The 72089-nt window shown below is 47.6% G+C and overlaps 1 protein-coding gene across 1 annotated transcript; it reads right to left on the reverse strand.

Annotated features, from left to right (window-relative positions):
* Nucleotides 1–14899: 14899 nt before the first annotated feature.
* On the reverse strand, nucleotides 14900–56739 carry LOC142570692 (arylsulfatase B-like). Its single transcript, XM_075679041.1, has 9 exons — nucleotides 56734–56739; nucleotides 55794–55953; nucleotides 55268–55380; nucleotides 48938–49048; nucleotides 47622–47747; nucleotides 39854–39980; nucleotides 23601–23897; nucleotides 16402–16919; nucleotides 14900–15093 (listed from the first exon to the last, which is right to left on the reverse strand). The coding sequence occupies exons 1-9, from the start codon at nucleotides 56737–56739 to the stop codon at nucleotides 14929–14931; spliced, it is 1623 nt and encodes a 540-aa protein (XP_075535156.1). The 3' UTR covers nucleotides 14900–14928.
* Between the last annotated feature and the right edge of the window lie 15350 nt (nucleotides 56740–72089).

A 72089-nucleotide genomic window follows, 5' to 3' on the forward strand; every position in this document is an offset into this window, starting at 1 on the left:
TGTATGCAATACAACCTAAATAAATGTTAACTAAATATAACCAATCAAATTTCATTTCTTTCTTTAGGAGCCAACATCAAAATGAACGCTTGATGGTAGTCATTATGAAAGGGGAGTCTCGTTTTCTGGTATTAAGAATCTGCATTGTACTTCAAAGCATGCAAACTCAAAAGTACGCGTTTTTGAACCACTAAAGTTATTTTCCCGCATTGTACTTATTTAATCTGCAAACATGTTTTATTAGTGAAATCTTCGTTCCTACATTTTCACTACACGCCCTGACCTCCCTCTATTTTAGGTTGGTCCGCTCTACTTTGGGTTATCTTGGCATCCAGACATTGGAATGGCCGCCCAAGGGAGTGGATATTAATTTAATTGAGAATATCTGGGGCCTGATGAAGCGCCGCATCTCGCGGCATACTATCAGAGTCCTTCCATGTTTTTCTGGTCACGAAACTCCGCCGTCACGCTATGGGAGAGGTTCATATGCTGCCCAAAGGTGCCGCGACGCGGCGCCACTGTGCCACAGAGGGCATCGTTCGCGTACCGAAATGCGTGCGCAGTGCGAGGCGAGCTGACTTTTCGGGTACGTTCTGTGCATGTGCTGTGCTATTTTTCGAGTGTTGGGCTGTTTGGTTGAAGTGGTGGGGTGGGACAACGATGCCGAACACGTGTTGCGTGCCTGGGTGCCGTTCCGGCTACAAGGGCACGACCGAAAAGGTGTCGTTGTTCTGTTTACCTAATAACAAGGAGCAGCGCGAGAAATGGTAGCGGGCCGCAGGAAAGTGGCGGTTTTAATTTCGAATCGAAGTATACACGTGTGTGCGCGCAACACTTTGACGCCTCGGACATCGTCACTGCGTACAATTTCAACATCAACGGCGACGACGTGTCCCTGGAGCGTGAGAAGCCGACGCTGAACACATTTGCTTTATGCTTTGTTGCAACCTCAATTTGTGTTATACCAGGATAGAGTAGTTCACAGCAATAGCGCCCTTACCCCGACCATCTATGAAAGGTATAGCATTAGAATTCCTTTAAATGCAAGTGTTAAAACAGAATAATATGCATTGGTTTATTTTCCATTGTCCTTTAGTCTTGGCTAATGATGGGCTACAATTCTTCAATTGCACGTACTTTTAAGTCTATAAGCTGCTATGAGTAAGAAGGTTATTAGCACACTGTTAGCTACATTTGTATTGTGATTTGCTGAGCAAGTTTTGTCTGCATGTTTAAGTAACAGCTGGTATCTAACAGTAGAAAGTAACAGTAGAAAGGTGGTATCTCTAACAAGCCATTTAAAAAAAATTGCTGTATTTGTGATGTGGCTACTTGTGTTCGTTTGAGAGTTCTTTAGCCGTGTGTTATGAAATGCTTATGCTTTACACTTTGTTGTTTATAGAAACAATCGACTATGCATTCTGTACTTATTGCCATTCATTTGCTGGTGTTTGTTTCCTGCCTCCCAATGCATACCTCTCACGTTTGATCTTATTTCTTTATGCGTATTATATCAGTGTCATGCTTTTAACAAACTTCTTGCATTGTGAATGGTGGACCATTTGTGACCGGACGCCTCCGTGCTATCTGTATTTCGCTCCGCTTATTTTACATGACAAATAAATGATCGTGCTTGTATTTTGTTTTTGCACCAACACGTTTTATTTATTTTCTTAATCGAATTATAAAGTTTTTTTTTCATTTTTCGACCATGATAAGAATATCAGGACCGGTGATTGCAACATTTTAACATATTGTAAATAGTTGCGAATTAAGAACCAAAATACCTAGTCTCGTCGTTTCTGCGTCGAAACCACGAGCAGTGAAGTGCTGGGCTTACTGACGCTTCTAAACGACTGCTTGCTAAGGCAAGTGCCTAATTACAGCTAGTTTCAACTGTGCAGGTCCTAACACTTCAGGTTCGCCTTAATCCGTTGTTAAAAGCCGCACCGAAGGCATTTAGCAGGATGCGTTGTTGGGCAAGTTGGTTCATTGTAATAGGAAACATTGGTTGCGCTTTCTATAGACAATCACATGTAAGAAGACAGGACAGGTCTGTCTGTCTGTCCTGTCTTCTTACATGTGATTGTCTAGGAAGACATTTAGTAGCGAAGTTCGTCTTGCATTAATTCTACCTAAACCTTATTCAGAAATGACATCGCTTTGCAAGAAATCTTAAGCGCATGGAGCAGCTCAGTTCCCTTTTCTTTGTCATTAAGTATTCTACGGTAGCAGCCCTTTGCAATAGCAATTTCATTCTTTTGATCTCGTTATAAGATACTGCCCACAGAGTCCTTCTATGCCACAGTTTAACAGAAACTGAACAGCTGTGCTCGGCGAACAATCTGGCGCTATGCGCAACGGAGAATTGGCGCTTACTCCTCTGGTGATAAGTGGGACCACTGGCGTTTTGTTGCGAATGCGCGGTGTTTAATTTAAGGCAAATATTAAAAAGCGGAGCCCACCGAAGCGTTGAGGCGAACGGCAATGACGAAGAAATCCGGACCGGGACCGCCCGGCCGTGTACAGCGGACGCACTTCGACGGGGGCGAAATGCAAAACACCCGTTTATTTAAATTTAGGTGCATTTTAAAGGATCCCAGGTGGTCAAAACTAATCCCGAGTCCCCCACTACGGCGTGCCTCATAATCGTATCGCGGTTCTGGCTCTTAAAATTCCAGATCTTTCTTCTTTTTGGTCTGAGACCGCCGCAAGCTCCATGTTATGAGCGGCTTTTTTTTTTCGTCCCGTGCGCTCATATCATCGCAGAAGACACGCTCAGGCAGTAATTTAATTATATTCAATGTTAAAAATAGTTACGTGAAACTAAAGCGATCGTTGAGGAAGTTGAGAAAGCTAGAATACCGAGGCTGCCCCACACACAACCACAGCGGTAGCGGCGTTCGCATGCCCTCTCATGCACGGTTGCGCCTCTAGCGGCGGGCGCTGGCGCTATATGAAACTGAGGCGGCAGTTTCGTGACCAGAAAAAACATGGAAGGACTCTGATACTATTAAGACTGAAACTAAGGAGGCCCTTTGGTCTGTCATCCATGAAGTGTGGGAAGAACTCAAGAGTGACAGAAGCCTCATGTCCCGTTTATACGCCTCACTGCCAGGACGCATTCAGGACATAGTCGAGGCGCAAGGTGCCTTTCCATGTCATTAGTGTCGCCTTTCCTTCTGAAAGCATACACTCGAGAGATCCTACTTTTCCCTCGAACTTTCCTTTATGCCGCCGAACAAACGAACAGTGATGGTTGTTGTTTTGTATGTTTGTGCGAAAAATAAAAGCACTTACTCGTCATCTCTGCCACCATCTCCTCAAACATTTCTTAAAGGCGTAAGAGCATGAAAAGAAGTTTGGAAAACCTACTACCTTGGTCATGTCGCAAAACGGTTCGGGTACTCATGCCACCGAATCAATTTTGGTTTATTGGAATGTTTCAACAAAAAGTTGCTTTCCTAATATACAGTAAAGCGAAGCTACGGGCTGATCTGGCCATAAAGATACGCCACCCCGTAGCCCTTCGGTGACCTCTCTGTGAACGTGTCCCTGTTGAGGAAGCAATATTCAGCCTAGCTACTTTCACTACAAGGGAAATGCCTTTCGCATACTCCGCCATTTAACCTTCACTTAACCCTGCCAACTGTGGCCAATTTCCTTTTCCATATTTCCCAATCTCGTCTGCCCTCTTGCAGTTCTTTCGCCCCTTGCTACGCTTCACTTTTCTTGGAACCCACCCCGTTACCTTAATCGACCACCGATCATGCTGCCTTCTCAGAATGTGTGCTGTCCCTGCCCATTTCTTCTTGATGCAGTCATCCGAAAAGTTTTTCATCCTGTTCTTCACAAGAAAGTGCGTCCAAGTAGACGAACTTAATACAAAAATAAGAGAAAAATTGACCCCCCCCCCCACGCTTTCATACCCTATTGCGCTGTATGAACTTTCACGACTGCTCAGGAAGCACCTCGCCCAGGCGACGGCATTTACTAGCATGACGGGCCGTGCCATGGCGGCTACCAGACCATGACGGCGTCGCAGCTGGCAGAACGAACGCCGCACTAGTTTTTCACGAGCGCTGTTATCAAAGGATGCTTGAGAGCAAGAAACATACTTCCCTCACCCTCTTTATCCTCGACGCAAGCGAACTCCGGCGCACGCCGGCGGTGGCAGCGCCGCGATAGCCGAGCGCAGCTGCTCCCCGGCCGTTCACAGCGGGTTCAAGTTTTTTGACCAAGACTGCACCTAGTTACCAATGTTGACGTCAATGTCGCCCATTAAACTGAGGCCCACACCCTCTGGCACGTACGCAGTGAACCAAGTTGGCGTCAAAGAGTTTCTTCCAATAGCCGCACCTACCCAGTTCTGCGTATACAGGGGCCCGTGCGTAACAGGTTGGTTGAATAGCGCCACGTCACTGAGCACAATAGCCCGATGTGCTACCCTTCCTGAACTACCGGTCGGCAAGAAAACGATTAGATAGATAAGGTAGCCCCGAACGCATTAACAATAAATGTCGATCGCATTTTTTAAAGCAAGAAGCTTGGTCCACCATGAGTATCTCCCACACAACCAATAAAGCGCTACATCTGCATTAACGTGCTAAAGCGTTTGCGCCAAGAAATTGGGAGGGGCCCTCCTCATTTGCGAGTTCTATCTGCTAACAGCACTCACTCAAAAAGTTATTCAAAGGCCTCCCTACCCGCTCTTTAGCAATTCAGCCTTCCATCCAACTTCATGCATTAACACACCTGAAGAACATTTCATTATTGCAAGGTCACGTACGATACTAATCATGGTCTACAGGTGAGGCCGTATCGTGTTCTATGTGTACAAAATAACTCAATAAATAACTAAAAAAAAACTCAAGTTATTATAACTCAAGAAATCCTGCAAGTTTCCACAAATAATTTGTGTTGGAAATGGCGTGCCAATGGTTCTGTGTTACCGATCATTTAAGGCGAAGATTTCGTTACCTCTTGCCTGGAATTTGGCGTTTGTCGTAACTTCTTAGTCGGACGTATTTTTGGATATACCTTAGAACAACTTAGGAGACTGGGTATGTGCTGACTGCGCTCTTGCCGATGAGACAACGTTGCTGACTGGGGATGTGCCCAAATGGACAACTTGCTACGGGGTGCTCTGTGGTCTAGTAAATAACCTGGATCCCTCGATTTGCACCACTGGGTATGTGAATGAACGGAGAGCTTCGGCCCTGTGTATGTGCACTTTGGCATCTGTCACTTGGCCACGTCTCTTACTTTTTAACCAGATTGGCACTCTTTTGGAGGTTCATTCAGTTAGCGGTTTGTCATTTGTCTGTCTGTCTGTCTGTCTGTCTGTCTGTCTGTCTGTCTGTCTGTCTGTCTGTCTGTCTGTCTGTCTGTCTGTCTGTCTGTCTGTCTGTCTGTCTGTCTGTTTGCCAGCCTGACTATGTGTCCTTAGCGTTTTTTTACGCTAACTTGGGTCTAATGGGTAACGCGTTGGGCTGCTGCGATAAGGGAACCGGATTTGAAAACAGTAATCAGACCAACCAGCTTGGGTCATTGCCGTAACAAGGGGGGGGGAGGAGTTTGGGGGTCGAATCCCCCTCACGAAATTTTCTGACCAACCACCCTCCCCTTCCCCCTTTCCCACAGAACAGTAAGTTTCAGGAGTTATACTCTAAAAGAGTGACATGGAAGAAAGGGAAAGTTTGATCGTGAAAGCAAAGTGAGGGCTAGTGGAGGTCCGAAGGTGGTGGTGGTGAAAAGCATTTATTTGGCTATATATACGGAGAGGTGCTCGGGGAGAGACCTCTAGCTTGTCGCGCCCCTTGCAATACTGGACGGAGTCTCTCATTCCGGGACCCCGTTGGTCTTGACCGCTACGCATGTCCGCCGGACTAGGGCTTGTTGGGCTGATAGTTCCTGGCAACCGAGTAGGGCCGCCTCCCAGTCCTCTGGGAAGGGGGGTGAGAGGTGTCAAGGGGCAATCGCCTTTCCCATGCACATAACATTGCGGCCCAACTCGCGGCGCACCTCTACCTTATTGCGGAACGTGTTAACCATAACTGCTGAAAGGGTATCAGCGCTAAAAGTTCCACACACAGATAAAGATAGGACGAGCCCGTGCATAAAACTTCGAGGCATTGTTGCTCCCCACCAGGCCTTCGTGTCGTCGAAGAGCTTCTCGTTTCTGGTACTTGACTGAATCGTTGATAAAGCTGCGCGGAAGAAAAGCATTCTGGAAATATTGTGACTTGTTTGTCTAGGACAAGCATAAACACACACCCCCCACACACACACACTTTTTTTCTGTTTTTTTGTTTCGCCTGTCTGCGACTTTCATTATGTTAATAAACTTGAGAAGAGCTTGCTGTCAGACTAGTTTTCACATGCTGTGAACAATGAAAGTAGGGCAATAAACGGGACAGGAAAGAAAGGCCTACAGAACGCTGGTTTGCGCACGACAAGATATATCAAGGACGGAGTTGCTGGGCCAGGGTAGCCATGAAACCACCAGAACAAATAGGTGGGAGGGAAAATAGGTGCATGGTCTCGAAGTCCATGCAGACACATAAATATAGGAATGTTAGCGGCCGCCGCGCCGTTCAACAACCTGGTGAATCTTGAAGGATCGGCATTTGGGTGAGTTGGTACTGGTTGAACATCTTGAAGCGGCAGCGCAATATGACGAAGGCAGAAGGCAGGAACACAGAGGACAGCACTGAACTCACAACTAACCTTATCGGAAAGCATACACAGATCTATGCACACAACCCACAGCCACGTGCTCTCCCATCGATGGCGTCATCGCCATCATTGGGAGACCACGTGGCTATGAGTTGTGTGCAGATGTTTGGCTGTCAGAGGTCTGACGACCTGACACCGTAGGTCTTATAATCGTATCTTTCACCTTGTTTTTTTCTCATTTTTCCTTCTACTATCTTGGCTAACGTTAGCTAAGACACCCTACATGTATATAGGGTACGACGCTATCTAAAGTGCGTTCTTCTACGAAATACACTTACGCACTCAGAAACTGTCCCAGTGGTGGTAAAAAAATGGGCGCAGAGGGAGGGAGGATTAATTTTCGCTAAACTGATCTGCTGATGTTTCGTCGAATTAAAAGCGCTTTCATTTTGTGGATATTCGCAGTTAGTGCGGTGTTTCGAGTGTAGAGGTATGTACTGCGAGCTGCTTATATTTACCGTTTATGTGACTAACAAAAGTACATTTTTTATGAAAGTGATACGCGACACGTGGAACTCTACATCTTCTAAAGGCGGGCTAAATTTCTCGTACCCTGGAAAGGACGCACTGTTGTTGTTTCAGTAAATAAAGGCAAAAATGGGTAAAGCAACCTGCGTTTTCCGATGACTCTGGGACACAAATGTTATAGTCTGACCTTCTTGCTGGACTTCCGGCAGTGCTCTCGTGCACCGTAGTTTGGTCGAACGTTGGCGATGTAGGGTTTCCGCGGAAAATTTGGTACTTCGAAGCACGGAAAAAAAACTAGCAGGGACCATCATGCCTAGCAGCTACTTTCTACAAGCCAGCCCATACTTTGACGTCATCCCACCGCTTTTTCTCCCGGAGCTATCTGCACGATGATCCTTGCGGACTAGGCCCTCCAGCGCTTCCGGGCCTTTACGAGATACGCTGTTTTCGATACGCTGTAGCTCATAGCGGCGCCCTCGTCATAAGTGCCCCGTGTCGTGCCCTCTTCTGGTCTATTTCCACGCGTATCCAGCACGCTCAGTGTATTTAAATTGTCGGTTACGCATCACGTGGTGAGGGCACATTTAGGATCACCCTTTCCATTACATTTTTATGACTATGCTTCAAGCTAGTCACGTGCGGACGGGCGGAGCTCCACGTACTTTTCCGGCGAGGTCATCACGTACGGATTTGAGGTTACCACGAGATTGTTCTAAAAGGAGAAGAAGAATGCGGAAATGCACAGAACACATAGCAGTGGACATGTCAGGATCAACAAGATTTCTTACAATAAGGGTATTTCATTAGGGCTGTACGTATATCCGAAATTTCGAACACGAATCGAATAGTCTTCGTTACTCAATTTGTATTTGATTTGAATTTATGGTATAGGTAGTTGTAAAATATTAACCAGTCCCAAAGTTGTAAGGGTCAAGGACCGCTGTTGCAGTCTGCTTGAAAAAAAAATTAATGCAAGTGAAGACGCTTCCAAGTGATTCTGCTGGAGAAGCGTGGTTGTTACTCATATAAGCCGACTCTTTAGCGAATGCCGCCAGATAATTTTTGCACCTTAGTTTCCCCTCATTAACTAAGCTTGACTCACCTTAAGCTGCCTATGAATTTGTTCTCTTGATTTTTTCAAAGCCATTGTTTGCCTAATGTCGTCAAATTTCTATATTCTTAAAAAATGTCTGCTGCTGTAATATTGCGCTTAGTTCTTTCAACGAGCACTAGACTCTGCTAAGTGGATCTATTCACGCGTTGTTTCTTTGTTTCATTACTGCCTTTGTCATGTTGAACTAGGTATGATCACGTTCTCTTCAGTTGCGATTTATAAGCTTCTCTTCTGAAAGGACATTCAATCGTTTACGGCATTAACAATACCAAATATCGTAAATAAGCCTTTTGTTGCAAACGGAGTGCACGTACATTTGTACTTCTATTTGCTTAAAAATTCAAAATATTCCATAATCGGACACCTTACTTTTCAAATATTCTTATTCAATTTGATTTACAAATTTCAATATTCGCACGCCCATACTTTTTATGCAAAAGCTGGACATCTACGAAGAAAACACGTTGAAAGGCCGAACGGAACATGATCCCTTAGTCAGCCCCATAAGCTATCCGTTGTTGTCCTGCACAACTTCAGATGTGTTATTTTGAGTGTACTTAACAAATTTTGACCACTTGCCGGGTTATCATTTTAAGCTTTCAGCGATTTTTCAAAATCGCCTGTTGCAGATAACATAACTCTAGCTCTTGAAATGAATTACTCAGATAGGCGGGCATGACTATCGCGAGCAATCAAAACACATACCCAACTAAATAAGGAAATGACTGATCAACCTTTTATTTAATTACTTTAAGACAAATATTGAAATTTACCAATCGTACGCTGTGAGTTTCCAAGCCATAAGCACCAGGGCCGGATTAATAAAAAATTGGGGCCCTGGGCTAATGAGCATGCAGGCCCCCTTTCCCGATACTGACCCCTCCCCCTGTCGCCTGCTACGCTACTGCAAATATGCCATGTGCAGTCAACGGGATTATTACTATTGTTAGTATTATAAGGAAAACAACAAAACTTGCTTGAAACGTGTGTTGTTGGAAACAACAACACATATGTTTCCTTTGTGATTAATCTGCATTCTGTTTTCAGCAAAAGCTAGGCTTTAAGGAAAGTTTAGTAGTGCACTCAAGACGAACAAGAACGTAGAAGAGACAACACAGCTCAGATGTCGATCCTTCTGAAGCTAGGTTTTGTTTCCATCACTAAGTTTAATCGCGTGAGGAGACACATGCTTGTATCCAAAACATTCTTTATTAAAATTCAAGCCTCAGACTACAGTAATCCTTATACACGTTACACTATAAATATGCAATAGATATATACAATACTTAAGGCAATACAAACACCATAAAATGCACTAGAATACAGATGAAAATTACCAACTGTAATTACAAAGCATTATTTGAAAATATTTTCGTTAAAGGTAAGACAAGCAAGGAGGGCGCCAAAGAAACGTGGCATTATCAAAAACAACAAAAATACAGTATTTTATAAGGACGCTAAATGTCCCAAGAAGAACAAACAGGAGACGAACAACGCAGATTTGCGTATGTTGAATTACACTGCTCAGCGTTTCATTGGCAGCGTGGAGTCTAGGAGGCGACACAACGAACTTATTCGAACTATTCATGTATAGCACAAACAGTCTTCTTTTAAAATGGCATCTTACGCGCCTTAGCTTTGGCGAAATCCGATATAGTCTGTTCGAATGATAGATCGCGGAGGAGGTCACTTTCAATGGACATGGTAGCAAGCGAGTTGACCTTGTCGTCAAGGAGGCTCGAATGAAGGCAATTTTTTATCAGTGACAACTTGGAAAACGATCGTTCGGTCTCACAGTTTGCCACGTGTACGCTTAAGTACATTCGCAAAGAAATAGAAAGGTTCGGAAACACATCACTAAGCTTTCTTTCGTGCAGCAACTTCATTTTCTCCCAGGGGACTAATGTCCTGGCACACACAGTTGTGCAGAAAGTTCGCAAACTGAACGATTTCCGCGGAAAATGATGGCTCCAAATCATTTTTGTAGGTTTTCACCAACTGCTCAGCCCCCTTTGCCAGAGAGGCCTCGCGCCCAACTTCTGTCAGCAAATTTAAGAATCCGAACCTTTCGCAGAGTTCAGTGTAGGCAGCCTTTCGCATTCGCAAAGCAGAGCCTAGACTGTCAGCTACAACATTGTAGGTCTCTACGATAAACTTTCTTTTTACCTTGTAGCGCACTGTCGCTTTTTTCTGTCTGGGTGCTTACTCAAAACGATGCGTTTGCCCTCATCCTGATTACATTGATTGATACTTAGCTTGCGTGCTCTCTCTTCGAATCTTCGAAGGTATAAAAGAGAGGTCGCAAAGAATTAACAAAGCCTTCTAGAGAGCTCAGCAGGTCTGCGGCAGTTCAAATGTCTAGGCCTGGTTTCTGAAGTGCTACGCTCGTTTTGTCAAAGCATTCCAAGATTTAACTCCAGAAAATCGCCATGAAGGCAGTCCCTAGTTTTGTCATTTTCTTGAAGAGAGAGTGCGCTTCGTTCCTAGTGCCACCATTTTCTTCCTCGTTCTTTGATATAGCTTCAAGGCAACACAAGACTGCATTGAAATTTTTCAGAACGGCCTTACATGATTCAGCGCGTTCTGACCACCTGGTCTCAGAGAGATTTTCAAAACAAGCTGCTGACCAGTTCCGCCCATGCTGTCCAAAAGATACCTCCATAGCTTAGGTGAGGCAGCAAAGAACACATACAGTCTCTGAATTACAGTGAAAAATTTGACTGCCTGGAGACAACTGTCAACGCTGCACGCGCCAACTAAGTTCAGTGAATGACCAGCACACGGGACGTAGACTGCGAATTCGTTCAGGTGTTTGATTTGAGCTTGCAGTCCTTTATATTTTCCTGACATATTACTCGTATTATCATAAGCTTGGCCCCTACAATCATCAATTGAGATGCCATTGGTCGTCAAGAGGGACATCACGGTATCGAAAAGATACAAGCCGGTATGCGATTCAGTTGGAACAAATCCATAAAGCGTTCGTACACTTTCCTATTTAAATAGTATCGTAAAAAAACTGACAGCTGGTCAACGTCAGTAAGGTCTGAAGTCGAATCAACAATTAAAGAGAAGTATTTTACGCGTTTGACTTCGTCAAAGAGACGTTCCGTGACAGCGTTTGCCATATGCTCGATAAGTTCATCACAAATGGTTTTTGACAGATACGATGGGTGACCTTTTCCTTTGTTCCCGTAGCGTTTGATCTGCTCCTCTAGAAAGGGATCAAACTTGGCAATGGCCTCAAGCACTCCCATATAATTGCCATTTCTCGGTGAACCAAAAATCTCCTCACTGCCCCTAAACGCTAGGTTGCGCTCAACTAGAAGCTTAACTACAACGACTACGCCCTTCAACACCTCTGTCCAGTAAGCGGTCTCAGTGACAACATGCTTAACCAGCTCCTTGTCAATTGTGCTGCTCGAGTTAGAGCGGGCGAGCCATGCTGCCACGTAGTTCCGGTTCTCGACGCTATTTTCATTTGCGCAAACCTTTTCTTCTGCTCTTTTCCTATCAGAAAAGCCATGCGTGGTGAAAGCGCTGGGGTTGCTTGAAATCGAAAATAGTTTGCACATGAAACAGTAAACGGAACCTTTGGACTCCGAGTAGATTAACGAGTGTCGCTCGTACGTATCCCCATTTACAGCCTTTCACACGAAAAGATGAGGTAACATATAGCGTTTATGAGTTTTGTATTGCCTTTAGGAAGACGGAAAATTTTCTGCCCGATTTTGAAAATACAATGGCCCTTTCTCAAGGCGTACACTCCGAAAGCTGTCAGTATTAACGTCCGGCCACTTAGCAGGGTCACTTCGGAGAATCTCACAACGTTCCTCTTGCTGCAGGGATGTCTGTACTTCTCTGTTGCCGCAACGAGAAGCCGTCTCATTCGTGCTCTCGAGACACACTTTGTGGGTGGGAAGATTATTATTTGAAGCCAACCTAACAGGAAACAAGTGATTCAGTTCTGGGAGTGTTGTTTCCTGGCGCTCGTCAGTAGAAGCAGTCACATCGGGGAGGTTTGGCACCTGTTGATCAGCAGTAGTAGAAATCGGGCGTGGGGGACCGCACACCTGGAGCTCTGTGGCAAGGACCCGGCCGAGTAGCATAGACGTTGCTGACTCAGGAACAGTACAGTGCTCGGTCAGCGTCGGTTGCTCAGAAATATGGACGACCGAGGTTCGCACCATTTTCACATGATCCAGACAACCAAGATGAGTCACACTTGCTTCTTTCCAGGAAACCGTGGTGATGGAGTTGCCAAGTCCTCCACAGAAGCACAGTAGGTACTGTTCGGAGTTTGACAGGAACTCTGGGACTCAGGGTAGAGCGATCATACTGCTCCGCGGAAGCTGCACTCCGTAGGTACTTTGTCATCTTTGGTAGCTTCTTTTCACGCTCTTCTCTTTCCAACTTCACCTTTCGTTTAGACGCACCACTTTGATGCTTCCGACCGAGCATTTTCGCATGAATGGATGCCTTTTGTTCACCGGGCAGTTTGTCAGTCTGACGCGACCGCAAGTGTCCAACGGTGGCCGTCCCGATCACTGGCGCACGCTGTCTGGATGGTCCGTGGCTGGCCGAGAGTGGTGCGTCCCCCGGGAGCGCCTCAGCGGGCGGGCTCATGCAAGCTTAACCGGCGGCTCGGGGCTGAATCACAGCCCGCGATCAACTTCCTTATATAGACGCGCACCGCGTCCGTCTATTAATAGCGCCAAAGCAGGCGTTCACATAAGCATAGAGTTCCTTGTACAAATTCCCTTCTTCTCCGTACAAACTCACTCCTCCTGTTCTGGTCCCGTTTTCCTATTGGCTAGGAGAAATCGTCTGTTCAGGGAGGTTCTTGATTTTTCTTCGCCCTTCGTCGCCTTTGAGTCATATTTTGCTACTTCTTTCTGAAAAGTTCGGCGGCCACTCTGACCTACTTTTTTCGTCGAGCGCGCGCAAGGGTGCGCAGCCACTAGGCAGGAATGGGCTCTGGAGACAGGCCTTCGTGCCCAGCTCTCCAACTTCCCCCTTCACTCTTCCACAACTCTAGCCCGAACAGTGAACAGTCCATGCCCCACGGCACGTGGACAAAAGCACGTGTGACGTCTTCTTCCCTTTCCTGCCTAGACTCTGCCATCCGACTCATCATCTGCTATCGGACTCATCCTCTCCCGCCCAAGTTACCATCACGGTAAAGAAAAGTCGTATGGGAGGCACTGTTGGGTACTGCAGCACATCATTTCTATGAGGACAGAGGCGGAACTATTTGAGAGGTGGAGGGTGGCGTAGTGGTGACGAGGGGCAAGGGAGATTTAGGTCCTCATCCCACATTACATGTTTTAGGTGTTCCCCCTTGCCCCTCCTTGCCGGACAGCACTGGACAGACGGACTGACAAGAACCCCACGAAAACTCTTCCAAGCAAACGCACCTCGCTTCGTAAGAAAGAGGGCCCAGCCGAGGTAGCGGGGCATTCCTGTTTTTCCAGCTCGACAAGCTATCCCCAAATGATCAGGCTAAACGCATGCTGCTACGTAAGGCGGGGGGCCCCGTCTGCTCGTTCTGGTTTTCTCGCTTCATACATGTCGCTCGAAGTTCCGTAGCCCATGGTTCCATATACTAAGCAGGTTAGAATAAATGGGCCCCCTTCTCCTACTGTCCGAGGTGAGGCCCTGGGCTGCAGCCCCCTTAGCCCCCTCCTTAATCCAGCGCTGATAACAACTTGCAATTAACCTACAGGATGACACACGTTTCGAGATACGCGCCATCAAACTCGCCATAAAAATTCACCGCTATTCCACTTACTTTTGTGCAAAAGCGCTCTTTTTTGCATTGAAGCACAAGAGTAAATTGAACGTCCACGTATTTCTTCCGACACTTTGGTAATTTTTTTTTTTGAAGCTGGTATCATCCTGCACATTCATTTCAAGTGGAAACATCTTGCAAACTATAATTCGTAAGTTGCAATATGTGCCGTGGCGAACTTAACTAGGAAGTTAATTCAGTATATGTAAATAGTTCAATGTGTTTGCATTTCCTGTGCTTGTCAAGTCTTCCTCTTCGAATAACCGAGCTCAAGGAGAATTACGCAATCTTTCACAGGCGATATTTAAAAATTCCTGAAAAACTAAATATCGTCCCCTCAAGTTTTGTCTCTTCATATAGGGGAACTGTCACTGCCTCCACCATGTTCAGGCTGCAGATAATAAAAAAACTCTCAGTGCCTCCAACGTGTTGAGGCTGCAAACAGTATTTACGCTTGTTTTCACGCTGCGCATGGAGCAAACAAACGCCCCTTTACGTTTTTGGACCAAGCCAAAAAGCCGTGTCACAATCTATACACCTTGCTAAAAAGTTTGTGTAATATGGCATTATGGAGCATGCCACTGCAAGGTCCTTAGCTCACTTGCGAAGCATATTCTCAGAGCTTCTTTTTCTGAAACTGGACGCGAACCCGCCAGTGTCAAATACCGCCAGTAATTGTTTCAGTCCACTGTTCGGCACTCCAGACTAAGTAAATATATCCACCTGGCCACACTTGCAACATGATTACGCAAACTGGAACATAAAATCGAAACTGCGACGGTCGTATTTATTGCCACAACTCCCGAAGTTGCTGATTTCACGGACAGGGGCAGTCCTGGAAGGCAGTCTGCTGCTGGTCCTGCCAGCTTGCCCAGATGCAGTCGTTGACTTGGGGCAGACCACTCTCATTTATGGTGTGGTACTTCGGTGGACGTGCAACTGCTCGGTAAACTTGGAGCTTGTCCTTGAGTTTCGAAAGGACCTGCAATCCAGTGGGAGTGTCGAAAATTGTTTTCTGAGACGACAACCCGGCCCAGGAACGCATATCCGTCATTTTAGCGGGTAACTTGCATTTATATCTCGTTGAGGAATTTGTTTACTATTCTCGAAATGTGGAAATGTGTTCCCATGGAATGCGCAGTACTAGTTTGTACAACAGGATCCTCCGGTTGATTTGCCGCTATGCGTGCCTATCTAGTGCTCGAGCACATTCTGTAAGACTTCCCTAGTTACCACAGCCGAGCTTCCTTTCTCATTCATGCTGGTGTTCGAGTTGTCTGAGCTGAAAGACCGATCAACAAAGTTGAATCACAAAACTGGTGCACTGGAGGCCCTGGTAACACGTTTCTATCGTATTGCCCAGCTACGTCCCCAGTGTCTGGCAAATAGGCAATATCTGTTCCGACTAGCCTTAAAACAATATTGCAAGTATTAACGGACTACAAGTACAGTGGTCCTACAGTTAATGGACAACAGTTTTGTTTATTCTTGCGAACTTTTTGAGTGCGTGTTCTGCCGAAAATGCTTTAACAGTTTTGTTATGAACTGCAAACCATTATATTTTCCGGTTCAATATAGGTTCTGGTTCAAGCGCATTCCCAAACTATTGGTTAAGGTTTCAGTTCATTTGTGCCCGGAACTCCAGATCGTGTACGGTTTTAGATTCATATACGGTTCGAGACCATGATATTGTGGAGTTGACGAGGGAGGATGGCTACTGTGGCCTAGTTATGAACAAGAATGTTTTGCATAATCTGTTTTGCAGCAACAAGGAATAAACCAGGAAAATTTAGCACCACCCGAATGCAGAAAGAAAAATATTAAGTAGAAACAGGTTCCCGTTGTGCTATCATTGTAGGTAGATGTGCGTGTGGCCGGATGGACAAGTAAATTGAGGAACACCGTTAGATTATCAATTCATAAACGGTGGTAATGGAAGCCACCGAGCTGGTTATCTCTGTCTTTCGTGTGCGTCTATTGTTTTCTTTTTTTGCTTTAAATATCAGTGTTTCACTGTTTATTCTCAGCCCTTACAATGCGTGTTTCTTGCTGACAAACTAACAAGTCTGACAGAAATTTCTTTCCTCGAGAAGAAAAAAGGTGATGTTCTTACCATTTCAGAAACACTCAGCAGCAGTTTGAACAGCGCATTTTAGTAAGGTGCGTTGACAATTTGACGCAAGGGTGTGCTAATTTCTCAATATACCATTTATGCAGACATCGATCTCGCATGGAAAAAAAAGTCAGGCTTGATTATCTGTTAAACCCGCTGCCAGCACCTTTATCTTACCGATGGCATCTCCGACGCCAGGTTATGAAGCTCGCACGGGTCCCGCGACAGGTCGAACAAGTAGTCTCCGTTCTGCAGCCCGACGTACGTTGGAACTGCGCCTCCAATGTTGCACTTCACCGCAGCTCTCTCTCGCCACCCCCAAGGCGCAGCAAAGTCGTTTCCAAGAGTGCGTAATTTTTCTAAGGTTCGCCAGGTGAGTGACGACTTCATGTGGGAGTCGAGATAGACTCCCGCAGCGTCTGAGCTCCTGCAGACAGGAGGCGCCTCTCCGGCTGTGGGTACTTGTCGCTGCAACCCGGGGGCACCGAAAGGATATCGCGAGTCGTTCGACGCGGGATCGCTGACCACGACGAGCTTGAAGTCGCCATCGCGATAGGCCGCCAGGCCAGATGTTTGATCAACGTTTACAAGAAGTTCTTTTCGTGGCCACTCCACGAACTTGTTGCTTTTCGCCGACAAGAGAGACGGCCACAAGTCGATGCCATCGATGCAGGCCAGATCTGATACGCTGCCTCCTGGCCGGGAAGAAAACGTGGCGAGTCCTTTCATTTCAATGTGAAAAAAATATTCGATTACCATGTTTTCACATCAAATTAAAGAACGGTATTGTAGGAGGAAGAGAATTTAAGGCTGCGCAACCTATCATTTAACGCGAACACTTAGTGTTGCGCACAAATAAGCAACATCCGGAAATGTACTCCATTATGAACTCTGTGATCGTACAGCCCTATGGCCCACTAACGATGCAATATTCGCACGCAATTAGCCACATAAATTGATGAATCCCAAAGAAATTTACATCTGCACTTTTTATATTCCTGAATTGCTAGAGATGGCACAACACTGCAAAGGATCAGCGTGTTTTCCGCCATGGACAGATGACAGAGTCTGAGCACGTGCCTTAGAATATATACAATGTAAACATGAACTACGCTCCTTAAGGCTCAATCACACCGGCGACTTGAGGAGGTCGCGCGACCATGTGCGACTCGCGACCAAAAAGCGACCGAAGGCGACTGATGTTCACACCGGCAAGCCCGGCTGAGCGCGACCACAGCCTGACCCGCAAGTCGCAATCCCGGAGATTATCGTTCTCAGTGAGAACTCTCGGAATATATGGTGGCGTGCACTTCGTATTCGCCGCGACGCGGGAGGAGGCGGGATGTAGACGCATGAAAGACCACTACCGGTGCGCCGCTGATTGGTTTTCCACGGTCGCGCGACTGAAAAATTGAGCAGCGAGCGATTGGCCCAAAATGGTCGCTTTTTGAGAAAAGCGACCATTTGCGATTATTTCCGACTGGTCGCTTTGCGACCAACTAGGTCGCGCGACCACTGTCAGTCGCCGGTGTGAATGAGCCTTTACTCTAGTCACAATCACGGTGCATCATACTATCGCTACTAAGTAACGCATGTCTTCACAGAACACGCCGTGCATTGCACATCCAATGCGGACTTCGATTTGGTAAGCTATCGATTGCGTGATCTCGCCCTCACAATATTTGCGCAATTTTTTATTACAAGAACATCACCTCGATAAAGAGCAGGAGCCGTGGCTTAATAATGCGTAAGCATTCTTTGTTGAGCACTCGAGCTCCGTCCCTGGAGAAGCGTAATGCCTTTTCACTGCAGAAAAATGCGTAATTATCAAAGTGAACGTATTTAATCATTATGATAGTGTAAATATACATGATTGATCGCTTTATAAGCAATAAGGACCAATATAAATAAAAAATAGCTAATAGAACATACCCGTAGAGATACATAGGGCTCCTTAGAAATTGCACACCCTCCGCCTTGTCCTAGCGGCTATGGTGTTGCGCTGCTAAGGCCGAGGTCGCGGGATCGTATCCCAGCCGCGGTGGCCGCAATTCGATATGGCACAAATGCAAAAACGCCCGTGTCCCCTGCCTTGGGGCCAGCTAAAGATCCCCAGGTGGTCGCGAATTCCGGAGTACCCCACTACGGCGTGCCTCATAATCATATTGTGGTTTTGGCGCACAACGCTCCAGAATTTAATTTTATAAGCTGCATGGCGAAGCTTATAGTAGGAGTGGGACAGCCGAAACTTCTAGGTAGGTCAACTTCAAATTTCGAGGTGGGCTAAATGAAATATGTGAGTGAGCCAACTTGAATCTGGGGGTGGGCCAGCTGAATCTGGATGTAGCCAAACATAAATTTGGGCGTGGGCCAACTTAACGTTGCAGGCGGGCCAACGGAAATTTTAGGGTAGGGCAACCTACCCTAAACCCATATATGACGGGGGGGGGGGGGAGGACGCAACTGAAATTTGAGGGCGGGCCAACTTGAACTCTCGACGTGGTTCAACTTAAATTGGGACGTGAGCAAAATTGAAATTTGGACATGGGCCAAACTAAGTTAGGGCTCAGCCGATTCAAAATTTGAATGTGGGCCAACTTAACTTTGGGGGTGGGCAAACTTGAAATCTGGTTGCGGACTAATTTTAATCTACCGCTGGGAGTCAGCCAATTGAAATTTGATGGTGGGCCAACTAAAAATTTGAGGGTGTGCCAGCTTAAGCTTGGGGACGGACTAAATTGATGTTTGAGGGTGGGCTAACTTCAACTTAGGGGTGGGCCAACTTTAATTTAAGCGTGGGCCATATTAAAATTTGGGGTGGGGTTAGGAGTCATCATCATCATCATCATCATCGTCATCAGCCTGGTTACGCCCACTGCAGGGCAAAGGCCTCTCCCATACTTCTCCAACTACCCAGGTCATGTACTAATTGTGTCCATGTCGTCCCTGCAAACTTCTTAATCTCATCCGCCCACCTCACCTTCTGCCTCCCCCTGCTACGCTTCCCGTCCCTTGGAATCCAGTCCGTAACCCTTAATGACCATCGGTTATCTTCCCTCCGCATTACATGTCCTGCCTATGCCCCCCTCCCCCATTTCTTTTTCATTTCAACTAAGATGTCATTTACTCGAGTTTGTTCCCTCACCCAATCTGCTCTTTTCTTATCCCTTAACCTTACACCTCTCATTCTTCTTTCCATAGCTCGTTGCGTCGTCCTCAACTTAAATAGAACCCTTTTCGTAAGCCGCCAGGTTTCTGCTCCGAACGTGAGTACTGGTAGGACACAGCTGTTATACACTTTTCTCTTGAGGGATAACGGCAACCTGCCGTTCATGAACTGATAATGCCTGCCAAACGCACCCCAGCCCATCCTTACACTAACTTTAAATTTTTGGTTGGCCCAACCTAAATTTGGGGGTGGGCCAATTTCAAATTTGGAGTGCGACACTGAAATTTAGGGGTGGGCAAAATTAAATTTGGGGGCATGCTTACGCATACCTGAACAACTCCAGGGGAGTTTCTGCACTGTTTCTGCGTTGTGATGTATCTTCAGCAATTTGACACTTAAATCTCTGCGCACTGATCGTCAGTGCGATCCCGAGGATTTTGATGTAAATTTGTCTGTCCTTCTTATACAAGAGAAACCTAGAAACTTATCCTGGTTCAACTTCCTCTCACTCGTAAATATAGCTCACTGGCTTAATAATAAATCCAATTAGCTTCAATGAGATGTGGCCACAACTAGCTGAATGTTGCGCGGAGGCAGTGTGAAATTTTCACAGCAGCATCCGCATATAGAAGTTTCATTTGTATATCGTTTTATGGTGGTATGACGCTCGTCGAAGCTCTCCATATTACAACCTAACATACATTAAAGTTTTGGAAGGAAATTAGACTGCGTTCATCTAATAAAAAGAAAAGGAAGAAGAAACGTTGTTGTAGAGCTAAAGAAATCGTGGCAAGACCATAATAAGTGTGGCATTCATAACGGGGTGCCTTGCCAGTTCTTGTCAGCTACTTTGACTGTAGTTACACACTGGCCCTAATACATTTAGTGGATTACTATAGACATGTGCACCATGTTTTATTTTTGTAAGCAAAGAAACCAAACAGGGGTGTAATTTATTCAGCATCCGAGCGTAAGCCATGGCTACCATATGCGTGCCCTTCCTGAAGAGATTATCATCACAACACCAACAATCACAGCTCGGATTTTCCAATTTGGAGATTCTTGTTCCGTGCCACAATCCGAACAAGGATGATGCGATAATAATCTCCGAAACCTTCCGATCCGTCTAGAGAACGCTCCGTGGTTTACTCTTGCTGGACGAATAGTCATGTACGCTCCTGGGCATGCATGACAATTAGTCATCTCGACACTTCTCGATACCCTCTCGATACAGCTTAAGAGGAAGCTTTAGCTCGGGCCCAACTTCGACGCGGCCGATTCAAATACATGTAAAACGCAAAAACGTTTTTATGAGATAACCCCTGGACCGATTTTGATGAAATTTGTTGCATTTGAAAGAGAAAGTTAAATTCTAGTGACTGTTGGAAGCGGAATTTCGATTTAGGGCTTGAATTTTCCTGAAACGATTTTCAAATATTTGACCGTGTGAAAAAAATAGAAGCACGAAGTTTACAAGTTGATAGCTATGCATCAAGAACTGATATCGCGGTTCTGTAAACGGTATCCATTAGATCATTCAAAGCGGACAAATTCAATATGTCATTTTACATCTTACATGAATTTGTTACATTGGTTACAACGGTTTTACAAAAGTTGTATTTCCCTATGATTAAATTTTTTTATATTCATGTGTAACATATCAATTTTGTCCGCTATGGATGTACTTTTAGATGCAATTCCCAGAATTGTATTATAATCTTTAGTGGTTCAATTACAGAGTTGTAAACTTAATAGTTTCGTTTTTTTAAAATTTTTGATTTTCGCCAATTTTTATTAAAAGATTGACCACCTAACTCAAGAATTCGAAACCAACAGTCACTAGATTTTAAGTTTTTCTTTTAAATGCAACAAACCTCGTCAAATTTGGTGCGGTGGTTGCCGAGAAAAACGAATTCTCCTTTTACATGTATTTAGATAGGAGCACTCGAGCTAAAGCTTCCTCTTAAGCAGGTGCAGTCTGTGCTAACGTGCCCATTAGATTTGACAGTTCACATCAACGTCGTTTACAACTGCTTGGAGGCCGCTGAATTTTCAGCATAAAATCATTCTATGCAAAACCTGACCTGCAAGATACGGGCGCATGAAGGCAAATGGCAACACCAATGTAATTTGTGTCTGTCTTCTCTTCCGCCACAATGAGGCCTTTCTGCTGACAAGTCGGCAGTTATGTTCTCCTTCTCGGTTGACTTGTGTCCGTGTGTTCTGCGTCTTCTTTTCGATACCGTAAACCCCTGCCTATACTTGCTCAGCTTTATGTCATTCTAGGCGCTATGCGTCGATGCTCGGTTGTTAATACTATGCACACTCTTCGACCACGTGCTCAGCCTGAGAGCCTCATAACCGTCGCACAAGCGATTTGCACAAGATCATCAGTTGGCGACACGTGAGAAAAGTGCAACCTACTTTTATTTACGAAAACCAAAATGCAATTCTAATTCAAAAAAGAAGGTAGAAACAGACGTCAGAATGCAGTTATCTTAGTATGCATAATAATGCCACCAAATTTAAGTTGGCCCGCCTCTAAATTAAAGTTAGGCCACCCCCAAATATCAGTTTACCCACCTAAAAATTTCAAGTTGGCGTGCTTCCAAATTCATGTTGGACCACACCCAAAGTTAAAGTTGGCCCACTTTCAATCTCATGCTCGCCAGCCAAACTCCAAATTCAAGTTCCCCCCATTAATTTAATTTCGGCTACTCCCAGTTTTCAACTTGACCCACCCGCAAATTTCAAGTTGGCGCACCGGCAAACATAAAGTTGTCCCACCTCCGAATTCAAATTGGCCCACCCTCAAATTTAAGTTGGCTCATCCCCAAATTTCAGTTTGTCCAGCTCCAAAGTTCAAGTTGACACAACCCCAATTTTCAACCCCCAAATTTCGGTTGGCCCACACCTGCTATAACCTTCCGTGTCCAATTTCTAAGGAGCCTTATGTACTATCAGCCTCAAAATGAAACGTGAACAGCGGAGCGCGTGGTCCAAGCATAACGTACAGTGCGCGCCGTCGAGTCATCACCAATGACAGACGCGCACGTCTGATTTGGCCGCATGGCGCTAGTTTGGGAGTCAACCAAACGGCCGAACGCTCTCGACGCACCAATGCCGGCCAGTGCCGCGGCTGCCAGCGATACCGCGCTGCGCAAGTTTGCTGATTGAAAGAATGATGTGGCGCACAAGCAGCAAACCACATGAGCGAATATATAATGATGACGGTGCTGCTCCACGCGCACCGCTGATCGCGTCGGCGAACTGTTCGACAACACTCGCCCTAAACAGCAAACTTGAGCTTCTGTTTTCTTTTATTGTTATTTTCCACCTTTCGAACGTAAGAACCAAATCACAGGCGCAAATATTCTATTGGGGGATCACGTGGTGCGGCCAAATCGGCAAATGCGTTCCTGACAATGGTGATGACAGGACGGCACGCACTATACCTTCACTAATGCTTGGGCCACGCTCTCCGCTGTTCACGTTTCATTTGACGCTGATAGTACCTCTGTGGGTATTGCGGGTATTTTGTTTCTATTTATTTTTATTTATATTGCTCCTATTCGCTTATAAGGCTACCAATCACCTACGTTTACACTATTATAACGTATAAATGTCCGTGCCTTGCCAATTGCGTATTTTTGTGCAGATTCACAGCGTTCCACTTTTCCAGGGACGGGGCTGGCGTACTCACCAAAGAATGCTTACGAATTAAAATAGAACATCTTAGCATTTATTATTGGCGTAGGAGAATACGCATATAGAAACACAAGCAATGGAATGTAACATGAAAAAATGATTCATTCCTACAATAATTCATTGGTAATTACCTTGCCTTACCACGCACAATTGAGATCTCGCACTAGCGTATAACAATAATATACCTTTTCATCTGTGTTTCCCGCAGTCATATCTGAAGACTAATGCATCAAACTCAGCATATCGAAAATGATGTGGTGGGCTTTGTGGGGTTAAACAGCGTATAATCGTGATGTACTGATCCGAAGGCTACACGTAAATGTGCATCAAGGTTAGCCTCCTCGAACATTTGGTCTCACTGAGCACTCTAATGCGAAGTGTGGGCATTTATCGGCTCAGCTTCTTGAATTAAATTGTGGCGTTCATTTCGATATTGCTCGAGGGCGTGAGTTTCAACTCGGCATAACACTCGGAAAAAATAATGACATAGCTTTGCTACCGGCAGCAGAGTAGAGTGTGGGCAGCCAATCGACGGCGTGCACCAGTCGTGGTAGGACGACGCGTGGTCCCGGTTTGAGCAGGGGACTCCACACCAGGGCCGGTACGCGGATGCCGCCCTCCCAGAGAGTTCCCTTGGTGCCGCGCAGGGGCCAGTTTGAACCAGTGTTGGAATGAGATTCCCACGTAATGCCGCCGTTGTCGCTAGTGAACACCACCAGGCTGTTGTACAGCATACCTCTATTGTACAGAGCCTCCACGACTCGACCAACGGACTCATCTAGTGCATCCACAGTGCCTGGAACGAAAAGCAAGACGCAACCAGAGAACATTTAGGTTATATAGTCCTTTCTAGCTTGAGCAAGACGATTCTCTCAGAATCGCCAAGTAGCAAAATAAAAAGAAGAAATGGTTTCTCGTGTCAGCTATTGCGGGTACGCCTGGGTGTCACTTCTCTGATAGGCATTAGTGTAGAAGGATTTCTTTTTAAGGCTACAACCATGGAACGGATACTTTGGCAGCGGTTATCGCAATATCACCGTCTAACTTTCAAGGCCACCGCTTGATCATCATCAGCAGCAGCAGCAGCTGCAGCAGCCTGGTTAAGCCCACTGCAGGGCAAAGGCCTCTCCCATACTTCTCCAACTACCCCGGTCATGTACTAATTGTGGCCATGTTGTCCCTGCAAACTTCCTAATCTCATCCGCCCACCTAACTTTCTGCTGCCCTCTGCTACGCCTCCCTTCGCTTGGAATCCATTCTGTAACTCTTAATGACCATCAGTTATCTTCCCTCCTCATTACGTGTCCTGCCCATGCCCATTTCTTTTTCTTGATTTCAACTAAGATATCATTAACTCGCGTTTGTTCCCTCACCCAATCTGCTCTTTTCGTATCCCTTAACGTTACACCTATCATTCTTTCCACAGCTCGTTACGTCGTCCTTAATTTAAGTAGAACCTTTTTCTTAAGCCTCCAGGTTTCTGCCCCGTACGTGAGTACTGGTAAGACAGTACCACGTCAGTACAGTATCAGTGTCACCCACGACGATAATGCAAGAGATAATAGTCTAGAGGAATTCGAAATCCCACAGGTAACGGCGGAAGAAGTAAAGAAAGCCTTGGGAGCTATGCAAAGGGGGAAGGCAGCTGGGCAGGATCAGGTAACAGCAGATTTGTTCAAGGATGGTGGGCAGATTGTTCTAGAGAAACTGGCCACCCTGTATACGCAATGCCTCATGACTTCGAGCGTACGGGAATCTTGAAAAAACGCTAACATAATCCTAATCCATAAGAAAGGAGACGCCAAAGACTTGAAAAATTATAGACCGATCAGCTTACTGTCCGTTGCCTACAAAGTATTTACTAAGGTAACCGCAAATAGAATCAGGAACACCTTAGATTTCTGTCAACGAAAGGACCAGGCAGGATTCCGTAAAGGCTACTCAACAATAGACCATATTCACACTATCAATCAGGTGATAGAAAAATGTGCGGAATATAACCAACCTTTATATATAGCTTTCATTGATTACGAGAAAGCGCTTGATTCAGTCAAAACCTCAGCAGTCATGGAGGCATTGCGGAATCAGGGTGTAGACGAGCAGTATGTAAAAATACTGAAAGATATCTATAGCGGCTCCATAGCCACCATAGTCCTCCATAAAGAAAGCAACAAAATCCCAATAAAGAAAGGCGTCAGGCAGGAAGATAGGATCTCTCCAATGCTATTCACAGCGTTCTTACAGGAGGTATTCAGAGACCTGGATTGGGAAGAATTGGCGATAAGAGTTAATGGAGAATACCTTAGTAACTTGCGATTCGCTGATGAAATTGCCTTGCTTAGTAACTCAGGGGACCAATCTCAATGCATGCTCACTGACCTCGAGAGGCAAAGCCGAAGGGTGGGTCTAAAAATTAATCTGCAGAAAACTAAAGTAATGTTTAACAGTCTCGGAAGAGAACAGCAGTTTACGATAGGTAGTGAGGCACTGGAAGTGGTAAGAGAATACATATACTTAGGGCAGGTAGTGACTGCGCATCTGGATCATGAGAATTAAATAATCAGAAGAATAAAAATGGGCTGGGGTACGTTTGGCAGGCATTCTCAGATCATGAACAGCAAGTTGCCATTATCCCTCAAGAGAAAAGTTTATAACAGCTGTGTCTGCTTGATCACTCGCGTCCTAATACGAAAGTAAAATTCTCACAGTCATCGAACGGCTCATTGTGAAGGAATACCTCCAAAAGTTGCAAATAGCGGGACACCAGTTGAATGCGACTAATGAATTATGGCGTTCATGAAGAGAACCGGCATTTAATAGAACCTCTCACCGCATTACGGCCCAGCTGCGCCCCTTGGTCATTTATACAGAAGCGGCGCGTGCGCCAGCGCCAACTGCAGAGCCACGTCAGCCGCAAGGATGTTTCCTCCGCTGTAGTATGATTTTTATTATAACAGCAATTATATGAACACTCCAGGCACATTTCTGGCATCGCCGTGATGTTCTGCGTAAGTTTAAGGCACGACAACATCGTCACCGCGCGCCGTATGCTGTATGTACGAGTGAAACTTGAGAGGGTCACCCGATGATCGCGACTCAATCACGCCCGCGCAAGGGAGGAAGGCGGGGAGCAAACGCGCCGTCTTTCATCTCGTGCGAGGCACCGAGGATGGGGGAGCGGGGGGTAGCGCTCTACTTCAGCGACTGTTAACGCAATAATAGCAGTGATTGTAAAGGTTCGAACTAGCTTACCAACTTTTAATGTTTTGATCTAAATGCTCAGCCTCCAATAGAGGAGCGTAATAAAGAATGTCCGTGCCATTCCTTTCCAAGAATGTAGCTGCTGCAGTTCCAATTACTTCGGGTTCAATAGAAAGCCTGCTACAACTGAAAAACCAGCTCGCCAGTAGACATTTTCCTGGAGCGTCATCAGTGTACTGAAACATGCTTTGAACGAATGATCGATGCTGCACGCAGACAAGCAGTCAATGAGTTGGAAGAAACTCAGAGGGATCGAAGACAATGGTCTTGGCTTCCACTTTTGCCAGGAGGTCTTCTGTGCGCTGTCTGTGGAAGCGAGTGAGGAAATAGAGTCATGCGACCGACCAACAAATAGCACACGACGACTCTTGAAGCTCGGCCAGCTTCCTTGCGGTGCCCAGGCTGCCTAAATAAAGCGCGAGGAGATTTTCGCCGAAAATTACGATGCATCCAAGATGATGGCTGTGGACGTCGACTCTCAACCATAATTTTAAATACCGTCGACGCGGGCGAATTTGTGGCAGATATATAAGCCGAAAGTGCGTAAAAGAATTCAATAAAGCAAGAAGATGGAGAAGAATTCCTCGGAGACATTTGCCCGGTCTGAAGAAGCCGTAACACAGCTGTGCCCTCAGCAACTTAACATTAACATAGACAAAATTGAATTAACATAGACACAATAGAAAATTAATGAGCACATAGTCTCGAAAGAATCACCATAGGGCGCCGCCGCCCTATAGTTGTTAAGCTTAGATACTTCAAGACAAAAGAGACTGTTTTATCAAATGGCCGCAAGTTTAGACGCACTGAACAGTGTCGGTAAAATTTTTTCTAAGGCTATGCAGAGCGCCCGAAGGGCACCTTATCGCTTTTGCTAAAGGAAATCTGCTCGCTTTTCTTTGCGTTACAAAATATTGCACATAGGTACTAAACGCTACATATTTGACGAGACATAACAGACCGTCAAAGAACAAACAGCCTACCCATCGCATTACCGTACGAATCTAAGAACTCGCCCTGCCGCGCCGCGTAACAATCTGCCTTTTTCAGTAATTTTAACGAACACAGGTAGCTTCCTACCAAAACGTGACCACGTATAAAACCTTTGTCACCATCCGCCAGTAACTTACTGATACTAACAGAAACGCAGCTTGCAAACGAAATCAGTGTAGCAGAAGTCCTGGCCGATGTTCCCAACTTCGACGTTTATCGATGCGATCGGAGAGACGCGCGTGGCGGAGGTGTCCTGACTGCCGTGAACCAACAATTGCCGTGCTTGTGAGTTAACATTGACAGGAACTTGGAAATACTGTGGTTAAAAATGTGATGTCCTACACAAACAGTACTGCTGAGTGTTTGGTACAGACCGCCTCACCATCAACCGGACTTTTCTAATCTCTTAAACAACACGTTAAATGAAATTACTTCAATGCGCCCCGATGCTATTATTCTCCTTTTTGGACACTTGCTTTCCCGGCATTAACTGGTGCAATGGCACTGCTTTACTAACAAATCAAACCGAGGCGAGCTACTTTATAAGGGCGTGTTTAAACTGCAATCTAACACAGCTCTTGCTGGAGCCAACCCATGTCTCAGGGACCTCTGCCAACATTTTAGATGTTATACTAACCAGTCATCCTGAAGGATTAACATCCCTTACATATCTCGGTGCGATTAGTGATCACAGAGTTATTCATGCTGCTGTCACTTTCGCTCCTCCACTGCGCGCCACGCACGGGAAAGACAATTTCTTTGTATGACAAAGCTAACAATGAGGCACTAAATATTGAATTAAACGCATTTTTTTCTTCCTTTACTGATGAAATGCCTAATCATTCGATTTGTGATAACTGGCTGTTGTTTAAAAGCAAACTATGTGAAGTGAAGAATCAATTTATTCCCAGGATAACCATTTTCTCCACTCTACAAAAACGGTGGTACAGACGAGATCTTCAAAATGACTTGAAAATGAAAAAGCAGCTCTACCACCACGCTAAAATTAAGGCAAGCTCACTTGCTTGGGAGAAATATTACGCTGGTGGAAGTGCGTACTTAATTGGAATTCGCGTTGCCAATTAATGGTAATCACGATTACGAACAAGATTGCGGGCACACATTTTCTTATTGATACGCGCCCAGGTTAGTGCATTGTCCGCATCCATAAATCGCCATTTGAAACCTCGCGGACAGCCTCTCCGTGCCACTAACGCCTCTACCATAGCGACACGCGGGCTTCGTTCCCTTACCACTGACCTCGGATTGCGACGCAAGTAGCGCTGAATTTTCGTCATCGCCGACGTCGTGCATCCCATCATAGGTTCGGATTTCCTGTATTTCTACAACCTTGACCTAAGCATGCGGCACCAGCGGTTCCTTGATGGCTCTGCTCGTTTATCAATGGTTGGATTTCTACCGAGAGTTGATTGCCCTACTGGCATTCACACACTTGTGCCGCCAAGTCCTCATTAGAGAATCTTGGCCGAGTTTCCCGAAGTCACAAAATCTTGCACTTTGAACAAACCTTCTAGCCACACGTTTACTCACCACATGTTCAGACATGGTCCCCCAGTTTCTTCTCCTCCTCGCCACTAATAGTCCGTGTGGAGACTACCTTACTCTCAATGCTCAAATCGCGCATGACAGCTACCCACTTCCTCATATACAAGATTTAACATCTGGACGGGTGCAACATCTTCAGCAAAATGGGTATGGTTAAGGCGTACTACCAGATACCAGTGGAACCCAATGACATTCGCAAAACTGCCATCACAACGCCCTTCGGTTTACGTGAGTTTGTGCGCATGCCGTTTAGATTGCGCAACGCTGGACAAACATGCCAGCGCTTTATCGCTGGGGTAACACAATGTTTGCCTGCAGTCTTCGTGTACATCGATGGCATGCTAATCGCTAGCGCCACCCCGCAAGACTATGAGCGTGCCTTGCATGACCTTTTACAACGACTGCAACGGTATGGCCTCGTCAACAAAACACAGAAATACATTTTTTGAACTTCCAAACAGATTCCGTGGGCTATCGCGTTTCGGCACTCACCATCCTTCCGGTGCCATCCCACATCGAAGATGTCAGGGATTTCCCGGTGTGCTACACTTCGCCACCCTCGCGAGTTCTTGGGCCTCGCGAATTTTTCTCGCCGTTCAATTCCAGATTGCGCAACCTTACTGCCGCCGATCACAGACCTACTGAAAGCTCCGCGGAGCCTATGTTCGACAATACCATTGGCCGCCTCAGTCTCAGGCTGTCTTTTTGGCTGCTAAGCAAGCCGTCGCTGAATCAACTCTGCTGGTACATCCCCGTGTTGAGGCACCGAGTCCAGTGCGACCAATGCCTCCAGTGTGACCAATGAAGCGGCGTTGCAGCAATATAATTGCGTTGAATGGCGCCCCTCGGGTTATTTCTCTCAGACGCTGCAATCCACCGAGGCACGCTCAGTGTCTTCGGCAGCGAGCTGTTAGCCATCTACGCCAGCAATCAACACTTCCGCCACCTACTGGAAGGACGCGAGTTCCACGTGACGGCTTACCAGAGGCATCTCAATTATATGTGTTCAGCACGAACTCCTCCAAGTACATCGCGCGGGAGATCGGCATCTGGCATACACATCCGACTTCCCCAAGATATACGGCATGTAAAGAGAGAGGTAGAGAGTGATAAACGAGATAGACCGATCAGCTTACTGTCCGTTGCCTACAAAGCATTTACTAAGGTAACCGCAAATAGAATCATGAACACCTTAGACTTCTGTCAACCAAAGGACCAGGCAGGATTTCGTAAAGGCTACTCAACAATAGACCATATTCACACTATCAATCAGGTGATAGAGAAATGTGCGGAATATAACCAATCCATATATATAGCTTTCGTTGATTACGAAAAAGCGTTTGATTCAGTCGAAACCTCAGCAGTCATGGAGGCATTACGGAATCAGGGTGTAGACGAGTCGTATGTAAAAATATATCTATAGCGGCTCCACAGCCACCATAGTCCTCCATAAAGGAAGCAACAAAATCCCAATAAAGAAAGGCGTCAGGCAGGGAGATAAGATCTCTCCAATGCTATTGACAGCGGGTTTACAGGAGGTATTTAAAGACCTGGATTGGTAAGAATTGGCGATAAGAGTTAATGGAGAATACTTTAGTAACTTGCGATTCGCTGATGATACTGCCTTGCTTAGTAATTCAGGGGACCAATTGCAATGCATGCTCACTGACCCGGAGAGGCAAAGCAGAAGGGCGGGTCTAAATATTAATCAGCAGAAAACTAATGTTTAACAGTCTCGGAAGGGAACAGCAGTCTACTTTAGGTAGCGAGGTGGCAAGGGAATACATCTACTTAGGGCAGATAGTGACCGCGGATCTGGATCATGAGACGGAAATAATCAGAAGAATAGGAATGGACTGGGGTATCTTTGGCAGGCATTCTCAGCTCATCAACAGAGGGTTGCCGTTATCCCTCGAGAGAAAAGTGTATAACAGCTGTGTGTTATCAGTACTCACGTACGGGGCGGAAACATGGAGGCTTACGAAAGGGGTTCTACTTAAATTGACGACGACAAACGAGCTATGGAAAGAAGAATGATGAGTGTAAGTTAAGGGATAAGAAAAGACCAGACTGGGTGAAAGAACAAACGCGACTTAATGACATCTCAGTTAAAATCAAGAAAAGAAATGGGCATGGGCAGGACATGTAATGAGGAGGGAAGATAAGCGATGGTCATTAAGGGTTACGGACTGGATTCCAAGAGAAGCGAAGCGTAGCAGGGGCCGGCAGAAAGTAAGGTGGACGGATGAGATTAAGTGTACAGGGACAACATGGCCACAATTAGCACATGAACGGGGTAGTTGGAAAAGTATGGGAGAGGTCTTTGCACTGCAGTGGGCGTAGCCAGGCTGCTGCTGCTACTGATGATGATGATGATGATGATGATGATTAGGATGATGATTATGATGATGAAACGAGATTACAAAGGCAGGGAAGTTTACCGAAGATATATATCCAGTTGGGTACCCTGCAGTGGTTAAGGGGAGACATGAAGATATTTTAAAAAGAAAGCAAAAGAGAAAGTGCGCACGCATGAAAAGAGTGGGAGAGAGAAAAAAGGAAACACATCCGCACACAAACAAACGGAGGAGTGTCACAGTCGTTCAAGCAGGTCGCTTGACCAGAGTCACCTCCGTAGCGCCTTCCCCGCCTTCTGGTGTGAAGGTCACATCAGCCGGCACTCGAAGATCGTCTGCTCAGAAAGCTGCCGGTCATCGAAGCCTCTCAATGCCATCACGAGCGACTGTCCCTGAGAACTGTAGCGGGACAATGACAGAGGATATGTCGGATTGTTTCTTTGCTGCCGCAACTATCACAGGTAGCACTGTCAGTCATTCTGATGTGGCAAGCACATGCATTCGTGAAAGACACTCCTAGTCATAGCCTGCAGAGAACAGTTGTCTCGATTCGGGATAGTTCAGACGAAATGCGTAGACGTAGTGATGGGTCCAGGCGGTGCAGTCGAATATGTAGGAAAGCTGGCGTGTTCCACATGGTTCGCGTGGTTTTCCGCGCTAGTATGCGAAGCATTGCTGCAGCGTCAGTTCTTGATAGAGGGATGGGTTCCTTCATGGCATCTTCGTGAGCTCTCCTGGCAGGTTCATCAACGTTTTCGTTTCCCTTGATGCCGTAGTGGGCTGCGAGCCACTGAAAAGCAATTTCACGTCCTTTCGCAGCTAGCACGTGATATAACTGCCTTATTTCTAGCACAGGTTCTTCTCGTGGTCCACAACGTACAGCGGGTACCAAACAATGCAGGGCTGCCTTCGAGTAATTGATTATGCTCCATCTTCGTGGTAGGTCTCCATGGAACATGCGAAGTGCGCTGCGAAATGCAGCAAGCTCCGCAGCAGTCGGCGTTGTCCGGTGGGATGTTTTAAACTGAATAGTCACGGCTCTTTCTGGAAAGATCACATCTCCTGTAGATCCGTCCACAGCTGTCCAGCCATCGGTGTAAACGTGGAGATGATCCTTGTGTGTATTGTGCAGCATGAGCAAAGATAGCTGCTTGAGAGCTAGCGACGAAAGTCCTGCTTTCTTTCGAATTTCCGGTACTGAGAGTCAAACCTGTGGGCAAGGCAAACACCAAGGAGGTGCAAGAAGCCGCTCGGCAAGCGAATATTCTCTAGGGAGGCGCGTTCTGGCGTAATATACATATTTCCCATTGATACATATAGCGTACGACGTCATTGGCTTCCGCGTAAACGCCACCAGCGCCCATTTCTCAGGAGATATCTGCAGACCTTATTCGCCAAGATACGCCAGTACTGAAGTCGCCGATATCTGAAGCCTCGCGCGCAGCTGAGGACGTGCTACACCTGATGTGTACACGCATATGTCATCGGCGTGTATTGATATCTGCAGAGCCCTTGGTATGCGTTCCACGAGACCAACAAAAACAAGATTGAATAGTGTGCAGCTCAAGACGCCACCTTCGAGAACGCCACGGTGTGGGTAGTGTTGAGAGGTCGGACCGTCATGGGTTTGCACATGACAGGACGTCATGTGTTAATAATGCCGGGTCCACCGGTACACTAGGCCACAAAGACCAACCGATTCGAGAGCATCAAGTACAGCGCCATGAGCAACACTCTGATAAGCTCCTTTTACATCCATAAACATGGCAAAGGATAACAGTTTACATCTGTTTTGATGTCGGACGTAAGTGACCAGATCAATGACATTATCAATGGAACAGCGCAGACGTAGAAAACTGACCATAGCGCTTGAATAAACTTTGCAGCATTCTGGGTACCACTCCAGTCTGGCGACGGTCATGCATTCTATCACTTTCCCTGTGCAACTAGCCAGCGAGATTGGCCAGTATTACGTGAGCTCTAGTGGTGACTTGCCAGGTTTATGGAGTGGTATCAGACGGCTTGTCTTCCATTTTTGAGGAACGTTTCCATCCCGCCAGGATTTATTGAAATAACCAGCAACACATTTAGTGCTCGCTCACCCAGATCGCACAAGATGCGGTACGATATGCCATCTGGCCTAGGCAACGACGACCAAGTACACAAACCAAGAGCCGCATCGAGGTCCTCCGTGGTGAAAGGCAGGTCCATGCATGAATCCCGTGAACGCGGCATGATGCCATCTGTGCAAAGGGGGCCTGTGTACGTTGAGTGACCTCCAATCTTCCTGCAGAAATTTTCCGCTACCTGGATGTCCTCTCGGCATTGGAAAAGTGCCAGGTCTTTGAAAGGCACGCCTTGTTCCAGAAATACACGCAGGCCTCGCACGGTTCTCCATATGTGAGAGAGAGGTTTTAGAGGGTCTAGGAGTTCAAAAAAATTTGCCCACCATTGAGAATCCAGCTTGTCTATTCGGCGCTGGATATTGTTTTGCGTGCATGTAGCTATTCTTGGATGATGTATGGACTTTGTGCGTCGGTATCTACGCTCCGCACGCCGACAAATCGCATGGAGTCGCTCAAACTCCACGTCGGATTCTGAGAACGTTGGAGCGCATGTCAGCGTGCGCATCACGTTCTCCGTTGCTTCCATGATCGCTTGTTGAAGGCTAGAAGGAAGGCCTTTGCGACAAGCTTCTTCCATGCTGGTTTCTAATGTAGACCGATCGATTCGCCCGAGGCTGTTTGGCGAATGACAGCTGACCAGCCCTTTGGTCTAAATGTAGCGGGGGTTATGATCACTCGCACGCGTCTCAATGTCTGACAATCACTTCACACCAGTAGCGAAGCGACGTTGCACAAACGCCCAGTCTATGAAACTGCTGTACGATGAGCCTCGTAGAAAGGTAAGGCTCCCATCATTAAGCAGGAACAATCTATGATAAGATACAAATGAAGCCAGTCGCCGGTCCGTTGCCTTAATTTTGGAGCTTCCCAAATAGGGTGGTGGGCGTTAAAATCTCCTGTGATAATCCATGAACCAGGGGGTTGCTGTTAAGATGTCTTTTTTTCCTTGCTATCAAACCGGGTTCAGAAGGATAAGCAGGTACCCATTAGTGTGAAGGCTAGCTTTTTCTTTTAACAGTGAAGCAAATACACTGGTTCTCATTATGAGGTGGCACATGCTGAATGAAGTAAGCTCCCGACGAATAAACACAACGATTCTGATGCTTTCAATGCAGGTTGAGGACATGTTTCATTGATAGCTGGATAGCCGGATTGTGTTTGATAGTTTCTGTTCACAGATTACGATGATTGGGAGGCGGTTAGAGTATACATACTGACGAAAATAGGGCATTCGGCATCTAAGACCCCCGCATTCCACTGGATAATCGATGCTTCCCTGGCCTCTTTGTGGAACGATTGGTGATCGTGAGCTACGGTTCTACGCGAGGGCTGCTAAGTCTGGGCTCAGCGCGTACAGCACTTGCAGGCCACTTCGAGCGGCTGGAGTTGCGATACCTGTCAGTAATTCTTTTATTACCTTCACTAGGGTCCAAAGCATCATTATGAGCTTAGCTGATGACCTCACTGATGCTGGATCAGGTGTGTTGATTCCGGGGGGCAGCTTTCCATTGCAGACCTCAGGTTGGGCGGGCCTGTGGAAAGCCCGCCTATCCCGTCCCAGAAAAAGCATCGTCCCCGAAAAACGTGGAAAAAGTTTACTAAAGTGCAAGGAACAGAGAAAGAAGCCTTCTACGCACCAGAGGATGCACTTTCGTGTTGCGGCAATCGGCTCCACGTCTGCTACTCCTGACTAGCACGCGCTATCAGAGGCGCAGCGCAACGACCCTGAGCTACAAGCGTTACGGCAACGCCCCTCCTCCCTTCGTCTCAAGCTTGTTCCCTTTGCATCCGTGCGATCTTCTCTGTGGGGCGAAATGTCTGTGCCTCTTCCGCGCACTTTCATTCTGACAAAGTACCGGCGGGTGATTTTCATGCTATGTGCGACAGTGCTCATCCTCGCATACGGGCCACTCAACACCTCGTCACGCAGTGCTGTGTAGCCTCATGTCAATGCAGATTTTCGCGCGCGGGCCCATTCCTGTATTGTGTGTCAACCAACCAAGGTGGCCCGCCACACTGTTGCGCCACACCAACAGTTCGTTGTGCAAACCTATACCTGCATAATTGGTCCGTTTCCGCTTTCGTGCGGCTAGCATATTTGACTATAGTGGACTGTTTTACGCGGAGATCTGATGCAGTCCCCATCGTGAACATGACCGAAGAGACAGTGGCACGCGCTTTTGTTTATTCATGCATTTCAGCTTTCGGCGGACCAGCCAATGTAACAACTGACCGAGAAGGGCAGTATGAATCTGCATTATTCGCTGCACTTGTCCGCATTCTGGGGATGAAGCAATGCCGCACTACTGCTCACCATCCGCCCGCTAACGGCACAGTCGAGCGTTTTCATAGGCAGCTTACGACGGCTCTCACGATTCTCATGCGAGCATGCCTTCATGTTGAGCACTGGACCGACGAACTGCCGTTGGTAATGCTTAGCCTTCGGCCTGTCCTACGCGGCGACCTTGGGCACTCAACTGTCAAAATCGTTTATGGCGCCCATCTACGTCCTTGGGGCGACCTTTCGACCATAGAAAAGACAACTCTTCAACATCAACGGTACTACTTCCGCGACCTCAAGCCCATCCAGACTAGGTCAGCCACATGTTGGAACACCCGCACTTTGTGACCGCCGCATGCCTTTCTTAGGCGAGACGGTATCTGGCGCCTATTACGCGGGCCTACGACGGGCACTTTTCGGTAATGCGCTATTCCACCAGGACGTTTGTCACTGCGCAGCACGGACGTGAGGAGACAGTCCTTACAGACCGCCCAGAGCCCTCCTACGTGGAGATACCCATCACCCAACTGCCTCTTCAGAGCACGGATTCCTCAGAGCATTACTTTTCCTTAGAGCCTCAAGAACATCCGCAAAGCGTCCATTTCCCGTTTGCGTTGTAGCCCGGAAACGGCCGGAAACGGCCGTTGTAGCCCGGAAACGGCCGCATCTGTTACGATGCCAGTGGGCGCTCACAACAAGAACAACAAACAAAATAAACATTGTAGTATCCTGTATCCGCTCTGAAGTTACGCGCCGGTCGTTTTTCCTTTTGTGCTAAACAACAGCATGACGAAAATGAGCTAACAATTTTGCGATTATGACAATGGCATAACGACGACAACGGGACGGCGACGGCGTCAGGACATCGGTGGGATGACAACGAGTGCATAAGTGATATAGCATGACGACAACTTTATTACGAATGCTCTATGACGAAGACGGCGTCACGACAACGTTTTGACGACAACCACATGAAGAAGCTCGACTGAACAAGACGGAACGACCGCGACGCCATGACGGCAATGGCATGACAACGAATGCATGACGATGACTGCCTGATGACGAAGCAATTGACATGAAAATCGCGACATGATCACGATTGAATAACGACAATATGATTACGATCGAGAGAGAGATAAACTAGGTCGGAAAGACAGGTAAGTAAGCCGCAAAATATTCTGGTTTGCTACCCTGCAGTGTAGGGAAAGTAAGAGAAAATGAAAGATGTAAAGATAGCGGAGAGAATCAGCATAGAGTTACGAAGGACGAGGACGTCCATGGAACGACGAAGGTGACACGACGATGTTGAAATGATGGCAATGGGATCACGTTTGTGAAATCATGATGAATGTAAAGCGACAGAATGAAGACGACGGCATGGGGAAAGACGGATGACGATGTCGAAATGACAATGATGGAACAACCACCATGTGATCGCTACAAAAGTATTACAATGAATGCATCACGACCACTGTACGCTGACAACGCAATGGCGACGAGGCTATAACGACGATGGCATGGTTACCACGGTGTGATGGCGATGATGGCATGACGACTAGGCCGTACGATGACGGCATGACGAGAGTCGATTGGCGAAGCTGAGTGATGACAGTGGAACGTCAAATGCATAACGAATGCACGACGACGATGGCATTACGACGACGACAGAAAAAGAGTCGGATGATGAAGCTACAACGACGACGATGCAACAACCTTGGCGTTTTTACGACTACAAGCGCATACCTTCTCACGCAAGCTATTGCATAACTTCAGACACTAGGCGTACGTAAGAGGCTTGACGACGACCCAAGTCGAGAGTCAGATGAAGCTGGAGCGACGAAGATGGAAACACCACGATGGCATCATAAAAGCATAATGGCAATGAGTGCCTGACGAGTGTGTGAAAAGGATCGCATGACGACGAGGGCATGACGAGATTCGTACCACGAAGCTGGAAACAACGAACCAAGGGCTACGATGGTATTACGAGCACATATCCATTGACCTAAGCTATTTCACAACTTGGGACACTGGAGCGGCGTAGAAAGCAAGGCGACGATGACATTGCGGTAGTTGGATGACGAAGCTGGTGTAGCGACGATGGAATAAGCATGACGACGTCACGACATCATAACAACGAATGCCTAACATGTGTATATGAGGAGGCATGACGAGACTCACATAACGAAGTTGGAGACGACGAAGCAAAGACCAAGATGTCATCACGAGGACATGTCTAGCAGAAGGAAGAGGCAGGATGGACTGACCACGACGGCATCACAACGAAAGCATGACAACGTATGTCTAAGGAGCGTGTGACGAGGATGGCTTGAAGATGACGGCATAACGACAGTCGCATGGCGAAACTGGAAACGACGAAGCAACGACCACGAGCGCATACCTGGTGGCTCAAGCTGTTAGTCTGCTTCGGCAACCGTATCGGTGACGAAGACAGTATGACGAAAATCTATTAACGAAGCTGTAGTGACGATGATAAAACTACCACGGCGGCATCATGACAATGGCATGACAACTAATGCACCTCGACTGCATGACGACCATGGTGTGACGACGATGGCATGACGGGAGTCGGTTGACGAAGCTTTGAGAATGACAATGTAACGACCATGACGATATCACGACAACGAACACGTACCTAGTGGCAGACGCAATTACAGACATTGGGCTAGTTGTTCGGTCTAAACGGCGTGAGGATGGTGGCATGACGAAAGCCTGATACGATGCTGTGATGCCAAGCATGCTACGACGACGGCAGCATCATGACTACCAGCACATTCCTAGTGGTGCAAACTGATAGGCAACTTGTGCCACAGCGTTGGATTAAGAGGACAGACAGACAGACAGACAGACAGACAGACAGACAGACAGACAGACAGACAGACAGACAGACAGACAGACAGACAGACAGACAGACAGACAGACAGACAGACAGACAGACAGACAGACAGACAGACTCAAAAGGCCCAAGGTAGGCAAAGATGCTAATCGCGTTAAAACATTCTCTTGGTCTGCGCATGTCGGTAGCAACACACTTCTGTGTGCACCCAATGAAAAACGAAAGATATACAGCTCTGGCAGGAGGTCCCCGTCTGTAATGGACGACTTGCTTGGTATCATTAAAGCGAAGCTGTTAGCCTCTCGGTTGTCGGCATTTTTCGTGTCTATCCGTGAACAAAAATTATTATCACAAGCAATGGCGAAAACCGTCCTAGGCAAGCAAAACTGCAATAGCCCATTCCCCTCGTAATGTAGAGGCTACAAACACTCAGCAAAATGAGGCAAACTGGTCATACATTTATCGCAATCAGGCATACAACGTACAAAACAGCTTACGTTTCAATGAAGAACAAGCTCTAAACAAGCATCCATCATGAGTCCCAATCGCACATACCCAGTAAGCAAGGAAAACTGCCATGGCTCATACGCCCGTAAGGCAGAAACTTCAAAGCCCTCAGCAATGTGAAGCGAACAGTCTATACGTTCATTGAAATCACCCATACAGCACACAGATCAGCATATGTTTCAATAAAGAACAAGCTGAAAACAAGCATGCGAACTTGCGTTGCATACCCCCCTCAGCACTTGTAGTGGTGGTTTTACAACAGCTTCGCTGGACATCCACTTTCTCAGTGCCAAGATGGCGAGTGACTTTTTAACTTATACCAGGGTCCTTTAACTAAGAGCGAATTCTAACGCAACAAGGCGCACATGTGAAATAACTGGTGACCTGTAATGGCAAAGAAACAGCGTAAATACACGAAAACAGCACAAGGATGCAAAACGCACCACTGTATCCTTAAGCTTCCTTCCCGTTCTCGAGCTGTTTCTTCCCCGGCAAGGAACCAATTACCTAACTAATATGACCAACGTTCTTGTCTATATTCTTAATGCTGCTAGGCGGGATAATCGCTTTCAAGGGCTGAGAAACATTACTAATGGAAATTGCAACGAATTTCTGCTTGTTCCTATACAGTTTAGTTTGCACTCAGAGCTAGTCTTGTTGAGCCTGTTTTACGAGGCTGTCTTCGTGCGAGCAATGCAATTTCAATTTCTCGTGAAATTTAAGCGGCACACAAGTTGTACCAAGATTAAGGCACTCCGCAAATGCTCGCGTTTCAGTCGTCGCCTACCTGCTCTTGTTACTCACCCGCAAACAGTGTCCTGTTCCTGTCCCCAATGTATGGGAACTTAGCAATATTCCTTTCCGGCGCGTCTGTCGTCAGGTTGGCTGTCTGTGCGTGCACAGCGAGGGTGCTCAAATACATGAACATAGGCTGTGAAGACAGAGAAACGTGGGAAGTACTGCGTTAGTTTTAACGGGTCCTCTTTTGAATTTCGGCTACTTGAGCCTCGTGTCAGATGTCCTAACACACTGTCACAGATTGGCACTAGTAAGAGCCCCGATAACCCTGTTGTCCACCCTATATACTAGCTTTCCGATATACAGGGTGTCCCAGAAGTCTTTACCTATTACACACATGGAGAAGGCAGAAAATATGGGAAATACATATATCTTTTTATCTTGAATTGCACGTGCCATATTCAAGTTTTCGTATGTACATACAACTATTTGGATACATTTCCGGGAAGACGGATCGGGCGTGATGGTCCCATTAACTGGCCTCCGAGATCACGGGAGATAACACCACTGGATTACTTCCTTTGGAGTTATGTCAAGGACCAGGTTTACCAAACACCAGTCAACGACATGGCAACATTACGGCCCAGAATTACTCATGTCAAAAGAGCCATCCTTCACCCGCAGGGTTGTCTGAACAAACCAATCAAATGCTACCCTCGTTCACAGGAGGTCACCAGTGAGCGGCTTGTCTTATCTAATTGGCTCACAGTAGGCGAGGAGCATGCTCAAGTGGAGAGGAATTCGATGGGGCGGAGTCACTGCACTGAATATCGATAACCGGATGAAGTGGGTGGTGCCGGCGTCTGCGATTGGTCGGCTTTCCCTTACTTAGCTTGTGGTGGCTGGTCGAAAATCACGGCGGCATGCAACGGAAGCTTAAGAATGACGCTAAAGCTGACCCTCAGCAAAGAAGAGTTGGCAGAATGAGGTGGTAAACGTGTCGAAAGGGCTCGAAAACGTTACACGGCCACGAAAGAAGTTTTATTATACGCAAATACACCCATCCTCTCCGGCAGGTGCGAGTAGCCAGCGTCTCAGCGATCGGCGGCAGCCATCTTTTATTCCTTTCTGAACGGGGCAGCCTGCGGCTATTCAGAAGAAAATTCAGTTTTGTTCGGCATATTAATGCATATTTAACGCGTACACTTCACTTTGACGCGGTGAGCTTTTGCGGTTTTGTGACGTCGCGTGACAGGCAGGTGAAAGTGGGTGCAGCCCGAAAATTTTTGACCAACAGCCGAGGACTAATGGCAAAAAGGCGTCGAATCTGAAATAACTAGTTTTGTTTTGTTCGGTCAAATTATGCATAATCAATGTGTACGCGTCATATCAGATGGGGAGCCGTCGCGGTTTTCGTAACGTCGGGTGACAGACAGGTGAAGTGGAGGTGGTCCAAATATTTTTTGACGAATCGCGGTGGGCTGATTGCAGAAATAGAATAGAAAAGTTTGGAATAGTTTTACGGAATAGCGCCCCTGGAGAGGCAATGATGGGTTAGGGATGTTGCCTTAGAATCCATCCACAAAATTCCTGTTCAGTAATCTGTATAGAACTCAAACGCAGTCACAGATGCGTGAAGTCCGAAGTACATGTAATAATTGGCCTCGAGCTCCACCACTGGAAAATCTGGCGCCACCGTCAGCGTGACGTGCTAGGAGGGATCACGTGGACATAGCGGCCGCGTCGGCTGCTTCGGGAGCGCCGAAGCGAGCTGAAAACGAGAGTTTAAATTCCCTCGTACGCTGCGGTCCTCATTTAGTGGCGAGATTTCCCCGCTTCGAGTGTCTCCTTTACAACGCTTGAAAGCACTACAATAGGTAGTGGCTGCCTTTGAAGGCGCGCAACATGATAGGCTACTGCTCGGTGCCGCAGTGCCGGACGTACGTAACGGAGGCCGATGTCAGCCTTCTTCACACGTAGGCGCAGGACAAGAAGCCGCGTGAAGCTTGGCTCGCGAACCATAAAACCGGCAAACAGTCATCGGCTACAACTCGAGTATCCAGCAAGCACAGACGCGAGGAAGATTTCTGCTACGGCGCCGTGTCTGTGATGTTCGGAAAACGCGCACTGAGGTCGACGCTCGCCAGAGTCCGTTGCCCGAGTAACGTCAAGACGGTTTGGTCTATGAACTTGTCGATGCTACAGATACTGGCAAGTTCAGTGGAGTGGAAAGGGAGCGGTAAGAAGCACATTAAAAAGAAAGCATGGCATATGGTCATGTTTGTGTTATGAATTAGTGCACTGGATTACAAAAAAGGAGCAGCGGGAAATCGCACGCTGAGAACACCGATAAGCATACAGTGTGACGCAACTCTAGAAATAATATTGAAAGGTAAAAGAATTTAGAATAAAAAAAAGATTGAATCGTCGCGACGGCACGTACATCACAGTCCCCGTAGGCGTCGAAGTCTCTACAATGAAATTGTGGCGACGAGCGACCACGTAGACCGTTAAAGTCTCGGGCTCTCGCAGGAGAGGGAGAACCGACAGTCCGTCTCTTAGCGTAGCTTTCTTTTTAATGATCTCCTTCGGAACGCTAGCCCGTGCCGGAGCGCCAGCCGCTCGACCTCGTGTAGACGCGAGCGTCTACGTCATCCCTCGTGCGACGCCGATGCTGCTGCCGCTACCGAGGGCTCCCCCCCGAAAGAGGAGGAAAGTTCGACGAACGATGGAAAGTCCACGTGACGCGGCGTGTCTTGGCGTTGGTCTTGGGTGTCACGTGCACTGGCGGCGGCGAAGGATGCAGCAGGGTCGCGTCGCATACTGGTGGAGCTGATGGCGTGGGTGCTTCTATGTAGGCGGGTTTGAGACGTTCCAGGGCAATTGTGTCTGATCGGCCGTTGACATTCACAACAAACGTCGTCGGACGACGCTCTAGAACACAATATGACCCGGAGTAGTGTGGTTGCAAAGGCTTCCGCGCGGCACAGTTACGCACGAAAACGTGGGTAGCAGAGCTGAGTGCGAGAGAAACGTACGGGGACCTTGCTTCTTGTGAACGTGTAGGCACGGGGCGCATCTGGCTGAAGAAAGCTTGCAGTTCGGCAACGTAGTGGGCAGGTGATGGCATAGGCGTTTGGGGGGTGGCGACAAAGAAATCGCACGGAAGGCGTAGGTGGGTGCCGTAGACTAGCTGAGCACAGGAGCAACCTAGGTCACTCTTGAGTGCGGCTCTGATGCCAAGTAAGACAAGGGGCAAATGTAGGACCCACTTCTCCGGCGATTCATGTGCCATAAGGGAGGCCTTGAGATGCCGGTGAAAACGTTCAACTAGTCCATTGGACTGAGGGTGGTAAGCTGTTGTGCGAAAACGTGTCGTTCCGAGTAGTTTGAGTAGCTCGTTGAAAAGTGCTGAGTCAAACTGCCGACCGCGATCTGTGATTATTGTGGATGGGCAGCCGAACCTTGCGATCCACGTAGACATGAAAGCTGCTGCAACAGTGGGCGCTGAGATGTCAGATATAGGTGTAGCTTCTGGCCACCGTGTATAACGGTCGATGCATGTCAGTATGTAGCAGTAGCCCTTCGACGGTGGGAGAGGGCCGACGAGGTCCAGGTGTACGGTGTCAAAACGAGCATCCAGTGGAAGAAAAGACTTGGCAGGCGGAATGGGGTGACGCTGGATCTTCGAACGTTGACACGACAAACAGCAGCGAACCCAGTCGCGAACTTGCGCGTTTAGCCGAGGCCAAACGAAACGACTGGAAAGGAGCTTCTGTGTCGCGCGTATGCCAGGGTGCGACAGGTTGTGCACGGTTTCGAATAGACGTCTGCGAAGGGATGCCGGAATGTATGGTCTAGGTGTGTCGTTAGAAGTGTCGTAGACGACGGATGTACCATCTGGGGTCACAACGACGTCTTCCAATTTCAGGGACGTTGAAGAATTCCGGAGTGTACGAAGTTCAGTGTCGTCACGCTGTTGACTGGCGAGTAAGTCGGCCTCGATGATGAAAGGTTCCGATGTCAACGTGGAAACGACATTGACACGACTGAGGACGTCGGCTGGAACGTTGTCGGTGCCCTTGATGTGGCGGAACGTTGTTGTAAATTCGGAAATGTAGGAAAGGTGGCGAGTAACAGGACGCCGAACGATTCATTGCGTGCACAAGGGGCTTGTGGTTCGTCAAGACAGTGAATGCACGGCCTTCGAGGAAATGGCGAAAATGCTTGATAGCCAGGTAAACAGCGAGTAATTCACGGCCGAACACGCTGTAGCGGGACTGCGCAGGCTTCAGTTTCTTGGAGAAAAAAGCGAGTGGATGCCACGCAGTGTCGATGAATTGCTGCAGAACGGCACCAACGGCGTTGTTTGAAGCGTCGGTCATGATGGCAGTGGGTGCGTCTGGCTTTGGGTGTCTAAGCAGCGTGGCGTCGGCGAGGGCAGACTTGACTCTTGTGAAAGCGTCGGTGGCCTCTTCAGTCCACTGAAGCACTTGTTTGCGTTTGTTTACCAGGAGGGCGTCTAGCGGAGCCATAAGTCGTGCGCACTCGGGAATGAATCGGCGGTAGAAATTGACGAAACCGAGAAACTGGCGAAGCTTGTTGAGTGTGGTCGGTCGGGGAAGGTTTTCGATGACGCGAATCTTGGACGGCAGTGGTCGAATGCCGTTAGCGTCGATGGTATGACCGAGGAACTCGAGTTCGGTTTGACCGAATTCACTCTTGGCGGCGTTGATGACAATTCCTTTACTGGCAAGGCGTGAAAACAACAACCGCAAGTGGTGAAGATGTTCTTCTGCCGAAGAGCTTGCGACGAGAAGGTCGTCAATGTATGCAAAAACGAAAGGCAAACCTCGGGTGACGGAATCGATGAAACGCTGAAAGGATTGGCCCGCGTTCCGTAAACCGAAAGGCATGCGGAGAAATTCGAAAAGACCGAAGGGTGTGGTGATGGCGGTCTTGGGAATGTCTTCTTCAGCGACCGGTAGTTGATGGTAGGCGCGAACGAGATCGATCTTAGAAAAGATCGTCGCACCGTGCAACGCTACCGTGAACTCCTGAATGTTCGGTAGAGGGTGGCGATCAGGAACGGTGACGTTGTTTAGTGCCCGGTAATCACCGCATGGGCGCCAGTCTCCCGTCTTCTTAGGCACCATGTGAAGTGGTGATGCCCAGTTACTGGAGGAAGGGCGGATGATGCCAAGTTGCAGCATGTGTTCGAACTCCGCGCGAGCGATCTTGAGTTTCTCCGGGGACAAACGCCGGGGTCGGAAGTAGACCGGTGGGCCAGAGGTGACGATGTGATGGCACACGTCATGTTGTACCGGTTGCGTCCAGTCCGGCAAGCGTGTCAAAGTGGGAAACTCGCGTAGGAGCGCGGCGAAAGGTTCGTCCAACATGGCAGAAATAGGCGCTATGGGCGATGTGCCTGATGATGGGACGCCGGGAACGGATAGCTGGGTCACGGAGTCGATGAGACGGCGTCGTTGGATGTCGACAAGGAGTCCGTAGTTATGCAAGAAGTCTGCTCCAATTACTGCATGACGGACGTCTGCAACCAGGAATATCCAGCGGAATGCTCGTCGAAGGCCAAGGTTTAGCATGACGGAGCGTGACGAGAAAACTGGAATCCTGGTGCCGTTGACGGCTTGCAAAAACGACACAGGAGTCGCTTTTCGGTCGGAGCGCTGGGCGGGGAGAATGCTCACGTCAGCATCTGTGTCGACTAAGAATCGTTGTCCCGTAACTCTGTCCGTCACGTAGAAAAGGCGACTTGTGTGTTGGGCCGGACCACTCGTCGCCGTTAGAGGTCGGCCGGCCTGTTTCCCTGCCAAGCGCAGGGACGCCGACAGTGACGAGCGTCGTTTCCAAAACGGCGGTGGTAGTAGCAAACGCCAGGCGCTGTAGTTGAGGTTTCATTTTGGGTGCCCGTGCGTCTTGATCTGCTGGAACTACGGCTGCGTGGGCGATGAGACGCGCGGCGATGTTCCGCTCCACAGATGATGCGTTCCAGGCGCTCACACAAGGAGTCGAGCGGAGATTGCACTGCGGAAGAGCAGGGAAGAGTTTGCAGAGCGGTTGTATTGTCACCCGGAGACGGTGACGTGGCTGCGATGGTTGGGGTGGCTACTTCCATGACTTTGTCGGCCAAAGCGGCAAGTCCGGTAAGGCCCATGGTAGAGGCTGTCGCCAGGACCATCTGCACGTTAGCCGGAAGTCGTTGCAAAAACAGTTCGCGCAACAGCGTGTCGTCGATGGATCTCGCGTTGTTTCCGAGCAGCTGGCTCATTCGGCGAAGAAGTTGACTAGGGCGGCGGTCGCCGAGTTCTTCAGCGGACAGAAGCTGCTGGATGCGAGAACGTTGTGAAGCTGCTGTGCGCTGTAGCAGTGCTACCTTGAGATCGTCATAGGCGGCGGCAGACAATGGGGAGTTCAGCAAATCTGCCACCTCGTCAATGGCGGCGGGCGAGAGCGCTGCGACGGCGTAATGGAACTTCGAGGCTTGAGAGCGGATACCAGCGACTTCAAATTGCGCTTCGGCCTGAAGAAACCACGCCGAAGGATGCTGGTCCCAGTACTGTGGGAGGCGGACAGCGATGGCGGAACAGGAGGGCTCACCGCGTTCTTCGGAAGGGTTCTGGCCTTGAGCTCTCGTAGCGTTGGTCTGGTCCATGGTCGTCTCTACCACAGGAGCGTATGGCAGTATCACGTCCGGAGCCACCAAACTGTGGCGACGAGCGACCACGTAGACCGTTAAAGTCTCGGGCTCTCGCAGGAGAGGGAGAACCGACAGTCCGTCTCTTAGCGTAGCATTCTTTTTAATGATCTCCTTCGGAACGCTAGCCCGTGCCGGAGCGCCAGCCGCTCGAGCCTCGTGTAGACGCGAGCGTCTACGTCATCCCTCGTGCGACGCCGATGCTGCTGCCGCTACAAAATTATTTTTTGAACAGCTCTGATAGCGCCCACGCAACAATGGTTGCTTGTATACTGTCAAACGCTCATATCCTGCGGCCTAAAGCTCATGGCACAGTGCGAAAACAGGCACGCGGCGAAAGCGAAACAGTGCGCGGACAAGCATGCAGACACGCAGTCGGTCGCTGCGAATCTGTGCGATCGCTGCATTGAGGCTTCATTCTATTACGCTCCATTTAGTTATACAAACACTATAAGAACATATTTCACGTAGTTTGCTCTCAGCGTCGACCTACCTTTCACGCAAGAAGCCAGTTCGGGAGACTCCATCGCGGCGACCGCGCGCAGTGGCGTTCACTGTACGTATTCGGTAAAGAGATAGCGTCTGTAAACGATTGTGCTCTTTCAGTTTGCCCAAGATTATTATTTAGACAGTAAAAAGCTTCTCTCGTTTCGAAAGTACTTACAGAAATGTCCGGAAGAGCTCGCGCGTGGTGTTTTCAGTGAGCGCTGACAGCAAAACCTATGAGGAGCGCGCCACGTGATCCCTCATACTACGCCAGCGAGCCGCTTCCGATAGATGGCGACTCCGTAACTCCTCGCCGCCAATATCAGACGCAAAACTAGCCCTTCCAAAGGTAATTGTGATCATGCTGTGTCTTTTGGTCCTAAATAGGAACTCGCAGTGCTTCAAATGGGCCCAAATAATCTTTCTCATGCCGTGGTATGCGAGCAACGCCATTCATCCCCAATGATAGGCTACTTTTCAAAACACTTTATAGCTTTAAATCTAGCGAACTTGATTGTAAGGAGAAAAGAAAGCCAGTGATTAGAGACGCGAAATGGGTACAAGATAGAAGTCCTTGGCATTCTCTAAGCACAAGGATGCCTATACATGGAAATGCGAAAGGACAGTACAAACCTTCCTGGTATCGTGCCCAGAAATGATTTCAACGGCCCTGTCCGTTACCAGGTGTGTATCATATGCACCTTCCACATTCGTCACGGGAGACTCGTTGTCCCAGAAGTCAGTCCCGCATATGTTGTACTGAACTCCATGCGAGAAAAATAAAGCACAAATTACCACAAAAACAAAGAATAAATGCAGCAATAATCTCGCCTAAGAATTTCTAAGAGGAAGCAGTCTCCAAATAGGTGTTCCCTTCTCTGGCCTCCGCAGAACTGTATAATTATCATCCCTACTGTGCTCTGCTAACAAAAAGTCGTAGTTGCTACCGGAGGGCGAAGCATCGATTGCGAAAGCAACTTAGTAGAGAGCTATACAAAGTAAGGATAATAGTTTTATCGGCAGTATGAACCTGGAAACATTCGCTTACTAACTGAATCAACAAGCATGGCGTCAGCGCGCACAAGCACACATGAACCGATCAAACGCGGTGAGCGCGGACACTCGCTGTCAAAACGCTGGTGTGTGCAAGCGTGGAAGCAGCAGCGAGCGAAGTGACCTTCGTGCTGTCTGTCGCTTCAACGCAAGAGCGGCGAGGACACAGCGCGCACTCAGGTATGAGCCGTCTGGAGATCCTTGTCAAGATACGGTGCGCGCAACCACGCGCGGCAGGGCAGAATACGCACTTGTCGGCAAAGTCGAAGCCGCCCTCTTCCCTCTCGCGCTGCCTCCCCGCTTTCCTCCTTATCGCGCACGTGTGTGAGCCGCGATCGTCAGTTCCCCGTATCGCGGTCGCGCAATAGGTAGTTTCAGCCGCAGCACACGGCGCCCCGCCCTCCTTCCCATCCCCCGCGGCCTTTATCGCGACAGAAGACGGCGCATTTGCTCCATTGACAGTCACTGCTCAAGCAATCACAATAGCGTACATGAAAAAGCAAACACGTTGCCCCATAGACGTGTGGGAATCGTAAACCTCTCACACTTGTCGCGCACAGGTGTTCGAGAATTATAAAGAACTCACAATTGCCCGCTCTTTTGAAATCACCAACATGCGGGAAAATTTGTTAATTCTACTGTTGAGCAGTTTTGTATAGAAATGAGCTGTCGCACATTCTTGCCAAATGGACTACTTCACCATTCCACGTGCGTGAAAAGAGCTGAGCTGCTTCTCTGGCATTAAGGATTGGCTACCTTGGCTTTTTGAGAAAATTATCTTGTCTCACTGTAAGACACCGTTTGCTCCGTTCTGTTGGTGCCTGTACACGCAAGAAAAAAACAAATAGACGCTTCAGAAAAAATCCCCAATGTACCGAAATTCTGGGCATACTCACGAAGTTAAACTTAGCACTGAAGTAGTACTTGGCTTCGTTGTAGTGTCCGTAGTGTGTATCGAATCCTCGGTGTGTGGGCGTGTAATTGGTGCTTGAGTATCCCACGTGCCACTGGGAAAGAAATTATGCAAGTAGACAAAATGAAGAACAGTTTATGTAAGAAGAACGTTCTGCCAACTTTAAAAATGTGATGCTTGCCTAAACGTTGCCTTGAATACTTCTACGACCACCGGCCTACTGCGCTGTTGAGAGGAACAAGCAACGAGCGACGCCACGAAACAAAAATAACAAGGCTGAAGAAAGTCGGCAACGTGCGCGTTCCTCCAAGAAAAATATTGTGTTACCAACTACATTAACATTCTGCTGGGGCCTGCCAACATAAAACTATTACAATTTGTTTTTCTTGCAATTTCCTGAGGCCGAACTTCCGTAAACACTGACGCAAGCATCCGGTGGTAACCCGCAACGCTGTTTGGGAAGCCCAATCAAACGCGCTTCTCGTTTATGGGATGTCATTTTCTTTTGCTATCAAAGCGAGTAGCATAGCTTACATTGAGCAGTTTTTCTTATCTAATTAGCTGAGAATAGGCGAGGAGCACGCTCAAGTGGAGAGGATTCCAAGGGAGCCGAGCCAGCACAGTGAAATTAGGTAACCGGTTGAGGAGGGTGGTGCCGTCGTCTGCTATTGGTCAACATCCTCTAGAGAACTTAAGGCCCTCTGGATTGTACCCTCTCCCCTTGAGATACGTCACGCAAAAAAGGCCCACATAGAAGTTCCGGGCAGCATGCTACGAAGCAACGAGCGGCGCACCTATGTTGAACATGAGACGCGGAAGACCAAGTGGGCAACGGCGGCGATAAAAAATCGATTAGTTCCGGGAACCCTGCCGCTCCTTTGATGGCTTCGGGTTTAGAAAAGTCCTGGAATGCTGCGAAATGCTTCCGAGCGCACTTTTTTTCTGGACGTGAACCGTGCATGTAGTCCTTGCGCTTATGCTGCGATTGCGGTTGTGTGTCCGGCAAGCCTTCATTGCCACGGAATGTGGATTACGTTCATGCCAGGATATGCCCTATGAGTGCTGCGTGCCAAATTGCTGGAGCAATTACAAATCGGGGCCGAGAAATCATGCGTTCACGTTACCCCAAGATCACTGACAGAATATTGGGTGCCAATGCTAAGGCAAAGAAGAGAAAAGCTGGAATTCTGCGGAATAAGGCAGCTATTTCTTCGTAAATAGTTGCACGAATGTTTTGTATCTCCATTGCCAAACTCATTTGAAGTGTTGCAAATATGTGGACTGCGGTACTATATCTAATAATTTCTCGAAAGCGAACTCATTCGTTGAAAGCCTACTCTAGACTGTAATAAATACATGCCGAATGCGAAGAAGGGCACACGAGTGAAGTCGTCATGATATCTGTGTTATGGTGCAGTGCTAACATTTTATTGAAGAACATTTATGATTCGCATGAACAGCAAACTCTTTCATGCCTACAATAAATCAAGGCAAAGAAGCTACTCTGAAGAAGAGGGCAGCCCTGTGACTTTTCAATATAAGCCATGCTATGCTCCCTGTCATCATTTACCCGAAATTCGTCCTCAATCCTAAGGTTGAACCATTTCATTTTTTGAACGGGCTTTTTAATAATGCAACGCGAAAATAGTTTTGCATAAATAAAATAATCTTGCAACAATCTCTGTTTTCTGAGGGCCATCTCCTCAACTATGACTAAAGAAACAATAATTGCGCTCTTGTTAACGTTGCCCATAAGTGCGCGATCCCTTCATTCAACCCGTACCCCGAGCGCGCACCCGGCCTCTTCTCCGTGACGTCACTCGCCGAGCGCTCAGGCCTTTTCTTTCTAGGTGATGTTGGATTGATGCGCTTCCCCTTGCTTAGCTTGCGGTGTCTGCTCGAAAATCGTGACGACGTCCAACGCAAGGTTAAAAATGCCGCTAAAATGGATCCTCGGCAAAGTCGAGTTGGCAAAGCCATGTTGTACACGTGACTGAAGGTCTCGATAACGTTATACTGCCGCGCAAAAATGTTTCATTATATGCAAATAAATCCATGCTACCCGTCACTTCCGAGTAGCCAGTGCCAGGGCGATGTGCTGGCAGCCATCTTCTATTGCTTTCGGAACAGGACAGTCTCTGGCCGTTTAGAAAAAACTGTCCGTTTTGTTCGGCGTATTAATGCGTATTTAACGCGTACACGGGCCCTATAACGTAAAACTATTCCAATATGTTTTTATTCGAATCTCCTGACGTCAAATTTGCGTAAGCGCACACGCAAGCATCGGGCGGTGACCCGCAGCGTTGTCTGAGTAGACCAATAAAACGCTCTCCTCGTTTATAAGAGGTCACTTTCGTTTGCTTTAAAAAACGAATGACATTGTCTACACTGAGCGGCTTGTCTTATCTATTGGCTGACAAGAGGCGAGGAGCACGCTCAAGTGGAGAGGGATTCGATGGGTCCCAGCCAGTGCAATGAAAAATCGATAACCGGATGAAGAGAGTGGTGCCGGCGTCTGTGATTGGTCCGCTTTCCCTTACTTGTCTTGCGGTGGCTGGTCGAAAATCGCGACGGCATGCAGCGGAAGCTTAAGAATGCCGCTAAAACTCATCCTCATCAAAGAATAGTTCGCAGAACGAGGTTGTAAACATGCCGAAAGTGCTCAAAAACGTTACACGCCCACACACAAAAAAAACTTTATTCAAATAATCCCATGCTATCCGGCTGGTGCGAGTAGCCAGTGCCTGAGCCACGGCGGCAGCCATCTTTTATTCCTTTCGGAACGGGGCAGCCTGTGTCTATTCAGAAGAAAACTCAGTTTTGTTCGGCATATTAATGCATCTTCAACGCGCACACGTCACTTTGACGTGGTGAGTTCTTGCGGTTTTGTGACGTCGCGTGACAGGTAGGTGAAGTGGGTGTCGCCCAAAAACTTTTGACCAATAGCCGAGCGCTAATGGCGAAAAGGCGTCGAATCATAAACAACCATTTTTCTTTTGTTCTTTCCAGTCATGCATAATCAGTGTGTTCACGTCATATCAGACGGGGAGCGATCGCGGTTTTCGTGACGTCGCGTGACAGACAGGCAAAGTGGGGGCGGTTAAAAAAAGCTTTTGACCAATGGCGGAGGGCTGATTGCAGAATTTGAATAGAAAAGTTTGGAATAGCTTTACCTAATACTTTACTTAATAGCAGTTTGGTGACGTCGTGTGATTGACAGGTAAAGTGGGCGCAGTCCGAAGACGCTTGACCAATAGCAATGCTCAAACGATGCCTTTTCGCTGATCACGAGAAAGGCGTCGAATGACAAATTATTATCTTTATTTCATTCGGTCTAGTCATGCATAATGAGTGTGCGCAAATCATATCAGATCAGACATATCACTGCTGCTAATACTATTCCCATTATGACATAGCGTGCGCAATTCGCTTTTTTCAGTTGCGTTAAGTGCTCTTTTTTGCACGATGGGATGACGTTGGTGTAGATTTAGGTAGAAGCGTTCGCGTTAATTTATTAGCGCGATGTCAATATGTGGCCTGGAACAACAAGGATATTTTTTTAGAATTCTTTGTTTACTTGTTCTGGTTGCAAGTCATTTCTAGGCTCATACAGTTCACGGGTCTCAAGGCATGCAGTGTAACACAACTATAAAAAAAAATAACGATTGAATAGTTCCAGTGAGAACAGTAAAGAATCGGCAAATACAAAATACTTGTATTCAGCGAAGTTCGTCAAATAAAGTAATGTGGCATTTCTCTAGTATCAGGTAAATAATTACTGAAGTGATGTAGCACTGAAACTGCCAATAGACACGGCTATTGGCTTCTGTGCCTGGTTTACTGTTCTGTATATGCTTTCACGGATGCTTGGCAAAAAAAAAACTTCAATGTGTTAGAGTTTGAGCTATGTAGCCAAACGAGCTAATTGCAGTTGTTATGAATAAATTATGGTGAGGCCTATTGATACATGCGTCTTATCACATACTCATGGTACAGCATAACAGAAAATCCCATGAATGCAACTTTTCGTCTGCTCACCTAAGTTTGCACTCTGGCTGTGTCAAGCATAGCAGCGTCCAATTCACACCGACACGTAATCCTTTGAGGCCATCGATTTTGCAGGTACAAGATGTTCTCAGTGTCATATTCTTTGTCTAGTTAAGAACTTATCCGTGCTAATACTTATGTTCTGGTGAAATTGTAGACACGATGCACCAGTTTTGCTAGACCAACAGCGCCCTCTTACGCACTGAAGAACGGCACCACCTTGTTCGAGAAGCTGCATGTGTTTAATAAAGGAAGCACGATATCTAACATTGTGCTTACGGCGCAGCTCGGGAATCAAATCAGATGAAATCAAACCAAGTTTATTTTTCCATAGAGAAATGGAATGAAATACTAACGAAGTGTGGGACACACAGTTTCATGCAGCGCAAACGCAGTAGTGGAGCACCGGCGGCGTCGTCCACGGAAAATAATTTGTCTATTCCGAGTATTTTTATCGCGCACTTTCTTTTAAAGCTATGTTTTGAAGATCTTGGCATTCGTTCGAAGATGGAACTCCTTCTTTTGTTGGCTCTACAAGAAGGGCATTACGTTACGAGTGCTATAATGATAACTTATAAAACAGTGAAGTGAAATAAAAGTAATAAACAAGGACGAATAATTATAAAGTGGTGGATGCACCAACTCCTCCCAAATTCGATGCGTAAATTGCAGAACATATCAGGCGTACGCAGGCAATGTGTACGGGGAAAAATGCATGCGCAGTCAGAACGCTGTCACAGAAACACATACACACGGGGACAGGAACACGGAAGACGTGTGATACGGTTGCCTTTGATATTTCACCCCACCGGAATTGCTTGTGAAAGGCGTTAAGTATGCATCTGAGCAATTCACTTGCAGAAAATAGTACTAGCATATTTTCTTGCCTCAGCGGCACTTATTCTAAAGCACGTATTTCATCTATATGTTTCTTTCAGCAAAGACAAGAGCCGTAATCTTTTTTTATTACGAGAGTGTGCCCATAAGCGCGAGGCGATTCGAATATAAAACTCAATTTTATATAGAACTCCGCATACCGGCTTCCATCGCAAAATTTCTTCGTCTTTCCTTTTTGCTCAATATGGTGGTTCTGAACCGTGCGTGCATTACTGTAAAGATGGCAGAGACACTCAGACTTCATTAGTTAAGGCACCGATCACAGAAGAAGGAAAACAAAATAGTAGGGAAAAAATACAGATATAAGCGTCTGGCAACACGGTAATAAAATTACGGCAAATACTGTATAAATATTGAATATGTCATACATAAGTTGAAATTATTGCAAATAAAATACTTTAGCATCTGCGCTGGCTTATATAATTTCTGTTATTTATTTATTGCACAGCTAGCGATTGTCAACATGTTGAATTCAGGGTTTCGAATGTTGGCACATAATACAACAAAACTTGTTGGTCTCTGTCAAGCCTTACTGGCCTAGATTCTTAAATACATGACGGCACTGCCTTCCTGAACCTACTTCCCCGTCACACATGTAAACGGCCGGCAGGTTGCATGTGCATGTTCTGCTTGGACTGAAATGCAGGACACACGGGAATTCTAGCGAGCTTCACGTACCAACGCTCCGAATCGTTCGCATTGTATGACGTTCTGCGATGCCAAGCTATTACCACAATACCACTTTCTGCGTCACTCCATCGCAGCGATTATTCGCTTTCGAGCTGCAAATGTCGGTTTTCTCTATGGAGTATGACCTGTTTTTATACAAACATGCCAGTTCAAATACTGGGTATGTGAAGCTTATACACGTGCAATTGTATTGTGATTTGGCCCCATGAGTAACTTACTACTATAAAGCCTAATAAGCTTCCTTCTACAACGGCCTAGCAATGGCACTTACTGGAGGGAAATAAACTTCGCTCCAACAAATAAACTATTTGTAAAGACACACTGCAAATCGTTTTGCTTTAGTAAGTCTCGCAAGGACGCCTACGACAGGGCGTACCTTCATAGACAAGTGCCCAGACCAATTGGACATCACCTCCGTTATATGCCAATATATGGCAACGCTCTTCAGCGCCGAAAATATATATGCGTACCTCTGCAGCTGCTCTGCAATAGAACTGACGTCATGAGACCCCACGTTAAAGCTGTCCTCTCGTAGACAACACCACTTCACGTACTACGTGCGTATTAAGGCACAACCATAAGCGACACCTATTGCGGTTACGTTTTTTTTTATTCAGAAACCATGACATTTTGGCAACATCGCAAGCGCGGACAAAGCACGCGGTACATTCATACGCACTTTTCCCAGGGCGTGTGTGTCGTAGCCTAGCTTCTTCATCTGTTCTGCAATCGTGGGGACATTAAGGCTGATGCCTCCCGGTTCCGTAGCAAGAATAATGCCATGTTGGAGTCCTGCGAGGTTTAAAATAGACTGGAAATTATCATGATTCAATCACTAAACATTAATCTCAATATGAACCAATAAAGCAATAATAAATTTAATAATTGTTTTTAATAATTCAATTCACGTATTTTGATAATTTCAAGCAAAATATTTTAATACATTGAAATATTTTGATTCCTTGCGCAAGGCCTCATGTGCACCGGCCAAGGCAAACTTCCACGTTGGGGTAAGAAACACTAGCCGAACTCAAGCGGCAACGTCGCAGAACGTCCAAAGATACAATCAACGTAGGATGCGCACGATGATTCCTTGCGCGTTTCGAACAGCAGAAGTTACCGTCCGATTTATCGTGTCGCTCGTCAATTGAAAACACATTTGACGGCTTTGAGGCTGATGTAGTTGACTCTGAAATTTCGCTCACCCAGCCTGATAGCATAGAGGCCGGTCAGCAGGGACGACCGGGAAGGCGTGCACAATTGAAGAGTGTAATATTGATTGAGCAGCACTCCGTGGGCAGCGAGCGCGTCCAAATTGGGAGTCGGGATCTGACACGATCCGAACAAGCTCGTGTCCGCCCAGCCCTGCGTGTACAGCGCTTAGCGATTAGAGGTTGGCGTGTCGGTTGCTGAAATGATGAGCTGCATTGCGGCTTCATAGAAAACAAGGCAACGCTATTGCACCGATGCAGTACTCGAATTCAATAGATTTTCAGCAGGAAAGAATCAGTTGCTGCCATACAAGATATTAACAGCCAGTCACACTGCACGCATGGAGCACGGACCTTATACGGGCATTCAATAATTATTTTGTCAAATATTTCATTCATATTGAATAATAAAATATAACGTGGTCGTTAGAAAACGTTAGCATCATAAGTGTGACGGGAATGAACTTCTGTTACAAGAAAAGCGATTGTCACCTCACATACTAGGAGTACTAATTTGTATACAATTCTTCGTAAAATTGACATCGTTGATGAATAAACTTGAACTTGAACTTGAATACAAAACAAAGATCACATTACAATATATACTCGTACCATTGACATACTTATAAGTCCTGTGAAGGACGAAGGCCTATCCCAGCGATCGCCTAATTACCCATATCTTGCGCTAGCTGATTTCCAAGTTGTGCCTGCAAAACAGTTGGTAGTTTGGCGCTTCACTGTCTTCTTTTTTCTGTCTCTTTTCACGAAATGCATTTCGCGCCACATTCAAGTTTACCTAGACAAGATAGTTTCTCCTTGCGTGACCCCTTTCTTTTCCCGATTTTCTTGTGGACAATTAAGGTAGCTCTGGAGCCTTATAGATATTTGCTAGGATATTCACGTATGCTTCCCATACTATTTAACTATGCATTGCCTCCATGATTGCTGAAATTTCTCATGAATAAGACGCTTTTTTGTAATCTATGAACGTTATACAGAGAGATTAACTGTGCTTCACAGATTTATTAAACATTTGACTGATAGCATGGCTGTGATTCATTGCTGAATACCCTTTTTTGAAACTAGCCTTTCTCTTCGGTCGAGTGAGTGAGTGAGTGAGGTGTAAGGTTGCCGTGATAATATCGGAATCTACCTTGGTGAAGACCCTATAGGCTACTAAGAGCAAGCTAATGGGCCTATTTTTCCTTGCTTCTTTAACATCTCCTTTCTATGGACTTGTACAATGTAGCCATTCTTCCAACTCTCTTGTACATTTCAAGTCTTGAGGCATTGCGTATAAAGAGTCAGAAGCTTTTGAAGCATAATGTCCCCTACATTTCTATTAAATGGACTGTTATTCAACCTGGTCCCGCCACTTTCACCCCGGAAAATTTCCGTATATTGTGGGCATTTATTGTGCACTTCTTCAGTACCTGTACATTATCATCATCATGTGTGTGCTCCTTTTCTTCAGCGTGCGGGCAGTCACATCATTATAGTGGACTGTGCCGAGGGTCTTTCGCCGCGTCTCTCAGGCTCAATAAAGGTCGGCTCTTACTGTGACGTCACAAGTGGTGGAGGAGCTTCTTTATCCCCCGTCCTCTGCACGCCTGGCACACTCCCTGGAGCTTCGTTCAGGTCGCCGCTTGTGCCGACTGTCCGCCAGCATGTCGCCGGACGAGCAGCCTGGAGCTTCTACCGTAACCATCTCGCCACCGCAAGCTGCACCTTCTCTGATCGTCAGTGGCCAGCAGCGTGATCCCCATCTGTTCGCTGGTCTTCGCGATGAAAATGTTGAGGACTGGCTGGACGATTACGAGCAAGTAAGCTCTGCTAATCGGTGGGATGATGTACTCAAGCTCCGCCATGTCTCGTTCGATCTGACGGTGTGGTGAAGATCTGGTTCTTCAACCACGCGCTCACCACGAGAAACCCGGCTAGCATCGCTGACATCGTCTTGACGTGCCAGCACCTCGACGAGGTCCAGTCCGTACGCTTGCAGCCTGACTGCGAACGCCCTACTACGGCGGACCCTGACCTGCCTGTAATGATGCGGGCGATTATCCGCGAGGAAATTCAATCACTTGGCTTTTCATCACCATTGGTCCTTCCTCCTCAGCTTTCTGGTGCAGCGTTGCGCGATGTCATCAAGGAGGAGCTCGCGTCCATGACTTGCTCTGCGCATGTTGGCCCTCCTGCTCCTCGCCCCCTCCCAACATACGCCCAGGTTGCTACTGCGCCTCCAACCGGCGTCCGTTGAACGTTGACTCTACCCACATACGCGCAGGTTGGTGTCGCTCCTCCGGCCAATGTCCCCTCAATACCACTTGAGCCTTCATCTCCTCATCTGTCCGCACTATCCTCCAGCGTATCGAGCGGGCCCTACTACCCGCCTTGGCGACCATCTCATCCTATATGCTATTAGTGTGGTTATCGTGGCCACATATCCCGTTTTTGCCGCAAGCACCAACAAGATGAGCGTCGCGGGCACGACATGAGTGAACGCGATGCGTATTCTGGTGGTGCCACATCTCAAAACCGGCGTTGCGCGTCGCCTCCGCGCCGTTCCACGTCTCCGCCCGCAACAACCGAGAAGCCGAATGCTTACCGCAGCACCAGACGCCGCTCACCTTCGCCCATCCGCCGCTCCTCGTCGCCGCTCTGGCCTGCCACGTTCACCTCTGGCCGTCGCCCGGAAAACTAAGTAATGCAGTTTTGGAAGAAAACTGAATTTACCGACAGGACTCACCCGCGGACAGCATGGCTCACCCGCTTCTGCTGTTTGTGCAGGTACTGCCGTGGATCCTGCATGAAAGGACAGCCACGATAACGACGACTAGCGCTGGAATGATGCCGTTTTCGGTGTTTCACTCTGACCACGTGACAACGAACTTTTCATTCGTGGGACACGAACTGCAAGGTGTGACGTCATCAGCAACAGACCTACTAAAGGAGCGACGCGACTACGACCAGAGGGCACGGCACCTGGCCTGCGGACAGCATGGCTCACCCACTTCTGTTTGTGTAGGTTGGTCCTCAGTGCACTGACTGTTCCTACCGAAGGGACAACAGATTTTTGGTTATCCTGCCGTGCCCTCGCAGGTTTTGTTGCATTCTTATTGACTGTTGGTCCATGATGTTGCTATTAGTGTCAGGAGTCAAGAAGAAAATCCCGGGCCTAAATCGACCGAACTGCTGCAAACAATTATAGAGGATCAGGCGGCGACTGATCGCCGACTATCCTCAATAAGCGAGAACGTCGTGCAGTTAAAAGCAAAAACAGATCGAATGACGGAATTTCTTGTTTTGATACAGGAAATCAACAAGAAAATTGGGCAGCTTGAGGCTATAGTTCAGCACCAGGCTGAAAAATTGATCGAGTATGAAAACCGCAGCAGGCGTAACAACTTGTTGGTTTTTGGAATCTCGGAGGAAAGCGGTGTCTCAGAGGCGAACTTGAGGGCAGCTGTCATTGATGAACTGTTTCATGAAAAACTGGGGGTTCAAGTTAAAACTGTCGAAAGAATTCATCGCATTGGCAAGAAAAACAGTCAACGACCGAGACCAGTTATCATGAAGGTTTATGATACCAGAGAAAAGGAGCAGGTACTGAAGAACTGCAAAAAAACTTAAAGGAAAATCAGTTAGTACCAGCAATGATTATGCAAAGGAAACAGTAGACGTGCGACGGAAGTTGTGGGCGAGCGCTTCTGCCGAAAGGGCGAAGGGCGCGAAGGTATTTTTGATTGACGACAAGCTCAAGGTAAACGATAAGCTTTACGTATGGAACCAAGCAAACAACGCACGTTTCCTTTTAAACCACCGAAATAAAAACAAGCACCGCGCACAAAGGACAGATGACACGCATGGTGATTCTGGTCCCTCAGGCAGTCCCAGCGATTTCCCATGTACTACAACCCTTTCATAGCTCCGAATCTTGTCACTGAATGCACGCCGTATTGTTAATAAGGGAACCGGGTTAGAATACGTGCTGCTCATGGAGACCTCTCATGTGCTAGTAGTAAGCGAAACATGGTTGAACAGCAATGTACCTAGTCCAATGTATAGTGCCACCAAACTACCGAATGTTTAGATGGGATAGAGACACTCGCGGTGGAGGCGTTGCGATTATTGTTAAACAGCACATTGATGTTGTAATGATTGAATATATCATTCCTGAGACAGTATGGTGCAAAATTACTTACGCGAACACTGTATACCTTGTTGGCGCAATATATAGGCCACCTGCCACTGCACCCGAGTTTTTAGATAAGCTGAATGATTTCCTATGTAATCATTTGGACCGTAACACCAGACTAATAATGACCGGGGACCTTAATCTACCTAATATTAACTGGGACAGTCTACTACCTGGACACGTAGAAATTTCTAGTAGCGAAAAGCTGCTTCAAATAATGATCTCGCCCAATCTAAAGCAAATTTTGAAAGAAAACACGAGGGTAACGCCTGAATCTCAGTCATTGTTGGACTTGGTGTTTCTTTCGAATAAAATAGGTGACTATACAGTGCCTGTGGAAGATGGTCTGTCAGATCATAAGATGGTTCTTGTACACATAGTGTCGAGCGCAAGCACTCGTTCGCGGCCGTTTATACCTGTGAAAGTTAAGGACTATAGTCGGGCAGACGAACCATCTATCCTCGATTTTTTAGAATTATCATTTAATCAATTTGAACTTGTCTGCGATGGTGAATCGGTTGACGAACTATGGCAGCGCATCAAGAAAATCATAAGACATTGCGTTGATAGTTTCATCCCAACTCGACTAAAAAATATAAAACGGCGGAACCCTTGGATTAATCGACATATCATACATATTAAGCGCAAAATAAAGCGCTTACGCAAAAGGCATCTCCGCCGAGGTATCGAAATTGCGAAGGGCACTGAAAACGGCTCTGAAGGAATCAAAAGAGCAGTTCTTTAACCAAACATTAAATACTTTTATGAAAACATCACCACAAAAATTCTGGCTTTATCTGAATGATAAAAAAGAACAAATAACCAAGATCCAAGTTAACAATGTAACAGTAACGCAAAAAGCAAATATTGCAAGTCATTTTAATAATTTCTTCCAATCAGTTTTTTCAGCGCCTAGCAGCAATTGCGCAGACGCCTCTCTGCCGTCTTCCTTTTCATGTCGGATGGAAGATCTTGTAGTCCCTCAAGCAGGCGTATTTAACCAACTGCTACTTTTAGATTCTAAGAAGGCTAGCGGGCCGCATGGAATACCCATCCAATTTCTAAAGCGATACGCGGAGTGGGTGTCATTTTTCTTAAATAATATCTTTGTTAAGTCATTGCGAACTCACTCGTTGCCACAAGACTGGCGTTGTGCAGTCATAACTCCTGCTCTTAAAAACGGTAACCGATTGCTAATAAATAACTATCGCCCAGTTTCCCTGACTAGCGTCTGTTGTAAAGTCTTAGAGCATATCATAAGTAAGCATATTCTCGTTTTTCTTGAAAATAACGACTTTTTTTATCAGCACCAACATGGTTTCCGAAAGGGAGTTTCTACAGTAACCCAGCTCGTAGAAACTATTCATGATTTTACTTCAGCTATAGACGCCCAAGAACAAATGGACGTCATCTGCGTAGACTTTGCGAAAGCCTTCGACAAAGTTTCACACAATAAATTATTTTTCAAGTTGCATAAAGCAGGAATAAATGACACTATTCTAAAATGGATTGACGCCTACCTACACAATCGCAGGCAGATTGTGCGTGTGGACGAGTGCTTGTCCCCTGCGTTAGAAGTGCTTTCTGGTGTTCCCCAGGGGTCCGTTTTGGCCCCGCTGGTGTTCTTGGTTTACATTAACGACATTACAGAGATTGTCGAATTCCCTGTGAAATTGAAGCTTTTTGCTGACGATTGTTTAATTTATTCTACGGTAACACACATTGACGACCAAACCAGAATTAACCGGGTTCTTCATTCCCTTCACCTTCGGTGTGAAAAATGGGACATGGAAATAAATTACAACAAATCGACTTTTATACATGTTACTAACAAAAAAAGTGTGGCACCATTCTTTTATAATATTGCAAGCAACAAACTAAGAAATGTAGATACATTCAAGTATTTAGGGGTCACAATTTCGCATAACTTAGACTGGCGTAAACATATCGATAACCTGTGCTCGACGGCTTCATAAAAACTGTATTCACTGAAGAAAAAGCTGGAACATGCAACGAAGGATGCCAAATTAATTGCTTATAAAACTCTCCTACGTCCATCTTTGGAATACGCTTGCGTTGTCTGGAGCCCCCGCCAAAAAGTTTTAATAGACAAACTAGAAAGAATTCAGAGAATGGCTGCTCGTTTTATTGCTTCAAGGTACCGAAGGACTAACTCGGTAACAACAATTCTGCGTTCGTGTGGGCTTGAGTTGCTGGAAACTCGAAGGAAGAAAGCCAGACTTAAGATTTTTTTCATATACTTCAAAGGGTTTTGAAGATAAAAAAGTAAATATATGTCCAGTTCCCTGCAAATCGTAGCGAGAGAATAAACCACAGCAGAGCCGTCAAGCCTTATAACACAAGTGTTGATGTTTTTCGCGCTTCTTTTTTCCCGGATGTAATTTAAATGTGGAATGCCTTACCTGATGTTGTTGTCGATAAGACAGATGTGCACAAATTTGAATGCTTTATTGATATTTTGTATCGTGAGCACCCAACCTGATGCTATGAAATGTCAAATTTGCTTGTGTTGTACGATTTTCCCTCCCTGTAACAACCCTCAAGCGAGGGTTAACAGTATTAATAAAGAAAAAAGAAGAAAAGAAAGACTTCTCCCGTTAATTATGGTGTGACCTCTGTTGTTCCCTCAACTGACAGCCGTTGCTGCTCTACCGAAGTGGTCCACATTTCTCGTATGAAGCCCTTCACGTGGCGTTTCCTGTACCTCTAGGCTGCGGCCAGGATCTACGGTCGTCGGGATAGACACGGCAGAATCTGAGATGACAAAGGCATTGCTGGTTTCCAGAATTTCCTCGATGTATGCGATCGTCGTGCCCTTGTTGATGTGCTTGAACTCCTGGCTGGCGTTTGTCAGCAACACTTTCGTTTTTCCTCCGTCCAGTCGAGCGATCCCTCTTGCGACACAAATTTCACGGTCGAATAGTAAAAGTTGGTCCCCCTCGATGACGCTTTCTACGTCTGCAGGTGTTTTCGTGCCAACGGAAATGACAATGCTGGAGCGGGACGGGATGCTGACTCGATCTTCGAACACACTGTCCGACAGTTTCGCTTCATCTTCCGATAGCGTTATCTTCGACTTCGACTTCAGGGCGATGATTTCGCCGTGTTGGTTCAGGAAATCCATGCCGAGAATGACGTCTCCTGAACACTGTTGGAAGATAACGAAGGTGGCAGGGTAGGTCCTTTCTTGAACTCTAATTCTTTCGGTGCAGATTCCAGTAGGCGTTATGAGGTGTCTGTCCTCCAGTGGTGCGAATTTGAGGGCCTTCCCATGTAGTCTTAACCTTATTCAGATGAGCGGCGATGGGTCCACTTATGGCGGAGTAGTCGGCTCCTGTATCCACTAAGGCGGTGGCTGCGTGGCCGTGGCGAAACACGTCGAGGTCGGTGGTTCTTGGTCTTGCGTTGCAGTTAGGTCTTGGCGTCTTGCGTCGTATTGAACTGAAGCTGGAACGTCGCGTCGTCAAGTCGTCTTTCGTCGGTGCATTCTTGACTTTGTGGCTTGGATCGCGGCTTTGGTGGGGGGTGTCCGGTACATGAACGCACAAGCAGATGTCACATGGTAGTGATGGTGAAGAAAGCAAAACGGTGAATGGCGATACTAGCGTTTTATTGGGCGAACTTGTGCGCACAAAAGCAAGTTACACTCAAAGGAGAGCAATAGCCGCGAACACGATCGGTGGTCGTCGAAATAGAATCAGCGGGTCGACCGCGTCTGCTTTTATACACATGTGTCGAATGTTCTAGAGTAATCACTGGGACCAACATGTCTTCCACAGAGTTCTACATTATTCGTGTCCCGCATACATGCAATCAGATTACACAAGGTTCGGTTACAGACAGCGGATGGTACCTTCGATAACATTCCAGAAACGTCCAATACATGTAGGCGCGTCCTGCGCTGTGCGACATTTGTTAGGCGATGAAGCGTGGTCGCCCGATAAAGATAAACAAGTACACGTGTCATTATCTGCATGTGGTCATCTGGGGTCACACGTCCACAAGTGCGTGCAAGGCTTCAACGTGCGGCTGCCGTCACGGCGAAGGACTTGCGCCGTAGAGGCCTACAGCTCTCAGCAACTAAACGAGCAGTGTTCGCATTCACGCCCAAATCAATGTGACAGTGTCCAATCGTTGTCGACGGAACAGCGCTCCTTTTAGTCATCCACCACAGGTTTCTTGGTGTGACAATAGACGGCAATTTTTCTTGGACCAAACATGTTACTCCGCTTAGGGCTAAACAGACCAACTTCATACACGTTCTTCGTGTAATATCTGGACTGAGATGGCGCCCCTCTGAGCAAAGTTTGCTCCAAGTGTACCAGGCATTTTTGTGGGCTGCACACGCTACAGCTATCTAACATGGGATCATCTTCTATGCGCAAGCTGGAAAGCCTTCATGCACAAGCACTGTGGATATGCCTTGGCTAGCCACGCTGCACGTCAACTAAGGGCACAATAGTGGAAGAACTGGCTTGTCCAGTCGACATATACCGGTCCTGTACGAACCTATCTTCGCTGCTGACCAAACACTCACACCATCCGCTGTCAACACTTCCAAGAACCAACCTTGACCGTGCTTTTTCTAAAGCTATTGCAGGTCACGCAATAGCAAGGTTCCAGGCCGCCAACTCCGAAACACCTCCATGGACATTGCCGACCACAAGTAAGGTTGAGATACCCGGAATTATGAAGAAATCCCACGTTTTCTCCATTGGCTTGAAACAGCTCACCCTGTCCCATATACTTACATTATATTGACACGTGTACATGTTTATCTTTCTCGGGTGACCACGTTTCACCGCTTAAAAAATGTTATCACGCAGCGCAAGACGCGCCTGCATGTATAGGAAGTTTCTGGAATGTTATCGATGGTTCCACCCGCTGTCTGTCACCGAACCTTGTGTAATCTGATCGCATGTATGCGCGACGCGAATAGTGTAGAACTTTGTGGAAGACATTCGGGTCCCAGCGATTAGTCTTGAACGTTCGCCGACTGTGTTCGCCTTTGTTGCCATTCTTTAAGTGTAGCCTGTTTTTGTGGGCACAGGTTCACACAATAAAAGTTAGTTTCGTCTTTCACAGTATTGCTACTGTGTTCTTCATACGTCACTCCACGTGACATCTGGCGGAGGTGCTTTTCGCTCATGTACTCGACGCCCCCGACAAGCCGTAATCCAAGCCCGGACCGCAAAGAGAACACCAACGTAATCCCGGACCATTGATCAAGCCGCCGTCTTCAACAGCTGCCCCCGAAGCACGGATTCTACCAGAGAAGACCAAGAAGATTGTGGCCAAGGCGACCCCAATGGCAGCCCCAGCGTCCCCCATCGTGCTGCAGCAGCCAAGGGAGCCTCCGACGTTCCGCAATTCAACATTCGAGGATCCGGAAACCTGGCTTGAGACGTATGAGAGGGTCGCTGCATTTAACAGCTGGAACAGCGACGACAAACTGCGACATGTCTTCTTCGGATTGGAAGAAGCTGCTAGGACGTGGTTCGAAAACCGAGAAGCCACCTTAACGACCTGGGACATTTCCGGAGCGACTTCCTGCAGACATTCACAAGCGTCGTACGCCGAGAACGAGCCCAAACACTACTAGAAAACCGAGTGCAGCTGCCTAATGAGATCACCGCGATTTTTACAAAAGAAATCAGCCACCTATTCCGCCACGCCGACCCGGGAATGTCCGAGGAAAAGAGTTTGCCTACTGATGCGTGGTGTAAAGGAGGAACTTTTCGCCGGAATGGTACGACGCCCACCGAAGACTGTCGACGAGTTTCTTCGCGAGGCCACTAGAATCGAGAAGACACAGGAAATGCGGAACCGGCAAATCAACCGCCGCACGAACTCGACAAGCTACGCCGGAGTTCAGTCACTGGCCACCGACGACCTGAGCGAGACTATCCGAGCGGTCGTGCGAGAGAAGCTGCAGAAGCTGTTCCCGTCATCACAGCCTCAAGTGGCTTCGATTGCCGACGCCGTACGTGAGGAGCTCCAACAACAACTCGAAGTAGCCCCTGAATCACCGCAGCCTCAGCCGCAAGCGATGACATACGCCGCTGTAGCCCGCCGTCACGTTCCCCCTCCGCGCCCACGGCAGGGCCCAGTGACAACACAGTTCCATCGTCCACCATTACCACCGCCACCAGCACGCCAACCCTTCACCCCCCGGGGCATTCCAAGGAAGACTGACGTTTGGCGTGCCCCCAACCACCGTCCGCTTTGCTATCACTGCGGAGAAGCCGGGCACATCTACCGCCGATGCCCATACTGGGAGATGGGACACTGAGGGTTCGCCGTTAACGCGCCGCGACGACAGATTGGCGAACAACCTCGCGATATCGCCGACTACCTCGCCGCCACTCAGTGGAGCCCTCTACGACCGTCTCTTTCGCCATCACCAGGCCGCTACCTGTCGCCGCAGCACCGACCATACACCGGCCCAGCCCGGGGCCGCTCTGCGAGCCCATATACAGAAAACTAAAAGCAGAAACCGATGCAGGTGCGGTTGCTGTTCGTCGAACTGACGAAGATCCTCTGCCACCGACGAAGTCGACGAAGAGGCCATCTCGACGACATAATAACGACACGCCGCCGTCCCGACGAAGTCAGGAAGCCAAGACTACACCGACGAAAGACGACTTGACGACGCGACGTTCCAGCTTCAGTTCAACACGACGCAGCCGTGAACCGACGCCAAACCTAACTGCAACGCCAGACAAAAAACCACCGACATCGACGTGCTTCTCGACGGCCACGCAGTTACCACCTCAGTGGACACAGGGGCCGATTACTCCGTAATGAGTGGACACATCGCCGCCCAGTTGAAGAAAGTTAAAACTGCATGGAAAGGCCCGCAAATTCGAACCGCTGGAAGAGAGCTCATTACGCCGACTGGAATCAGCACGGCAAAAATTACCGTTCATGACCGGACTTACCCTGCCACCTTCGTTATCCTCCAACAGTGTTCACGAGACGTCATTCTCAGCATGGACTTCCTGAGCTAACACGGCGCAATCATAGACCTGATGTCAAAATCGATAACTCTGCCGGAAGATCAAGCGATACCGCCGGAGAGCTCTCGTAGTCACCACGCCTTTAGTGTGCTCGAAGATCAAGGGAGCATCCCGTCGCGCTCCAGCATTATTATTTCCGTCGGCACCGAAACACCCGCTGACGTAGAAGGCGTCATCGAGGGCGACCAACATGTACTGCGCGACCGTGAAATTCGCGACGCAAGAGGGATCGCTCGACCCCATGGAGGGAAAGCGGAAGTTAGGCTAAGCAACTTCAGCCAAGAGTACAAGCACATCAACAAGGGCACGACAATCGCGTACATTGAGGAAATTGGGGAAACCAGCAATTCGTTTGTTCTCTCGGATTCTGCCGCGTCTACCCCGATGAGCATAGTCCCCGAACGAGACTTCGACGTAAATCTAAGTCTTCCTATGAGTAAGCAGCAACAGATCAGAAGCCTTCTCTCACGATACAAAGACTGCTTTTCGACATCATCGAGGATTCAACAAACACCAGTTGCAAAGCATCGCATAATAACCGAAGAGTGCGCTCAACCACTCCGCCAGAGCCCTTACCGAGTTTCGACGCGAGAACGTGAAGCCATTAGGCAACAAGTCGACGAAATGCTGCGCGACGACATCATCCAGCAGTCGAAAAGACCGTGGGCATCTCCTGTAGTCCTGGTGAAGAAAAAGGACGGAAGCCTACGCTTCTGCGTCTATTATCGTCGACTGAACAAGATCACGAAGAAGGACGTGTACCCCCTTCCACGGATAGACGACGCACTGGATCGGTTCAGCAACGTTAAATACTTCTCGTCGATGGACCTCAAGTCTCGCTACTGGCAAATAGAAGTCGACGAGAGAGATCGCGAAAAGACTGCCTTCATCACGCCCGACGGCCTATACGAGTTCAAGGTCATGCCATTCGGACTGTGCTTGGCGCCTGCAACGGTCCAGCGCGTCATGGACACGGTTTTAGCAGGATTGAAGTGGCAGACGTGTCTTGTTTACTTGGATGACGTCGTTGTCTTCTCCAGAAATTTCGCCGATCACCTTAGGCGGCTTGCAACAGTGTTAGAGGCCATCAAGTCATCAGGGCTCACTCTGAAGCCGGAAAAGTGCCGCTTCGCTTACGATGACCCTCTGTTCCTAGGCTACGTCATCAGCAAATCTGGAGTACGCCCCGATCCGCAGAAGACAGCTGCCATCGCAAAATTCCCGCAGCCAATCGACAACAAGGCAATGCGCAGATTCCTTGGCATGTGTGCCTACTATAGTCGATTTGTGAAGGACTTTTCACGCATCGCGGAGCCGCTAACACATCTAATCAAATGTGATGTCGAGTTCAAGTGGGAAACGCCGCAGGCCTATGCATGTTAAGCACTCAAACGACGCATGCAGTCGCCGCCGGAACTCTTCCCACTTCGACGAGGACGCCGATACCGAAATCCACACTGACGTCAGTAGCCTAGGCCTCGGTGCAGTCCTAGTCCAGAGGGAAGACGGACTTGAACGGGTGATATCTCGTGCTAGCCGGTCGCTGTCAAAAGCGGAAGGCAATTATTCTACTACTGAAAAGGAATGCCTCGCCATCATTTGGGCTGCAGCAAAGTTCCACCCTTATCTTTATGGCAGACCATTCAAAGCCGTCAGCGACCATCACGCGTTGTGTTGGCTAGCTAACTTAAAGGACCCTTTAGGACGGCTGGCGCGGTGGAGCCTCAGACTGCAAGAATATGACGTCACGGTAATATACAAGTCCGGAAGAAAACACTCTGATGCCGACTGCTTATCACGCGCCCTCATCGATCCCCCGCCGCAAGACGACGAGGACGACGACGCCTTCATTGGAATAATACGCTCGGAAGAATTAACTAAACAGCAACGAGCAGACCCGGAGCTAAAAGGCCTCGTCGAGTATTTGGAAGGGAACACCAACGTTGTCCCTAGGGCATTTAAGCGCAAGTTATCATCGTTCACGCTACAAAACAACCTGCTCGTGAAGAAGAACTTCTCACCAGTTCGCGCCAACTACCTTCTTGTTGTTCCGTTAGCGCTGCGTCCAAAAGTACTGCACGCTCTACATGGCGATCCAACCGCTGGGCACCTCGGATTCTCCCGGACGCCGTCGAGGATTCAAGAAAGGTATTACTGGCCGCGTCTGATCGTCGACGTCGCCCGTTACGTCAAGACATGCCGAAACTATCAGCGACGCAAGACACCACCGACAAGACCAGCAGGATCACTACAGTCGATCGAACCTCCTTGCCGACCATTCCAGCAGATCGGGATGAATTTGTTGGGACCGTTTCAGACGTCAACATATGGAAATAAGTGCATCATCGTGGCGACGGATTATCTCACCCGCTTCGCTGAAACTAAAGCTCTACCGAAAGTAGCGCAGCTGAAGTGGCGAAATTTTTCGTCGAGAACATCCTGCTGCGACATGGTGCCCCAGAAGTCCTCATCAGCGACAGAGGAACGGTCTTTACAGCAGAGCTCACCTAAGCCATTCTGCCATACAGCCAGACAAGACACAGGAGGATAACTGCCTACCACCCGCAGACGAATGGTCTCAAGGAGCGCCTGAACAAAACCCTCGCTGACATGCTAGCAATGTACGTCGACGTCGAGCACAAGACGTGGGACGCGGTCAGGCCGTAAGTAACCTTTGCTTACAACACGGCGGTGCAAGAAACAACACAGATCACGCCGTTCAAGCTGGTTTACGGCAGAAATCCGACGACTACTCTAGACGCCGTGTTGCCGCACGTCTGCGATGAAGAGAGAATCTTGACGTCGCCACTTATCTCCAGTGCGCCGAAGAAGCACGACAGCTCGCCCGCCTGTGGATCAAGAACCAACAGAGGACCGACAGCCGACACTACAACCTTCGACGACGCTGCGTAGAGTACCAGCCCGGCGACCGTGTTTGGGTTAGGACCCGTACACGCCGACGAGGACTGAGCGAGAAGCTTTTACGCCGCTGTTTCGGACCATACAAGATTATCCGGCGCATTGGCGTACTCGACTATGAGGTCGTGCCAGACGGCATTTCGCAATCACAGAGGCGCCGCTCGCGACCTGAAGTGGTTCATGTTGAGCGCCTTAAGCCGTTCCACCAGCGCTAATTAACTTAGGGACGTCGCATAGCTGAATCTAGGACTTTTTTTTTATTGTGTCACCTTGGGCTTTGTTTTTTTTTTTTTGCTGCTTTGTTTATCAAGTGATCTTTTGTCTTTCACTCTCCTGTTATGTTTGTAGCATCGGGACGACGCCTTTCGAGATGGGGGGAATTGACACGTGAACTCGTTTATCTTTTACGGGTGAGCGCTTTTAACGTCTAAGAAATGTTATCGCTCAGCGCAGGACGTGTGTACATGTATCGGAAGTTTCTAGAATGCTATCGATCCTTCTATCCGCTGTCTGTTGCCGCCGAACTTTGTGTAATCTGATTGCACGTATGCGCGACGCGAATGGCGTAGAACTTTGCGGAAGGCACGCGGGTCCCAGCGGTTACTCTGGAACATTCGACGACTGATCTATAAAAGCCGACGCGCTTGACCCGCTGATCAGATTTTGACGATCGCTGACTGTGTTCGCCGTTGTCGCCGTTCTTTAAGTGTAGCCTGTTTTTGTGGGCACAGGTTCGCCTAATAAAAGTTAGTTTCGTATTTCACAGTATGATTTCACGTATGATGGGACTGTACAAGTATATACCGATGGTTTGGTCACACCATCACCCACAACGGCCGCATTTGTCATCCCACAACTTGTAATTACTCGGCCTATTTCAATTAGATCACAAATCGGCATCTGCGGCGGCGGAATTGGCGCGAATACGGGAGGCTGTCCGTTTTATGAAACGCAGACACCTCATAAATGGACGGTATTCTGCGATGCGAAATCAGCGCTACAGGCGCTAAAATGCTCTTTAAATAAAGGACCATATTAACTGCTCGTGCTGGAAATCACTGAACTTCATCACAGTGCCAAGTTAAGTGGTCACGTGATCACTTTTCAATCGGTGCCTAGTCATTGTAGTGTGATTGGCAATGAACTCGCTGACGGTGAGGCAAGATCGGCCTTCTCTTTCTCTGATGAAGTACGGATTGCCTACTCGCGATCTGACACCAACTCTATGATCAAGGCACTCATGCAAGACATTAGGCATACAGAGCCCACTATGACAACATCCACCCAGACGCCTAAATATGGTAGACCCAGACGTTAGATTCTGTTTGCCCCCGAAGCTTACACGGAGCAAAACATCATTGCTACACAGGATTCGCCTTGGCGTTGCTTTCACCCGTCGCTACGCACACCTCATCGGCTAATCGAGCAGCCCTGATTGTGATCACTGCCAGACGCCTGAAACACTGCAACACGTACTGTGCGACTGCCCAGCATATATGCTGGAGCGAAGGACGTTGGAAAGTTTCCTAGCCAGCGCTGGCAGGCAACCACTGTCGGAGGAAGCTATCCTCGGCCCATGACCTGACACTGCAACTTCAATGCCTGAAACTAAAGTCTTGTTGAAGTTTCTGCAGGACATCAAGCTGGACAAGCGGCTTTAGCAAGGCAACTGTCTCATATACATAAGCACCCACCACTTCTCTTATCATCATCACCGATCCCAGTACTTTCACTCCTCTTGCCTCTTCCCCAGTGCGGAGTAGCAGACTAGAGCGCACTAGCTCAGGTCGACCTCCCTGTCTTTCGTGTCAAATTATATTCTATATCTATAATCATATTGAGCTACTAATACCCTAATTTACTGCGCTCAATTTGCTAAATAATAATGTTTACCTGATTAGTTGTAAAACTTGTTATAATGTACGGTATGCGTAGAAAAGTGTTTCATGTTGTTCGAAACCCAATTGTTTTCGTGAAAGTACACTCACGAATTTGGTAGGGTCATGCAGGGGACCAAAATACCAGAAACTATGAATGTAGCATTTAAAAATAGGAAGAATAAAATATCGATTAGAGAATAAGCGCGTGTATTCAATGAGCTAGTTGCTTAGCAGGTCAAGTGGTGAGCACAAA

This window comes from Dermacentor variabilis, chromosome 2 (genome assembly GCF_050947875.1).
Source record: "Dermacentor variabilis isolate Ectoservices chromosome 2, ASM5094787v1, whole genome shotgun sequence".
NCBI lineage: Eukaryota > Metazoa > Arthropoda > Arachnida > Ixodida > Ixodidae > Dermacentor > Dermacentor variabilis.

Coding starts and splice junctions, on each gene's coding strand:
- LOC142570692 (XM_075679041.1), bottom strand. Junction 23,898..39,853: donor GAACAGGACACTGTTTGCGG/GTGAGTAACAAG, acceptor TTTTCGTTCCAG/GCACTGTGGATGCACTAGAT. Junction 15,094..16,401: donor TGGCGTCGGAGATGCCATCG/GTAAGATAAAGG, acceptor ACTGGATTGCAG/GTCCTTTCGAAACTCAAGGA.